We start from the raw sequence: 72,089 nt of genomic DNA, 5'->3' as shown, positions 1-72,089 counted from the left end.
TGGTCCAGTTCACAAGATACTCCTTGGAAAGTCTTAAACCTTGCATCTTGGATCTGTATCGCACCTATCTTTCTGCAGCAACCCACCAACAACAGGCTGTGCGTGAGAAATACAAGAATGCAAAGTGAGTAAATCTACACATTGTTGAACAAACTTAAATGGCCTTTTAATGCATTTTAAGGGCCAGGCTGTAAGATAAGATCAACTATTAGATTTTTGACCCTTGCCCAGTTGGATTTTTTTTTTTTTTTTTTGTTCCTACACCCCTGGGTCTGACTATACTCATGCATTTGTAGACAGTCTTCCAACTGGCATTTTTTTTTCTAGGAGGTCAACAATGGCATTAGACCTCATTCTGTCAGTGCATGTTTTCTTTAATTTGTGTGAGCTTCAACTTTAGCAAAGCTCTCCAGTATGTGGACATTTTATCCCACCCCAATCTGTCCCATTGGGAATATTTTTTTTTTCCCGGCCTATAGCCAAAACAGGAAGTGGGAGGAATTGCTCCAAAGAGGGAGTCCTGGGTTGTCCCCAGAACTGGTGTCCCACTGGAAGAATTCTGGTGTTAACCCAAAATTTGGGATTTTCTTTAATTTTTATAATGGTAAAACAGGACCAATAGGTCCATATTCCTAAATGGAGGGGGGGGGGGGGGTGGGTGGAGAAATGAATTCTTTCTATCCAAAACTAAAAATGTCCCCGGTTCACACTTGTTATGTGAATTTGTATTGCAAAACGCACAAGTGAAGTAAATGTATTCCTATTGAGGGTGTTCATAGACAAGCAGTTGTCCACTTTTGACCTATCTGTCCATTAAATTCTACATTCAGTGTGTTAAGAGGGCTTAATGTGGCTTTCACTTGTTTACTCCTTTGTACAACTGAATTCCGTATACTGAATTTGTTTTTTTTTTTTCCTTCCCCAGGTATCAAGGTGCATCAACAATTGATCCTCCAGAGTCCCTTTCTATATTTTTATAATCCTAAAAGTTGGACTTTTTTCTAATGTATATGGACACAAAGCACATGATGTACAGTTATTTTTCTATTATTGAGACTTTGTTTTTCACTCATTCAGGTATTGCGTATCTGAACAGAATTATGAAGCAAAGTGTTTTTTTTTTTTTTTATGGTTTTAAACTCTGTAAATTTTATGTATGGTTTTTAGATATTTGCTTAGCTATGCTCTTTTATAAAGCTGTTTGTGCAGATTGCACTAACCAAGCAGTTGACATATTTGTTTATATACTATATAAATCACTGTTAATACCAATAAATGTTAAACAGCGAAATAAGTGTTTTGAGCTTGTGACAGGGTCACAGAGCGTTCAATGAACAGAATGGCTTCTACACTTGTGGCATCCTAATGTGGAAGTTATTAGTACAAATTGCTGACCATGTCAACACATGAGGCCATCAGATTGGTGCAGATCTGACACCTTCCTTGTAGATGTCTCTGCAATCTACTTTGTGAGGAGTTTTAGGCTGACACTAGCCCAAGAGTCAGGCCTTCTTAGCTTGCATTAATGCTAAATTTCTGATAATGGTGGTTGCATTTGCTCAACTGAAGAATCAATCTAGACAAAACAAGTGGCACTCCAGTGATTTGACATGTAAGCAGCTTGTACAAGTAGCTGACCTATTGTGGAGTGCAGCTGTGCTGTTAGACTGTAACTTTAAATGTTGAGGCTTGTGCTTACTACTGTATCTCTTAGTCTATGGTCCTGCATATCCAAACAGTTTACTTGTCAGTGTTCTTGGTTCTCCTGTGTTGAGTTAACGGTGGCTATTACAACTTTGCCACCCTGACAAATGGAAGGTGCCTGTCTGCTGCCCCAATGGCTAGTAAAACAATGGGCTATCTGATTTCCAGGCCTTAATCCTATGTTTGCTAGGCTAACTCCTGCATATGTTTAACACATGTTAGGGTACTGTTCTTATTTCTAACCACACCTGTGCATGGTTGGCTCTGTTGTGCACTCTTGTATCACATTCTGACTTTAGGTTTCATTATGCTTTTCCCCACCTTTTTTAATGTCTGACTGACCAATCAGGAACACTGTTTGCTCTTTCTGGACAAACTAAGCCGAAATCCCTTCCCTCAAAGTCTTAATACAAGTTTCACAGCTGCTAGAGAATGTTCCTAACCCACCACAGTAGGAACAGTGAAGGGCTTAAAACGGCCCGTATGAACTGGTAGTGTTTTTAAATAGACTTGCAATAGGCTTGGCGTATTTGCCTAAACATGATTGCACCCTAGAACTGACTTGAGGTTAACCTGCTGTTATAAAAGCTGACACCACACTGCTTCTGCTCAAAATCACTAGTTGTGCAAAAAAGGTAAGTCAACCTAGTTCAACAAGCTCAACCTGCAAAACTTCTTGATTTTATTTAGACATGAGGTATTAACAAAAGGTGAATGTGCAAAATGATTCGTGTTAATGTGGTGTTACTGGCCTAATGTTCAGCTATAAAAGGCCACTTGGTATTGTATTTTATAGTGTAAATGGCAGGTATGCATTAAAGTGTTTGTATGGGAAATACTACTGATGCGGTCTCATGATTCTACATAAATGGTACCAAAGCTTATGGTGAAACGGTACAATAGTTTATATAGGCTGTTTTGATAGAAACTGGTTTTTATCACTTTGGTGTATTTAAATGTCCAAGTCATGTGTTGAATTGTAACAAAATGGATACCTGTTTAGGCTTGCCTATGAAAATGATCCATGTTCAGCTAGCTTTGAGGCATTTGATGGGGCAATGAGAAGGTAATGTGATGCCTGTTTTTTAACATAACTGCTGCCCCAACCTACTGCAACATGTGCATTGCATGCACCTGCAGGGCTTTCCCAATGGGTTGTGGGTGACATTGCATCTAGCAGCTATCAATGCAAGAATCGCTGGCTGAATAGCTGCAGCCACCTGTCAAAAGTGAACAGGGCTGGCTGCCGCACATTGCTTCTCAGCCGTTCTTCCATTTCCCTGCTGCTCCAATTTGTACCAGGCTAAATTGCTGGTATGAATGTAGTCTTTGAGTGCATAGACTCTGGATAAAAGAGCACCTTTTTTGGATGGCAGAATTCATTGTCTGCTTGGGGGCAGGGGAATAGTGGATGCACTAGTAGATTTAACCACTTAACGCAAGTAAGGTAAGCAGCTTACAGGACTTTGTATACTCCTAAGCCTGTGTATCTTTGCCTTACAAAAAAATATGCTGTGTCTATACCTGATTTCAGTGTGCTGCTGGGCGATCACATGACTGGCTCTCCTGACCCCATCTCTCAGCTACGGGAGGTGGGGCTGAGATTCCCCTGCTAACATCACTTGGGAGAATGGAGCTGCACACTGCAGTCAGGTAGATACAGCCTTTTATATAGATTTTATGAAGGAGGAGCCAAATTGCACAGTGCAGGATAAATGCTGTTTAACAATTTAAATACTGGGCACTTTCACCTAATTTCTGCTGAGGCCAGCTTTCAGTGCTATTGCATTTTGCCAATTTTAACTTTTTTGGTGTGGGGGGGGGGGGGGGATAAAAGGCAACTGAATTTGGGGGGGAGGGAATATTTCTCTGCAAAATTTTAACAAACTAGATTTCGGTTTTGTTCATTGATGGACACAGCTCTTGATATTAACTTTTGGGTTATACTGCCCCCTATAAGAGTAGGACACTAGGAAGAAAACAATTCTGGCTATACCAATGGGCAGTCCCGGGCTACTCCCTCTGCTATAGCCACTCAATTCCCCCCGCCTAATCAGGACTACTTCCTCACTGGAATCATTGTTTCTGGCAAAATGTAAGATCTTCTCCTGCCCTGCCTGGATCTGTCCTTGAGGCCTGGTCTCCCTCCTGGGTCCCTGTAAGACTTGTAGTGCAATTTTGTTGTAGCCTGTGTTTCTATACACGGCAGCCATGTTTGTGTAGTCCAGTGACCATTTTCTTGTGGTTTGCCATTGGAAATGGAGCCCTGTGGGTGGCAGTTTCGGTGGTGGGAGCCCCTGGTCTTGACTTCTGGATCTTTTCACTTCCTGAAAAATTGACAGAGGCTTTGGCCTATATGTAAACTCTGGCTAGTTCGACACTGAGGCTGCTATTCGTCATTGCCCCGGTGAAGCAAACTCTGACCGAGTGGGCTAAGCATTTACGCCGTGACCTGGAGGGAAAACGGCTCCCTCTGCCTTTTCTGAGCGGGTGGACCTATTGGTCCAGGGGCTGCAGTTTCTGTGATGTGTCTGTGGCTGCAGTGCCCCCGGTTTTGCCAAGTGCCTCAGCCTGAACACCCCCCCCAATACTAAGGCTGTTAGGGTGGTCTAGTCACTGGCCTGGGATAGGGGGGGTGCGCTGCTGGCAACTGCTAGGGCCCACTCTGTTGTGCCTAAATCTAGCCTCCCATCTCTGGGTCCCTGTATAAATGGTGCTGCCATTTTGTTGTAGCCTGTGTTCCTCTACACTGTGGCCATTTTCTTGTGGTTTCCCATTGCAAATAGTGGCCACCATGACAGTGGAGCCCTGTGAGTGGTGAATCCCTCTTTATCCCCTGGCGTTGGCTCCTGGATCATTTAGCTTCCTGATTGCTGCACATGTAGTGTTTTCCTGGTGGTTGCAGGTGAATGTGTCCGTGGCTGGGGATTGCCCTGTGCATTGTATGGGGTGACTGGGTGGTGCTGCCAGGGGAGGGGGGTTTGGAGCACATTACCCCACCTGAACTCTTTGAGGCTGATGGCACATGGCAGTCCTGGAGTCCCTTGTGTCCAGGGTGGAGGCGGCTTGTGGGTGATGGGCTAGCAAACGGGCGCCCCCGCCTCAGATCCTGAATCTGATTTGGCTGCCATGGACGCGTTTCTGGGTCTGCGAACCATGCGCCTGGAATCCTCCATCTGTGCATGAGACCCTGAAGTTACACACACAGCCCCCCTGCTCTACAAGGAGTCCCTTAAGAAATGAACTGTTCACTGGTGGACCATTTGTTTTTCAGATTAAAAAAGGCTACCATGAGTCCAGCTGTGGCCCGCACTATGTACACCTTAGCTGGTCTGGCAGTGAGGCCGGTATTTATTGCCATGGTGTCGCAAACTCCGACTGAGTGGGCTAAGCTCCTAGGCCATGACTGGGAGGGAGAACAGCTCTGTTTTGGCAGTGGTCCTTCAGCATGTCTTAACTCAAATGCTTCTAAAAAGGCCTTGACTGATCTTTACTTTCAAGAAGATCACCTGCTTGGAGCTACCTGTGATGTCATTTAAGGTCTCATGGGGGAAGAGTACCTTTTTTCTGCAGCCTACTAAGGGCAAGGAACCTCATCATGGACCAATCTTCTTGGCTGATAAGTGGGGTGGTTTTGTTTTACCACCCCCCAGCATCTACTAACAAGGGCTCGAAGCCTTTCAGGGCCTCTGGTGGATCCAAATGAACCTGGTCTGGCAGGCCAAGAGTGGGCTTCTGCAGCCAAGGCTCTTTGTGCATGATGGTGCATCCTTACCTGTATCAGGGGTGGGAAATCATTGCTGGTTTCAGGACCTGTGGACTTCCCTGGTACAAGATAAGTGGGTCCATAAAGTCATTTGGTCAAGCTACAGGAGTTTTGCTCTTGTCCCCTGGCAAGGTCCCCCTCCCCCTTTGAACATGTGCCTGCCCCCAGACAGTTTACAGGGTCTGTCTTGGGGCAGTACAAGACCTGTTCCTTGAAGGGGGTGGTTGTCCTGGCTCTGACTTTTTCAGGGTTTTTACTCAAGCCAGTTCAGTCCCCAGGAAGGCACGTCCAATCCTGGACCGCTAGGCCCTAAACTGCTTTGTGCGGGTTCAGAATTGAGTCCATTCAAGGGATTTCTGCACCTCTTTAGATATCAAGGATGCCTATCTTCACATTCAATATGGGCCAGGCACCAGCATTTTAACTGCTTTGGTAGAGGAGCATTATCAGTGTGTGGCGTTTAACATTTGGTCTCACCTATGCGCCTCAGGTTTTCACAAAAGTGTTGGCTGCAGTGCTAACCTTGCTACGCCAACGGGGATCATGGTACTAGGCTACTTGTACAATCTCACTCTGCTCTGGTGGAGAAACTAGAGATCAGTGTGAACTCTGCAGGATTCAATTTTCAGAAGTCTGCTCTGGTTCCGTCCATGAAGCTGGACTTGGCCTGATCCTTCCTCTGGACAAACTCCAGAAATTGTAGGCTCCTGTTTCATGCTGTCCAGCAGATGGTCATCCCTCTGGACTCGCATGTGGGTGCTGGGCCTTATGGTGCCTACCTTGGAGGCGGTTCCATACTAGGTCCCTGAAAAGGGGATTCTGACCCAATGAAGCAGTCTCTGGCCAATCAGATCCTGCTGAGGTGGGGAATGAAGGAGTATCTGATATGGTGGCTTTGTTTGCAATTTCTTCTGACCCTTGTTCTGGATAGTGGTTACCACAGATGCCAGCATTTCCTGCTGGGATGCCTCCTTGGCAAGCTTTCTGCCTAGGGGGTCTGGGCACTGGGAAGAGTCCAGACTACCAATCAATGTCTTGCAACTCTTCAGGGTTGTACAGTGTGCAATTATTTGGACAATGTTACTGCTGTGGCTTATTTCAATTATCAAGGGCACATGTTTACTGGCAGCAGCCAGCTTTCTAATGTGGGCAAAACTGGTTGTTCCAGCCCTCTCCACCGTACAATTTTCCCTGGTGGAAAATTACAGGTGGATTACCTCAGTTGGCAGGCATTGTACCAAGGGGAGTGGTCCCTTCATCCAGAGGTGTTTTGTCAACTGTGGCTCTGTTGTCTTGGCTCAACAGAAAGGCAGAGGTTTGTGGCTTGGTCAAGGGATCCTGACAGATGCCACAGATACATTGGTGGCCCTGTGGGAGTCAGTATCGTCTGATTTACGACTTCCCTTCTCTCAAGCTTCTGCCAAGAATTGAGGCAGAAGGGATTTCGGTCATCTTTGTGGGTCTAGACTGGCCTTGCCGGGCTTGGAATGCCAATTGGGTGTGGCTGACATTCCTTGGAAGCTTCTTCTCGGGAGAATCTGCTGTCCCAAGGACCAATCTTCCAACCTCCTTTACAGTCACTGGCTTTGATGACTTGGCTGTTGAATGCCAGGTGCTGAAGGATAGGGGTTTATCTGACTAGTTGATTCCTACCCTGTTAAGCTAGGGAATCTACTTCTAGGGAGAGCTATCATTATATGTGGAAAATGTTTGGATTTATCCTCAATAGGGGGGGGTTGAATAGAAATTTGCCTTAGTACCATCAAGGGCCAGGTGGCGGCATTGGTGGTCTTCTACCAAAGACCTTTTGCCCTGGTGTATACCTTCCTTCAGGGTGTCTGACTTTGGTTCCTCCAGTGCGGGCCTGGTTTTCTGCCTTGGGATTGCAATTTGGGGTGTTCTCAAGAAGCCTCCCTTTGAGAACTTTTGGGAGATTCCCCTGCTTAAGTTGTCCCAGAAGGTGGCCTTTTTTTGGTGGCTATCACCTCTGCACGCAGGGTGTGGGAACTGGTGGTATTATCATGTCATGTATCTTACCTGGTGGTTCTTTGCCCCCCCCTGTCCATCCAAAGGTTGTCTCTGTTTTGCATTTTGATGAAGACATTGTGTGACTTTCCTTGTGTCCCAGGCCTAAATGTCTGAAGAAAATTGCCTTGCATACCTTGGATGTGGTGGGTACTTAGAATCTGACTTCTGGAAAGGATGTATCTGGCAGCTAGAGAAGTCTATTTGTGCCCAGGGATGGACCTTTATAAGGGTTTTTTTTTTTTGCAGCTTACCAAATCTTAGATGTGATGCCTGTATTAGTATACATTTTTAGGCTTGCTGTCCTCAGTTTTCTGGTGTTCTAGCTAGCAAGTTTTTTACACGCTATAGCAGAATGTGTCAGTTTAGAGGGATGAACAAACCATTTAAACACTGGCAGTAATTAGAAATGATAAGCAGTTTACTGTAACTGTACTGTTCAGTCAGAAAAGAGGAAAAGGAACTCTTAGTCCATAACCAACTATACGTAGGTGTGCAAACTAAAATCAAGACCTTCTCGATCCATGAAACACAAGAAATAGTCTCCAGGTCTTTCCATTTTTGGAGAATAATCCTCAACCAAATCTGTCACAATGGGGTACCCCAGAGATTGACCTCTTTGTGACCAGATAGAACACAGAAGTAGTAAAATCCTATTACAAGGAAAAAATAATCAGTGCAAACCAAAATTAAAACAGAGACAATCCCGTGCACAAGGTTGCAAACAATCAATGCCAAACACAAAAACACCTGTGAAAACTGAAAATAATGGTCCAGTGTCGGTCCCGTCGGAGGGGGGTAGTGAATGAATACACCAGGAATTTGTGCCCAAGCCTATGATATGGCATGCAGCCCCAGACTGAGAGGGTGTCTCTGCAGGGAATAGGATTTTACTGAAAATAATAATATTGCTGCGCCAAGTGAAGTGAACATCAATGAAGATAAATCGGTGTTTAAATATCAAGTGAAAATTATCAAGTAATATAAAATCAATACAAGTAATCCCAATCTGGTGACAGAAGAATCACTAAAAATAAATAGTCCCCAATTTAATAGGAGCGTGTACATCATCATGCCAATTCCCGGAAGGTTACAGCCCACACTGCTTGAAGTGCATGGAAATGTAAGTGTGTTTTCATTGCTTATGCTGAATAAATAGCCCATCCTAGCAAAGAGCACTAGATTCTGTTTTTATTTTCACACCGATGCTGCATACACTTGGAGAAAGAAGCAGGAGGCGGTGATTGGAAGACCAGGCTATTGGAATTTTCCAGAGTGTGCTTTGACTCTTAGGAGTCTCTCCTTGAGGTGAGCTGCTAGTTTGTCACCTGTCACTTGGAGTGGAGCATGCAGCACCTTTAATCACGTTTATGGATGAAGATTTTTGACACGATCTTTCATGTGTGATTGGGGACTATTTATTTTTAGTGATTCTTATGTCACCAGATTGGGATTACTTGTATTGATTTTATATGACTTGATAACTTTCACTTGATATTTAAACACCGATTTATCTTCATTGATGTTCACTTCACTTGGCGCAGCAATATTATTATTTTCAGTAAAATCCTATTCCCTGCAGAGACACCCTCTCAGTCTGGGGATGCATGCCATATCATAGGCTTGGGCACAAATTCCTGGTGTATTCATTCACCACCCCCCTCCGACGGGGCCGACACTGGACCAGCGGCTCCGATTGCACAACAGTCAGCTGTTTTAAACACAGCACACCATTCTCTCCGAAATGATCACAGAGCACCTGTGATCCTCCTATTTAGGATCACAGCTCTCTTGTGTTCATTTCACAAATCCCTCCCCCATAGTGTTAGAAAATACTCCCCCTAGGCTCACCCATTCCCTGCCAGTGTCATTATTACTACAGTAATCAGTGCTAAAAAAAAAATATGAACTGTTACTCTGTCATTGGTCCCCCCCCCCCAAAAAATGTCAGTTAGGGGTTTGATCTGTCCTCCGCAATATCGCAGTCCCGCTACAAACGGCAGATCGTCATTACTAGGTAAATTAAAAAAAAAAAATCTTTTCACTAGTTTGGTTTTCACAAAAGGTATTGTGTCTATAATCAAAATACACGTATTTGGATTTTATTTTTACCAAAAATATGTAGCAGAATACAAATTGGCCTAAAATGATGAAAAATTTAGCCAAATTGGCCTAAAATGATGACATTTTTTTGGGGGGGGGGATGTTGTATAGCAGAAAGTGAAAAATATATATATATATATTTTTTTTTTCAGAATTGGCACACTTTTTTTTTTTTTTTTATAGCGCAATAAACCAATCAAAAGAAAGCTATTAGTGGGGAAAAAGGGACATCATTTTATGTTTTTTTTTTTTTTTTTGGGGGTAAAGCATTGCACGCTTACGCAATTGTACAACGCAATGCCAAATCGCAAAAAATGGCCTGGTCATTAGGGGGGCAAATCCTTCCAGTTCAGAAGTGGTTAATTATGGCCTGAGAACCAGAAGTGATGGGAGGCGTTGCCCTGATCCCCCATGGGCATAGAGACAAGTGGTGGCCATCTTGGCCTGACCCCATACCCAGCAACCGGCCAGATCTGATCATTCCTGGGCTTCATTGATGGTAATAAACCCAGGAACGTCAGAGGGGCTAGATGCATCCCTCCGGCCGCTTCTAAAAGTAAATCCGCCCACAGAACCACTTATCAGAAAGAAAATCAGCCATGGTAACAAAAAAAAAAAAAAAAAAAAAAACTACCAGTGTTATGGCAGTATTTACTGTCAAAGTAAATTACATTTTTACTATGGGTCGGTCATCAAGTGGATATTAAAATAAACACAGACTGTTCTTCGCATCTGATGTTGCAATTCTGACCTTTAGGAAATGCCATGTCCAGACAGGAATGTAAGAGTTTTACACAGTTCTTCAAAGTTCTATAATTCCTATTTAATTTTTTTATTTTTTTTTTTTAACATTCCTTTTATATAAAGAAAACTGCAAAAATTATTTACAGAACAATTATTACAAAATAGACAATAGCAACTGTAATCTTATCCACAAGAACATAACACTTCAGCGTCCTACAGTCAATGGTGAAAACATAGTGCTCAAGCCAAATCTGCCCTCCTCAAGCTGGGAAACTCCAGACAAAACTGAAACGACACAGGAGGGAACACTCGCCTAATGTATTATCACTACCACCAAATTAGCCACTTCCAGACCAGGCCAATTCTGGCACTTTAGTTACATGTAACAATCAGCATTTTTTTGCTAGAAAATTACATTTATATATTTTAGAATAGAATAATAAAAATATATATATAATTGGTGGGTTTTGCAAATTTTTTTTATGCCGCATGGTATTTGTGCAGCAGTTTTCCCAAACGCAGATTTTAGGAACTTTTTTTTTTTTTTTTAAATGAAAAAAAGAAAAAATACATAAACACAATTTTTGGGTAAACTATAAAAAGATGTTACACCAAATAATAGACCCCAAACATATCACACTTTAAAATTACACACGCCGGTGCAACAGCAACGCACAGTGTAAATTTTACAATTCATCGGTGACCACTTTAGATTTACAGCGGAGGTCTGGTGCTACATTTACTGCCCATGATCTGATGTTCATGGCATTACCTCACGTGTGAGATGATCGCCGTTTACATGCGTACTGGATAGATGCACGCCTTCACCTTCGCGCACGGGGGGCACTTAAAATGTATTTTCTTATTATTTTATTTTTTACACTTGCCTTTACATTGTTTTTTTAAATCTCTTTTATTGCTGTCACAAGAATGTAAACATCCATGTGACAGCAGTATGCACGTGACAGGTACTCTTTATGGAGAGATCTGGGGTTTATTAAGACCCTAAAAAGCATTCAAAACAAGACTTTAATTTTTAAATGCAGTTGACGCACTGGCTGGTTGCTTGGGTCCCCCAATGAGATGGGAGAGCCCAAGAAAGTCATGGAAGGTTGCCACGACTGCCGCTTGTTAAAGCAATCCAGCAGCTAGTTAGTTGCTAGGATTGCTTTTACAGGAGGGCCGAATGCTGGCTCTAAAAAACGGTACCGGGATGATGCCCACAGCTGCAGACATCATCCCGGTATAACCACCCAACGCCGCTAGTTCGAAAGTGGCTAAAAACAAAAGTCAAAAAGATACTAACAAACGCAAAGGTACAAGCGTTTCCAAACTCAACACTTAAATTGTGGAACTGCAACAGGTTGGGTCATCTCTAAGGGGGCATGTCCCTCAAAATGCATCTGCTTTCAACCACAGCAATGATGGCATTGCCTAAAGCTGAAGTATTGAAACGCTTGTACCTTCTCATGTTTGAGAGTGTTTTTTGGCTCTTGTATTTGATAAAATTTGGTGGTGGTAATGGACCAAGTGTCTGCACCCTCTTGTGTCTTTTCGCAAAATAAAACAGCATATTTCTTGGAAACAAACATCCAACAAACGGTTTTCTATGAGTTTGCACAGTTCTCGGAAAAGCTCTCTCATAGCCCAGTATTTAGCTGCATGGGTAAGGTTTTTGCCTTGCGGACGTCAGTGAGTATTTTGGACATCTTGCTTGAAGAATCACTGCCCCCTTTGGAGGCTCCAGCAGGTAAGCCATTCCTAGAAGAAAAACATCCCAGCATGACTGAATGTAGTCAATGTTTATAAACAGGCTTATCTGTGATCAATGACATTACATTTGAACTATCCCATAAAAGGCCAATGATGTATATCTAGAATAAAGATACTGTACAACACAAAATTAACCACTTGCCAACCGGCCACAGTACATATACTGCTGTCAGGTCGGCTCTATTGTGAAAATTCACGTACCTGCAAGTCATTTCGTGCAATAGACAGCAGGGGTCGAACGTGCCAATTGGCCACGGGGGGGGGGGGGGGGGGGTCCAGCAGACGTGATGTCCGCCAGCCACCCACGATCGCTCCCCAGAGACACAGAACGGTGGTCTGCCAATGTAAACAAGGCAGACCGCCGTTATGTCAGAGATGGACACAGGGATCTTGTGTTCCTCCTATTTAGGAACAAAGATCTGTGTGTTCATCTAGTGAGTCCATCCCCCACAAAGTTAGAAAGCATCCCTTAGGGACACACTTAACCCTTTGATCACCCCTGGTGTTAAGCCCTTCCCTGCCAGTGTCATTATAACAGTAACCGGGCATATTTTTAGCACTGATGTAGTAATGTCACTGGTTCCCTCAAAAGTGTCAGTTAGGTGTCCGATCTGTCTGCCGCAATGTAGCAGTCCCGATAAAAATCGCTGGAGCACAGCCATTACTAGTAAAAAAATAAATAAAAATGCCATAAATCTATCCCCTAGTTTGTAGACGTGATAACATTTGGGATTTTTCGTTTTTCTTTAACGAAAAATATGTAGCAGAATATATATTGGCCTAAAATGATGAAAAAATGTATTTTTCTCTTACGTCCTCCGACAGTCGCCGCCTCTTCATATTCGTCACATATGGGGTATTAGACTTTGCTCCGAAGGAGTAGCTAGGCAACAGAATATGTTAACAATAAAGCTTTAACATATCCCACCCTCAAGGGGTGGTCCCCTCAGTCAATACCCTCCTACTTCCTGCAACCATATCTCAGTTTTAATGTCTAGCTTGTCAGGAGTGGCTGGCTCTCTCTGTGCTGGGACTTTTTGTCCCAGACTCTTTCTTCTTTTTAATATTTTGTTTGAGTTTTCTCTCTACCTTTACTTAGCTGTTATTTTTGTCAGCATTAGTTAGTTCTTCGGATGAAGAGGATCATGCGGACTGGGTCTCGGGCTGATCCCCCTGATCGCAGGTCGTGGGTCAGTGGCTTCCCAGTCTGCCATCGAGCGTTCAGCCAGGTAACGCTCCTGGCACAGTGAACGACCCATCCCTGTTCGGTGCAGGGATGATTGGTGAGGTGGCTACCTCACCGGACGCTGTGCGGTTTCTTAACCGCCATTGTGTGCGTCTTGAATTGCGACTCTCCCTGCCTCATGTGCAGCGGCTTGTTCGCCTGTGCGGGTTCCCCACGCCATGTGAGGTAAGTGTATCTATGTGGGGACCTGTCTGTCTGGGGGGGGTCTCAGTCTGGGACTGTGTAACCTGCCTTTAATCACACTGCTTGTCTCCCTATCTCTCGGCTGCATGCTGTGGGCTGCAAGGGGGGGGGGGAGCTGTATGACACTGAGTATGTCAGGCTGGGCAGTGTGAAGAGCTGTGTGCTGTGGGGCATGTTTTAATGGCATGTTGGGGCATATACAGCGATCGCTGAGGCGATCTAACATGTATCCATATAATGGGATAAAATTGTGTGTGTTTTTATGCACTGTGGAGCGGCGATTTCGGCGCCAAACGACGCCATTTTACCGGCGCCCGCTCCGGCCGCATGGTTTACATGCACGGCGGCCATTTTCTTGTGGCCTCCATAGGCTTACATAGAGCGCCCTGGCAGCATCACTTCCTCTCTCCTGGAAGCACCGATCGAGGCAGCAGCAGCAGCGGAGTCTCCTCAGGTTTTATCCTTCTATTCCTGTGTTCCATTGCCTGTGTTCAGTCTGTATATTCCCTGTGGGGGTCTCATTGTGCCTGAGTGTGTTGCGGTGGGCTGCGCTTGCCGCGCTTGCTGAAAGGGGGCAGTTAACCCTTGGTTGTCTGGCATACAGGGGCAATGGATTCTCAGGAGGGCAAGTTTCCCACAGTATTGGTGGAAAGCCAGGGGACCGCTGTTTCCCCCCCAGGGGGGGATTTAGCCACTATTGTGGCTGGCCTTGCTGCACAGGTGCAAATGCTGGTGGCTGCTCAATCTACTAAGCGGCCCAGAGTTACTCTGTCCTCTGATTCTGAGGGTGAAGGTGATGGGGCTGTTCTGGCAGGGACCCCCCTATCGGGGTCCCGCTCCTCTCTTGATCTAGTGGGGTCTGAGGTAGAGGCTGAAGTTGAGGGGGTTGATAATTCTCCCCCTGGCTCGCCTGAAGAGCTTGCAATCATGGATGAGTTGATTGCTTCCATTAAGCAGACGCTACGTTTGCAGGACGAGGTGTGTCCCCCAGCTGCCTTGGCGGCTTATGGGACGCAGAGAAAACGCAGGACGCCGCAGGTCTTTCCCTGCAATGCTGATTTTCAGCGCGCTGTTAAGGACCAATGGCGCGATTTGCGCAAGCCTTTTGCGGTACCAAGTAAATTTAAGCTGCGTTATCCTTTCTCGCCTGCCACTGATGAACGGTGGTGTGTGCCTCCGCCAGTGGATCATGCTATTGCGGTTTTGAACAAAGCCACTGCGATCCCTGCAGAGGGATCCCCTGTTTTCCGTGATGCCACGGATAGGAGACTGGAGTCTCTTGCCCGTCATACTTATTCTGTTACGGGTTCTATGCTTAAGGCTCTGTTTGCTTCTCTCATGGCGGCCCAGGCGATCGCAAGTTGGACGCAGATGCTTAGGCGCGTCCTAGTGGCCGATTCGGCCTCGGCGGCGACCCTGGATATGGTGGATCAGATCCACCAGGGTGTCATGTATCTGTGTGATGCGGACCTGGACCTGATTCCGTTGGCTGCACGTGTGCACAGCGTGGCGGTGTTGTCTCGCCGCCTGGTTTGGTTGAAATGTTGGTCGGTGGACCAATCTTCACGTAAAACCTTAGCCAATCTGCCTTATGATGGGTCTCGCCTTTTTGGGGAGTCCCTGGATGTGTTGATTAAGGGGATTACCGGGGGTAAGAGCACTCTCTTGCCCCATTTCCCCAAGGCTAAGGGGGCTTCTGGGAAGAAGCATGCTCATTTTCGGCCCCCTCAGGGGTCCTTTCGTGCCTTTCGGCCGCACTACAAGGGCAAACCGTTCAAGGGCCAAGGCTCTCAGAAGAAGCCCTGGTCTGGGAAACAGAAGTCCGGCCAATCCGGACCTGCGGCCCATAACAGTTCGGCCTGAAGGGGCGCCCTCACCCAGTTTTGGGGTGGGGGGACGCTTGCTCGGTTTTCTTCAGCCCTGGTTGGCCCGTGTGCGGGACAGATGGGTTCTGGAAATCGTTCGATCTGGTTACAAGATCGAGTTTCTCTCTCGGCCGGAGAGCAGATTTTTTCCCTCAAATCTACAACTGTCTCCAGAGCGCCTGCGGGATCTGCACCTGGCGGTGCGGGACCTGAGGGCTCAGGGAGTGGTGGTTCCGGTGCCTCATCGGGACAGATTTCGGGGGTTTTATTCAAATCTGTTCACCGTGCCCAGGAAGGAGGGCAAGGTTCGTCCGATTCTGGACTTGAAAGCTCTGAACCGCTCTGTGCGGGTTCGCAAGTTCCGCATGGAATCCCTGCGCTCGGTGGTGGCTGCCCTGGTTCCGGGGGAATTCATGGCCTCCATCGATTTGAAGGATGCGTACCTTCACATCCCCATATTCGAGGGTCATCAGAGATACCTTCGATTTGCCATTGCGGAGGATCACTACCAGTTCGTGGCGTTGCCCTTTGGGCTCGCCTCGGCTCCGCGGGTCTTCACCAAGGTGCTTGCACCGGTTCTGGCATTATTGAGGGCCCAGGGCATTTCTGTCCTGGGGTATCTGGACGACATTCTGATTCGGTCTGCGACCAGTCAGGGTCTGGAGAAGGACCTGTCTGTCACAATGCAAACTCTGCAGGAGTTCGGTTGGACGATAAATGTTCCAAAGTCGACACTGAGTCCGTCGGTTCGTCTTCCCTATCTGGGAATGATACTGGACTCGGTGCAGGCGAAGGTCTTCCTGCCGGAAGACAAACTCAGGACTCTTCAGGAGGAAGTCAGGTCCCTCAGGGACGTTCCGCACTCGTCTCTGCGGACGTGTATGAGATGTCTGGGGTTGATGGTCTCGGCCTTCGAGGCGATTCCTTTCGCGCAGTTTCACACGCGGGGTCTCCAGGCGGAGATCCTGTCCAAGTGGGACGGGCGACCTCAATCTCTGGATCTTCAGATCTCGTTGAGTCATCGCACCAGGGAAAACCTTCTGTGGTGGCTCCAATCCCCGTTGGTGTCCGGGGGCAAGTCGTTTCGTCCGATCTCGTGGACGATAATCACCACGGATGCCAGCCTGTCGGGCTGGGGTGGTGTTCTGGGCGTCCTGTCCGCCCAGGGGACCTGGTCGGAGGGGGAGTCTTCCCTCCCGATCAACATTCTGGAATTGCGTGCGATAAGGCTCTGTCTTCATCGCTGGACGGACCGGCTGCAGGGCTGCCCGGTTCGGGTACAGACGGACAATGCCACGGCGGTGGCCTACGTCAACCACCAAGGGGGCACCAGGAGTGCCCGAGCGGCTCGAGAAGTAGCCGACATTCTGTCTTGGGCCGAGACCCATGTCCCGGCGATAACGGCGGTTCACATTCCGGGAGTGGAGAACTGGCAGGCGGACTATCTGAGTCGCCAGACCCTGGATCAGGGGGAATGGTCTCTCCACCCGGCTGTCTTCCAGATGTTGTGCGCGAAGTGGGGTCTTCCAGATGTGGACCTGTTCGCGTCTCGCCTCAACTACAAGGTGAAGAGGTTCGTGGCAAGGACGCGTCGGACGCGTTAGTGGCCCCGTGGCATCAGTACAGGCTGATGTGCGCGTTTCCACCGATTCAGTTGCTGTCCAGGTTCCTTCGCAGGTTACACTCGGAACGCAGCACGGTGATTCTTGTGGCACCGGACTGGCCTCGCCGGTCCTGGTACGCAGACCTCGTGAATCTGGCGGTCGACGCCCCTTGGCGTCTACCTCTTCGAGACGATCTACTGTCTCAAGGACCGATTTACCATCCTGCTTTACAGTCGCTGGCTTTGACGGCCTGGCTGTTGAGACCGAGGTCCTGAAGGAGAAGGGTCTCTCTCCAGAGGTCGTTCATACCTTGATCAACGCGAGGAAGTCTTCCTCGGGAAAGGTTTATTACCGTACTTGGAAGGCCTATTTTGCCTGGTGTGAGTCCAGGGGGTTTTCACCCCGCACGTACTCGGTTTCCCGTGTGCTGTCTTTCCTTCAGACGGGTGTCGATCAGCGTTTGGCGCTGGCTACGATGAAGGGTCAGGTGTCTGCGCTGGCCGTTCTGTTTCAACGTCCCGTGGCTTCCAACTCCTTGGTTGGCACCTTTATTCAGGGTGTGCGGCATCTGGTTCCTCCTAGGAGGGATCCTTTGCCCCCTTGGGACTTGAATCTAGTCCTATCTGTGTTACAACGTGCTCCTTTTGAACGGATCAGGGAGATCTCGTTGTCTATGTTGTCCAAAAAGGTTGCCTTTTTGGTGGCGATCACTTCGGCTCGCAGAGTGTCGGAACTGGCGGCTTTGTCCTGCAAGTCTCCGTACCTGGTTGTTCATTTGGATAAGGTGGTCTTGCGACCTAATCCTTCTTTTCTGCCGAAACGAGTTTCGGAATTCCGTCTTAACGAGGATATTGTTTTGCCTTCGTTGTGCACGAAGCCTAAACATCCAAAGGAGGTGAGATTGCACTCTCTGGATGTTGTTCGGGCGATAAGGGTTTACCTTAAATCGACTGAGTCTTTTCGTAAGACGGACTCCTTGTTTGTTCTTCCAGAGGGTCCTCGGAAGGGCATGGCGGCTTCGGCCTCTACCATCGCCAAATGGATCAGGCAGACCATTGAACAGGCCTACGCCTTGCAGGGGAAGGTTCCCCCTATGCCTGTGAAGGCGCACTCTACTAGATCTCTGAGTACGTCTTGGGCCTGCCGTCATGGGGCTTCTGTAGCCCAGGTGTGTAAGGCGGCGACCTGGTCGACCGTGCACACTTTCACAAAATTCTACAAAGTAGATGTTCAGGCATCGGCAGATGCTTCCTTTGGCCGCTAGGTTCTTAGTGCGGCTGTTCCGTAGGGTCCCTTGTTGGGGACTCCTGGCTGTTGGGATAGTTTTTTGTATCCCCTGGTTTTTTGTCTTTTCCTGGGTTGTTGCTCCTGTTGAGCACTTATTTTTGCTGTTGCCCAGCTGGTTTCCTTCCTTTGGTAAGGTTCCTTTCTTTGATGTGGAGACTGCGTTGCCTTTCGGCGCGGATGCGTTTCCCACCCCTCATGTTTGCACTGCTTTGGGACGTCCCCATATGTGACGAATATGAAGAGGCGGCGACTGTCGGAGGACGTAAGAGAAAACGGAATTTTTGTAAAATCTTACCTGTAAAATTCCTTTCTCTGAGTCCTCCGACAGTCGCCGCCCCCGCCCCTCTTTTGGGGTTTGAATGTGTACTCTACTGCTATTCCACTAAAACTGAGATATGGTTGCAGGAAGTAGGAGGGTATTGACTGAGGGGACCACCCCTTGAGGGTGGGATATGTTAAAGCTTTATTGTTAACATATTCTGTTGCCTAGCTACTCCTTCGGAGCAAAGTCTAATACCCCATATGTGACGAATATGAAGAGGCGGCGACTGTCGGAGGACTCAGAGAAAGGAATTTTACAGGTAAGATTTTACAAAAATTCCGTTTTTTTAATTTTTAGCGCAAAAAAACAAAAACAAAAAACAGCAGAGGTGATCAAATGCCACCAAAAGAAAGCTCTATTTGTGGGAAAAAAGGGACAATTTTATTTGGGTACAGCGTCGCACGACCACGCAATTGTAAGTTAAAGGAACGCTGTGTTGTATCGCAAAAAAATGGCCTGTAATTAAGGGGGGGGTAAAACCTTCCTGGAACTGAAGTGGTTAAAGGAAGCCAGTCAGGATGGAATTATGCAAACTGCCATTGTTGAGAGATTTATTTTTTTTCCCCTCTGGTCCCAAATAAGTATGCAGCCTGCAGTGAGCTTTAACGTGTGCACACACTAGGTCAGCGATAGGTCATTTAAGCAAGGAGGATGAACCATGCTGTCCATACTCTCATGCTGGAATATCTAACAGTATTTATGAAACTGCAGAGAGGATTGGTGTGAGGATCATCTGAACACGCTGGTCAGCATTGCATTTTTATGGCTCACATGTTTTAGGATCTTTGGAGAGAAGACATTGACAACTACAAGCTTTAGATACATATGCCACAAGGAATGTAATGAGCCAATCACAGCAGATAGGACAAGACGTCAATTGAATTCAAAATGTCACGTGTACATAGAGATAAAATACTGACAGCCACATTAATACTTGGTGGGATAAGTGTAGGCAAAATAAAGTCGGGTCAATTATATAATCATTATTGTACAGGATTTTTATAGTGCCAACTGTTTGCAGAGAGCGTTCCAAACAAATGACCAATGATACCTTTTTTCATTGTGCCCCAGGTTGTAGTATAATCACTTCCTCCTCTTCACTGTCGTCAGATACCATGACAACATCAGCTGCAACACACAGCATAAAATCAATACATAGTGAACATTTAGCAACAGTAAGGCAAGGTTAAAGTGGTTTTAAAAACAAAACCAACAATGTCATATTGCAGCTTACCAATCAGATGTGACAGCTGCATATGCTTTTTTTTTTTTTTTTTTTTTTTTTTTTTAGGCACCCCCCCCCCTTGTTTTAACTTGAGCTGGCCAGTAACACACCTCCTGTATTAGAGTGCCTCCACTTCACAGATGAAGGAGCACAGGGGACACCTTTGGACAGCAGCATTGTTAATTTGGGAGGAGGGGGAGAAATGGATACACTAACAGATTTAGATACACCAACAAATTGAAGCTGAAGTCCAGCGAACACTTTCTAAGCAGTTACAGCAAACAGTTTTTTCCATTATGGGATAAAGGTTTTACAAAAATGAAAGCTGATCATTGTAAGCACCCCCTGTCAGTAGTAAAGGGTTTGTCTCTACCCTCTGATACAAAAAGCTTGTTGATTTGAAAAAAAAAAAAAAAAAAAAACGGACTTACTCACTGAATCACCAGGTTAAAATAAAAGAAAGCTTAAAAAAGAAAACTAATGCAACCATCACATCTAAGAATTGGTATTCTGCAATAAAATAAAGGGTTTGCTTTTAGGATTAATACTGCTTTAAAGCAAACAGACAGCCACTTTTCACCAAAATGTCTATTCTCCCCTCCTCTTTTCACAAATGCAGCTTTAAAAAAAAAAAAATGATCTATATATCTATCGATCTCTCTCTCAACAATAACACCACCACCCACTATAATAATAATATACATATATACACACACACACACACACACACACACACACACCAATCAGCCACAACATTATGACCACTGACAGGTAAAGTGAATTAACATTGATTATCTCCTTGCAATGGCATCTGAAAGTGGGAGGATATTAGACAGCAAGTGAAGCTGAAATCTGAAATAATGTGAGCCACCACTTGCACAAGGCTCTGAACAGGGACTTGGAGGCTAGCGGTCTCTGAATGAACACTCACTGCCAAGGCAGAAACCTAGTCTTTTATAGTCCAGACTGGAGTGCCACTGAGTATATCTGGAACAAAGCTTTCCCTTTCAGTAGCAAGCAAAGCATGCCTATGAGAGAAGGGCTTTCTGGCCTTCAGTTGTTATGGATTCAGCGCATGTCCTGTCCCTCGGGATATGCGTATAAAATAGTAAAGCCACGAAAAGTCAGTGACTGAAGCAGGATGCAACATGGGAGAGAGATGGTCCAGTAGGGCCCACAGTGAGTTTGCTAGGAGTCCAACTATGACCAAGAACTACATAAGTTAGTTACAACAGATTCCCAAGCATGAATCATCAAATTTACAGAAACACTCTTCTGTTCTGCTTAGGGGAAGAAAAGCTCTTGCCTGGATGTACACATCCTATTTAAGTATGAGGATGCATCAGAAAGAGCTTGGTTGCTTTGAGTGCTTTCCAAGACTTTAAGGGGGTTGATTTACCAAAACTGGAGAATGCAATATCTGGCATAGCTCTGCATAAAAACTAGGGATGCACCGATCCGATATTCGGATCGAATATCGGCGCCGATATGGCCATTTTAGATGGATCGGGGGATCGGTAACATTGACCGATCCACTGGCCGGTCCAGTTTTTGCTTGGTAACGGCTCAGCCATCCCTTACTAGGTGCAGTAGTAGTATGGGATGGGATCCGCTACTTCCTGTATAGGGCCGGCTCACAGGCGGAGTGATATCAGATGCACTCCGCCTGTGAATGGAGGAGCCACACACATGAAGCAGCTGATTTGCTCTGTACTGCAGCCGCTTGCTTTGTGTGTAGCTCCGGTTTGGTTCCAGTATCGGTATCGGCGATTTCACAACGCCAGATATCGGGTCCAAAAAAGTTGGATCGGTGCATCCCTAATAAAACCAAATCAACTTCCTGGGTTTTTTTTCCCACAATTTGAACAAGCTGAAGTAAGAAGCCCAGTGGCTACCATACACAGCTGCACCAGATTTTGCACTCTCCAGTTTTAGTAAATCAACTATGATACCATTAGGGCCCTTTCACACACGGAGTCCGTCAGATAGACTCTGTTTTTCTAAGCAAGGGGATTGATCTGCCGATCCCCCGCTGAGCAGGAGGATGACAGCTGTGTCTCTGCACTGTGTGCGGAGACACAGCTGTCAGGTCCCCATGCATCTCTATAGGGGAATCGAATGGGAACGGACTGTCTGTTCTCATCCGATCTGCTGGACGGATGGAAAATAGGGTTTCCATCCGTCCAGATTTGACGGATTGGATGTCAGCAGACATGTCTCGGCTGACATCCGATTCCCCATAGAGATGCATGGGGGTGACTGTTTAGATCCGCCAAAAAAACTGACAGGCGGATCTGAACGGTCCGCCTGTGTAAAAGGGCGCTCAAGCTCTGAAAATTGCGGCATCCAGCTGAGCAGGACATGCTTTGCTGAGCTCCTACAAGGCACAGGCTGCAACACAACTGGGGACCATGAAGCCTCGCAGCCCCCCCCAACAGGAGCACTTACACAAGCATAGAGCAAGGATGGAGAAACGGCTCAATATTCACCTTTTGGCATACCCAGACTTTAGGGACTGGGCTCTGCCGCATAGGGATGAATCCTGGAAAATTGCCACTGCCATTGAGCACCAAGGCTCAACAGAGAAAAGCAGTTAAAGTAGAAACTCACACATCAAAGCAAAAAAAAAAAAAAAGTTCCATCAGCAGAGAGAGAGTTCCTTTTCCTACAGGCAGCAGTAAAAAAAAAACAACAGGCAATACATGAAGGGGGAAGGGTTATATGCTAGGTGGTGTAAAATCATTGCTATTAGTCAGTGTCCAGTCATCCAGAGGTGGAGCATAACACAACAATCTAAGAATTAACTCTCCTGTAAACTGGGATGTAAGATTAAAAAAAATATACCTTTTGTCTGCAATTCCTCCTCAAAAAAAAAAAAAAAAAAAAAAGTGCACTGATTGGCAAGTAAATGTGCCTGTGGCTTCATAGCTGTATATCTGCAATGTCAATCTAAGGCACTGCTGCTGGCTGCTAGTCTCAGATTTGTAAGACTTGGTAATACCACTGTTATGGTACACATGGTTCTTTTATAGAGGCTCTGACATTGGAAAGGAAAGTCCTGCATTTACTAGGATGGTCCCCCTCCACACAAAAAGATGCAGTGCAAACTAAGGCATGGCGATTCATTAAGTTTAAAATATCAGCTGCAAAAATACAATTGACTTAATCCTTTGCACTCGGCTTGCCTTTTTTTGGCCATAGCTTTAAAACTTCAGTTCCTCTTCAAATGAACATCTCTAAGGGCTCATGCACACTTGTGGTCAACGCAAGGTAGTAGTTAATCCATCTGAACAGAGCACATAAATCTGTAGTGTTTACTTCTGTCTCTCAAACGCTCCAAGTGTCATTTTTCTCTGGTGCTTCGTTCCTTTGTTATCAAGCATGAGTCAATCCTAAGAAGTTTTCCAGACACGCGATAAGTGAGAACTTTCGACACATGAGATAAAATGTTTTGGGGAGGAGAGCTCAGCACAGATTGTCTATTCAGAACACAGTGTGTGCGTGCGTGCGCTCCTTTCTTCCAATCAGATTTCACGCAGTCTTAGACCTCTGACTTCAGCCCTCCACCCCCTCTCTCCGATACTGAAAAATGCAGAGGAATTTAATCAAAAATCAGCACTTTACTGCAGATTAGAGCTGCACGATTCTGGCCAAAATGAGAATCACGATTTTTTTGCTTGGAATAAAGATCACGATTCTCTGTGTAACATCTTTTACATTATAAAAAAAAATTGGGATAACTTTATGGTTTTGTTTTATTTATTTTTTTATTCATTAAAGTGTATTAATTGCGTTTGAAAGACTTTGCAAATACAGTGTGACATAAAAATTTACAACAATCACCATTTTATTCTGCAGGGTCTCTGCTAAAAAAAATATATAAATGTTTGGGGGTTCTAACTACTTTTCTAGGAAAAATAAACTGATTTAACTTGCAAGCAACAAGTGTAGGAAAAAAGGTTTAGTCTTTAAGAGGTTAAACTGATGGAAAGAAAAGATACAATGTAATCATTTGTGTTTACAGTTCAGTGGGAGACTAATGCTGATAGGCTTTTGCGGGAGGCTCTTTTTTTGACAGCTGCTCCCTCACAGCTATGTAAAGAATCGAGCAATCGTCAGGGGGAGTGAATCGCGATCTCGATTCTGTTACGATTAATCGTGCAGCTCTACTGCAGATACAGAGATGACACATCCTCCTACAATACTGCAAGTTTTAACTTGTTTATCATCTGAGGCTATTCATTTAACTGGGTATAGGAGAGGGTTTACAACCACTTTAAGCTGCAAAGGCAGCTGGACAGGAATGCACACGTGCTGAGAGAGATGCGCCTTGCTTCATATCAATGGGGCCGCACCGCAACCGTGTACAGTGCATGTGGCTGCGACGTTGTGGTCCAAGCTCTACAGTGTTCAAACAGGCAATGAGAAGGCCACAGAATACCTCCTTAGCATTCAACCACCTCAAAGCAATCCATTGCAGATAGCTTTTCAGAGGGATGACATGGTCTGTTGCAAGTGTAAACCTTACAATCACATTCAGACTGTTAACAAGCAAATAGGCAGATATACACTTTGCATAGGATGCTGGGCTTCTAATAAAAGAGTTACGGAATGCCTATATTACATCCATTAAAAAAAAAAAAAAAAAAAAAAAAAAAAACAATTTAAAATACTATAAATTACAATATCACACGCATTGTTCTTGAGCATATTATACACACACATTATATATATATATATATATATATATATATACACATACACACACACACACACACACACACAGTGATCCGTAAAGTAAAAAATATTTAAATAGAATTTTACTCCTGACTGCATAACAGATATTGGTGGACTAGCCCTTTAATACTGCGAGTCTGTAGGACAGTGTGCAACGATTTTCACACTAATAACCTTGTGTTCACTATGTTCACTATGATAAAAGGTCTATAGGATTTTTTAAGCCACTAGATAAACATACTAGCCGTTTCACTTATTTTACACACATACAGTAGCCCATGCAGCAAAACAGTGATTATTGAACAACAATGCATAGCATCCAGTCTTCACCTTCAGATTAGAGGATATCAGAACAGATCCTATACATTACTCTACTTGCAAATGACACTAGGATCTAGACCAATAATTCTGATAAACTCACCTTTTGAATTTTTCTTTGTAGCCCCTGCAGTAACAGTGTTGTTCTCTATCAACAGGACTGTTTCCACTTCATCTTCATCCTCCTCTTCTTCGGATTCCTCCAACTCTCCCCATGCATTTCCTGCGCCCTCTCCAATCTGAGCAGTGCCAGCAGCCCAAACAACCGGCTTTCCGTTGCTAATGAAAAAAGGCTAAGAATAACAACGCCCTCTCAAATAAATGCTATGATTATCCATTTCAAGTAGAGATGGGTTGAGTTTGATCTCAAGGCAAGTCTTTTGCTACTTTCTTGGATACCAGTCAGAAGATCTCTCAACCTGCATGGTTTTGAAAGGCAGAGGTCAAGTCCCCTTTTGAAACATAAAAAAATCTGGAGCCATTATTCCACTTTTAAGTGGATGATTATTGCTTACATTACACAGACCTGTGGGAATGTTAAATTTAATCTGCACCACCACCCACAAACCATACCCTACCTAATCCAACCCAGGATTCAAGAAAAAGAAAAATCTAAAAGCCTCAAATCTTTATCCAAATCCATTCAGATGTGAAACCTAGTCTATCTTCTGGACTGCAGACTGGAAGGGCCCTTTTCGTGTGTGCACATCCCTGCCTGGCTGAGGTGGACACTGGGCTGTCCAATGGCAGGTTTCTCTATGGCTCCCACAGACTCACTTGCAGTGTGAGGATATCACAAAAAGGGGTGGCACAAAACTGGTCAGCAGGGGGTCAGGTCTCCAGAACTGGGTAAACAGCCCACATCTCTATAGGAGGGACAGCAAGTTTAAAGAGGTTGTAAACCGAGAAAAAATTTTTTTCTCTTCTTTACATCCTGAAAGAGAAACCCATAATGAGCTAGTATGCATCGCATAGTAGCTCATTATGAAATACTTACCTTAGAACGAGCCCCCGCCGTGCCGTCCGCTTACCTGTATGACGGGCGACATGTATAGTCGCCCGTCTTCCGGGATCGCGGCATCCGGCCATCTGATTGGCCGGAGCCGCGGTGACGTCACTCCCGCGCACGCGCGCGGGAGCCGACGGTCACGGCACGGGGCTCTGAAGGAACGGCACGATCTGCCGTTCCTTCAGAGCGCATGCGCCAGTGACGTCACTGGCTGCATTAAAGGTAAATATCTCCTAAACGGTGCATGTTTAGGAGATATTTACAGTACCTATAGGTAAGCCTTAATATAGGCTTACCTATAGGTACAACTTCCTGAGGAGGGTTTACTTCCTCTTTAATGGGCCTGCATTTTACAGCTCATTACAACTGTAGTGAACAGCCTTCGGTATTTCTGCTTATTTTTACAGCACAGAGATAAGTCAGTGACTGAAGGAGAATCTGGGCACATTGATTATTTTTTTCAATGCATTTGTTTTTAGTAGTACTCTAGACCAGTGGTCCTCAACCCTGGCCTACAGGGCCCACTAACAGGTCAGATTTTCAAGATAACTGAAATACATCCCAGGCGATATCATCTGCTGCTCAGTGATTGCAGTACTCTAGTCTGCATCTCCCCAAGGTAATACCTAAAATCTGGCCTGTTAGTGGGCCCTGTAGGCCAGGGTTGAGGACCACTGCTCTAGACCACTAAGCACATTTGTAAATCACATCATTATGCTTTAAAATGTAAAATGTGTCTCTTTTGGAAGCAGCAGTAAAGAAAGACCACACCACTCCTTTATAAAAAGGAGCGTTTAGTGGCAAGTCCATTTTTCCTGCATATCTGCCCAAATGATATATTTGTTACAAAGGATACACATCTAATGGAGGCTCCGATTTACAAATGATTTCTTCAGCTTTGGTCTCTACATCTTTAGTATCTACAGAGATTTTTTCCATCTTTAGAGCAGTTATTTTCTGATCTGGAAGAGACTCTGCAAAGCCAAATTTACCTCCTTCCTTTCTGTAAAAAGACAAAAACCATAAATAATGACATGCACACCATTTAGGTTCCATAATATTCATTGCAAATCTTGGCTCACCTGGCCTTTCGATCATTCTCCAGGGCTTTATGAATCAGTTCCGTAATCTCAGCAACCTTAACGCCAGCTATTTTGCTGCACCTCAGAATCTGTTTGAGAAACAGTAGAACACTAAAAGCACTCACAAACATCAGACGACATGTGACTGGTCTGGCCATTTGGTAACCTGATGTGCAGAGGTACCTGCACGCCAAGCCATAGAATTTTTATTAACAGTATATGACATGATGCACAAAAACCCAAACGTCTGGATTACAAATAACTACATCCTGTGCCCTGTTATATAGATTGTAATGCATTACTGCCAATACTATTCTTCCTATTAGTCTTGAGGTATTATTGTAGTTGGGTACCCATAATTCAAGGATATATTTTTCTGCTTTAAAAATATATGCAACAAAGCATGAAAGCCTCCACCTTTAATGCCATCCCCCGCCCCCCCCCCCTCTCTTCAGCTTTTTGCTGGTCAGACCCAAGCTTCTTTTAGGCCCTCACTCTGTAAGGGCACATATATGCTTTTCTTCTGTGTAACTGCACTTATGGCATTCTATGCCCCCTCCTCCCATGCAACCTCACACCTCAGTTCATCTGCTCCATAATGAAAAAAAAAAAAAAAAAAACAGATAATATACAGGATCGCCCTGTATAAGCACCCATATATGGCTTCTTCCTCCCTCCTCTCTCTATCGTTCATTGATGGACACAGCTCCTTATCTTCTTGACTGTTGAATTATGCTTCCCCCTACAGCAGTGGTTCTTAACCTTGTTGGAGGTACTGAACCCCACCAGTTTCATATGTGCATTCACCGAACCCTTCTTAATTGTAAAAATAAAATATTTTTTAAATTCAAAAAACATAGGCATATATTTAGGTATATATTTATACATAGGTGCACAAAATGAACAAAACCATTAAAGAACAAAACCATTAAGAACAAAGAATAAAACCATTAAAACATGATTTTCACACAAAAACAAAAATATAATAATGAATATTTACTGCAAATTAGTGTGACTTTTGCTGTTGTCTTTCAGAGACCAGTTCAGAAATGACCTCCGCCGAACCCGCAAGACTGACTCACCGAACCCCTGGGGTTCGATCGAACCCAGGTTAAGAACCACTGCCCTACAGGAATAGGACACTAGGCAGGAAAAAGCCTGACTACGCCTATGGGGCAGTCCCAGGGAGTATACTCCCACTCTCAGCTATAGGCATTCAGTTTTTTTTTTTTTACACCTAGTCAGGAGTAAGGAACTAGTTCCTTGCTTGGATCTCTGGTCCTGGCAATTTTTTTCCCTTTTAAAATGCTTTTTCTTCTCTTTGTTATTTTGTTCCTCTGAGAATCTATCAACTGCCAGACCGGGTGACGGACTGGATAATCTAGATCCAGAGGGTCCCCCCAGTCTAACCAGTGAGCGCGTGCAGGCCTCAGCTCTGCTAGGTCAGCCAGGACATAGCCCCACTGGACGGGGGCTGGCCTGCGAGATAAAAGTCTCACAAGGGCGCATACGACCTGGCCTCAGCCTGAGTCGCAGCATTCCACCTGACTGACAGCCCCCCCCCCCCTATTCTGATGGAGCAGTGGTCTGTCAGGAGCGGTGCCCAGCCTGTTCCTGGTATGGTAAGTCGCTGTCCCCCCTCTAACTCTGGAGGTTTTTGGGGTGGACGTGGGCCCCTCCCCGGGACGGTTGGACCCCCGGGTTCCCCTTCTTCCCAGGCAGCTTCCCCCCTTCTTGGTGTCCTCTGCAGACTTAAAACCCCCCCTCCCATGGGGTGGCCATACCTTTTAGGTCGGCATGGGGGGAAATTGCGCCCCGGGCGACCAGACAATCGACCTTTGGGGGGGGGGCTGTAGCCGGGGGGCTCCTGCTAGGGCCACCCTTCCTGCTGGAATCATGTTCAGTGCTCATCCCCTAGTGCTGACTCCTGGATCTCTCTCTTCCTGATAGCTGCATTGCGTGCAGTTTGCCTGGTACTGCGAGTGCCTGATCAGTGGTGGTGAGTCTTTGTGGGGTTTTCTCGCCCTCGCTCTGCTATAGCAGTAATAGTGCTCTGTGCTGGACCCTGCGGTACTGCCAGCGTGGTGGGGGTGTCTATCAGTGTTATACACTTTGTGTGGGGCCGCCTCTTCTCTAATGGAGTCCCTGGAGCACATTTCCCTACCTGATCCCCTCTCAGAGGCTGCCGGGCCCTCTGGGTCCCACTAATCCCCCGACAGTGGTCCTGGAGTCCTTAGTGTCCAAGGTGGATTTGGTCCTGGGAAAGACGGGCGAGCAAAAAGCGTCCACCGCCTTCACCTGCTTCATCTGTCCCATCAGATCCTGAATCTGATTCGGCTGCTGCGGATCTGAGTTACACTTCTGGGTCTGCGTGCATGCACCCCAAGTGTTTAGATAGTGAGGAGGATTCCTTTGCTCCTCTAGCCACGCATGAAAAGGCGCTGGTGGATGCACTGACTGTGTCAGTGCGTGAAACTTTAAAGCTGGAGGATGCGGCTGATGCTGCGTCGGAGGTGCTGGTCCCTTTTGGCACCCACAGGCCCTCCAAGGTGGTGAGGGTGTTCCCCTTTCCCCACCTACTTTGATAATACCGTCATTGGTGCTGTCTGTTCTTCAGAAACCTCCCTTTGAAAGTCTTCGGGAGGTTCCCCTGCTTACAGTGTCCCAGAAGGTGGCCTTTTTGGTGGCCATTACTTCTGCGCACAGGGTGTGGGAGCTGGTGTTGTTCTCTTGTCATTCACCTTTTCTCTGTGAAAACACCAGGTAAAGTGGTTCTTCGTTCCTGTCCATCATTCCTTTCAAAGGTCGTCTCTGATTTAAATTTGAATGAAGACATTGTGTTGCCTTCCCTATGTCCCAGGCCTGAACAACCTAAAGAAGTTGCCTTGCATTCCGTGGATGTGATTAGGGCAATCAGGGTACCTGGCAGCTACAGAGTCTTTTCGGAAGTCAGACTCACTATTTGGACCTCGAAAAGGGTTGGCTGCTCCTGCTGCGACCATTTCCAGATGGATCAGACAGACAGTGATTCAGGCCTATTCAATTAAGGCCTCTTTCACACTATCCGTCCGTTGGATGGATTCCGTTTTTCTCAGCGGGGGATCGAGCCGCCGATCCCCCGCTGAGCAGGAGGATGACAGCTGTGTCTCCGCGGATCGGATCGGGTCGGATGTCAGCAGACATGTCTCCGCTGCCATCCGATGCCCCATAGAAATGCATGAGGGGACCGTTCAGATCCGCCAAAAAAACGAACAGGCGGATCTGAACGGTCCGCCTGTGTGAAAGGGGCCTAAGGGTCAGGGTCCTCCTTTCCCAGTTAAGACGAACTCTACTCAGGCGATTAGTGCCTCCTGGGCCTTCCGTCATCAGGCGTCAGTGCTGCAGGTTTGCAAGGCGGCCAGCTGGTCGTCTGTGCACACTTTCAAAGTTTTATAAGGTGGAAGTATTGGCATCTGCGGATGCTTGTTTTGGCCACAAGGTTTTGCAGGCTCCTATTTAGAGGACCTGGTCATCTTTGAGGGTGTTTTGTTTTTTTCAGGTGAGCTCCAGTTGTTTATGGTTGAGCTCCATGTTATCTGGTTGGCTACGGTTTAGCTTTGGGAATTTTCTCTTGCGGTTCCCACCCCTCATATTTGACACTGCTTTGGGACATCCCAACGGTCAAGAAGATAAGGAGCTGTGTCTGTCAATGAACAAATGAGAAAATGGGATTTTTGACTTAACGTAAAATACATTTCTCTAATGCTCATTGACAGACAGTCCCCACCCCTCTGTGGAGTTGGTTTTCTTCTGATACTGCTTGTACCAAAACTGAATGCCTATAGCTGAGAGTGTGAGTATACCCCCTGGGACTGCCCCATAGGCGTAGTCAAGCTTTTTCCTGCCTAGTGTCCTACTCCTGTAGGGGGCAGCATAACTTAACAGTCAAGAAGATAAGGAGCTATGTCAGTCAATGAACAGAGAAATGGATTTTACAGTATGTCAAAAATCCTATTTTAAATATCTATCTATATCATAAGGATACTAAAATACAATTCATGATTTTGGAAGGAAAGGAGATTTTAAATTGAATTTTAACGCTGAGACGGGGAATTTTGGTGGTCCTGTATTTGGCTCCATCCATCTTCCCATCAATTTTAACCATCTTCCCTGTCCCTGCTGAAGAAAAGCAGGCCCAAACCATGATGCTGCCACCACTACGTTTGACAGTGGGGATGGTGTGTTCAGGGTGATGAGCTGTGTTGCTTTTACGCCAAACATAACATTTTCAATTGTTGCCAAAAAGATAGATTTTGGTTTCATCTGACCAGAGCACCTTCTTCCACATGTTTGTTGTGTCTCCCAGGTGGCTTGTGGCAAACTTTAAACAACTTTTTTTTTATGGATACCTTTAAGAAATGGCTTTTTGCCACTCTTCCACAAAGGCCAGATTTGTGCAGTATACGACTGATTGTTGTCCTATGGACAGAGTGTCCCACCTCAGCTGTAGATCTCTGCAGTGATCATGGGCCTCTTGGCTGCATCTCTGATCAGTCTTCTCCTTGTATGAGCTGAAGGTTTAGAGGGACGGCCAGGTCTTCGTAGATTTGCAGTGGTCTGATACTCCTTCCATTTCAATATTACCGCTTGCACAGTGCTCCTTGGGATGTTTAAAGCTTGGGAAATCTTTTTGTATCCAATCTGGCTTTAAACTTCTCCACAACAGTATCTCGGACCTGCCTGGTGTGTTCCTTGTTCTTCATGATGCTCTCTGCGCTTTAAAACGGACCTCTGAGACTATCACAGTGCAGGTGCATTTATACGGAGACTTGATTACACAAGTCAACAGGTGGATTCTATTTATCATGATTAGTCATTTAGGTCAACATTGGATCATTCAGAGATCCTCACTGAACTTCTGGAGAGAGTTTGCTGCACTGAAAGTAAAAGTGGCTGAATAATTTTGCACGCCCAATTTTTCAGTTTTTTATTTAACAAAGTTTGAAATATCCAATAAATTTCGTTCCACTTCATGATTGTGTCCCACTTGTTGTTGATTCTTCACAAAAAAATGACAGTTTTATATCTTTATGTTTGAATCCTGAAATGTGGCAAAAGGTCGCAAAGTTCAAAGGGGCAAGGCACTGTATATGGGTCCTTTCCTCTCCATGACACTATGTATAACCACACATAGGCCCCTTCCTCCCCATGCCTATGTTTAAGACCGCTCATGAGCCGCCTCCTTCTCATGTTCCCCACAAAATAGTACATATACAGGCCCCTTCCACCACATGCCCCTATAGGGAGGGCACATATATAGCCCCCCCTTTCTGCCACGCTCCCGCATAAAAACACACATGTTAAACTTCCTCCCTATGTAAACATATAAATCACTTCTCCCCCATACCCCAAATATCAAAGCACATATATTGATCCTTTCTTATGGCCTTATTAAAAAGCACACATGGTCACCTTCCTTCCCATATAAAAGCACATATATGATATATAACCCCCCTGCCCCCATGTGAAATAAAACATATGGGGCTTTGAAAAAAAAAAAAGAAGATGGGGGGGGGGGGAAGAGCTAGCATATGTTTTATATTTATCTTACATGGATTTAAAATATATCAAATATTTAGCCAAGCCAACTACAACATTTACCAAGCACTATTTATTTTCCCTCAGCCAGCATTTCTATAATAGCTCTAGGAAATCAAAAGGATTAAGATGATTTAGATTACACAGCCTAACGAGAACATGGTGTTCAGCAGCTTTATACCCGAATTTGGAAAGCTGCTCATCAGTAAAACTAGTAACAAATATTAGAACTACTTCATATAACACAGGACATTGTGATAATTTGTTATCTTTGCAGTTGCCAGTAAAATTAAATCAACCAGCCTACTGAAGGATGTGAGATCACTGAACAAATCAATATCACCTGTTCTTTGAGCAGCATGATTCCCCCACTTGATTGGATAGTACAAAGCTCTCTGTGCTTGTTCATTGCGATCACCAGAAGGCCATCCATGACCCGTTCCTCACGTTCACTGGGATCCACCAATAAATATGTGCTATATGCAAAATAAACGAAAGTGAACACGTAAATCTTACTACATATAGCAAGCTATGAATTTTAAATAGAAAATTATAACAAAGTTACTAGTTTAAATAAAAGCAAGGCTTTTACCCAATTTGTACATATTTAGCCAACATAGCTACAAACATTTGCAATGTATTTAAACAAACACAATAGCTTATGGAACCTACAGTATGACCAAGTTTTACATGAACAATAGGAATAATAATAATAAAAAAAAAAAAAAACAATGGGGGCATGACCACTCAAATCGATTACATACTTGGGCATTAATTATTATATATAGGCATCGATCGTTGATAGATAAAATCTTCACAAAAATGTGTGGTTATACTTGCACACTCTTCTGTTATAAACAAGCAAGAGCCTGAAGAGTGATTAAAAAGCAGCAGTAAAAGGCTTACCTCGGCTATACCTTGACCAAGCACATTTATAAACCAATTAAAAGAACTTCAGAGGACATTGCAGGCTCCACATCGTGGCCTACATTTTATGAATAGGCCATAAAACACAGGTGTGGTATGGAGTAGCTTAGTGGAGTATAGCAGAGAGTGGATAGGGTTATCTGCTCTCCTTTAAAAATTGGCCCCTAAAGTGTAATAAAAACCACCAAAGCTTAAAGAGGTTGCAAACCTCATCAAAAAAATAAATAGAAACCTAAAAGACAAAGGCATAATGAGCTAGTATGCTATACCCGGTCTTCCTTCCGGGTTCCCGTCCTCCGGCCATCTGATTGGCCAGAGCCACGATGACGTCACTCCCGCGTATGTGCGCAGGAGCCGCCATCCACTGCACAGGGCTCTAAAGGAGCAGCTGTATAAACATGCACACGCCCTTATCCCTGTGTAAAAATACAAACATATGGAGCACCTTCCTCCCAATGCCCCCAAGAAAATCCATACATATATAAAATTGAACCTTTTTTTTTTTTTTACATAAAGTATACACGTGCCCCTTCCTCTCCATGCTCCCATGTAAAAGCACACAATGGCCCTCTCTCCTCGTGTCCCAGTGTACAAGCACACAAAAGAAAAAAGGGGGCCTGTGGCTCATTTACATATAATGTAAAAGTATACATTTCCACCCAATGCTCTCAAAATAAAAACCTAAAAGACAAAGGCATAATGAGCTAGTATGCTATACCCAGTCTTCCTTCTGGTTTCGCATCCTGCGGGCCATCTGATTGGCGGGAGCCACAATGAGGTCACTCCCACGGATGCGAGTGGGAGCCGCCGTTATGCAAAGTAAATATCCCCTAAACGGTGCATGTTTAGGAGATATTTACAGTACCTATAGGTAAGCCTCATCATAGGCTTACCTATAGGTACAAGTTGTAGAGGAAGCTTTACTTACTCTTTAAAAAGGAAGATTATACAGAGCCATGTCGAAAGATTACTTTGTCAGAACAAATTGCAGAGAACCACAAAAGCACACTTTATGGTCAGAAACAAAGGTTTAAGCTGGCCTAAAAAAAGGGAACATAATTGTATTTTCTATTCTTCCATTTCTTACCCTTGCTGGAAAAAGGCAAAGCTGACACAAATAGGCATGTGATGGATGCTCAGTGGAACAGGTTCCCGTTCTTCTAGGGAATACTAAGCAAAATAAGAAAAAAAAAATGATTTTAAATTACACATTAAAATCGCTTAAATGGAACCCAATAGTGTGTAAGCCCATACAAAAGTTATGTCTAGACCAAACCTGCACTTTACCCACAAACTCCAAATCACTCTAGTCCAGATCACACAGAGCTACAATGGTCTCCCCACCTCGATGTGAACAGCACTACAGCCTTACCAATCACAGGGGAGGAAGGGAATAGGTTGCATATTTCCTCATTAACACAAGTATTGGTTACTTTAAAGTGATTGAAAATTCTAGTTTTTTTTTTTCTATAAAAATAACAGAACAGCCAGGATCCTTCTCTTCTTGGGTTCCTCTTTTTTTAATTTTTTATTTATGTGAATCAAATGCATAGGAAAGAGTCAAAACATTTGTGCAGACATGAAGGAGAACATTTAACAGAAATATAGTAAACTGCATGTAAACTGTCATATTCTGTGTGTTCCAGGTGAGATTAGTTTTTCAGAAAAAGAGCAGAAAGGTGGGAGGGGGATGGGTAAGAAGAAGGAAAGAAGGAAGGGCAAAGTAAAGGTTGAAAATATGAAAGGGGGGGGGGGGGGGAGGAATTGGAACATGATGGGGATAGGTACAGGGGGTAGATGGGTAAGGAGGGAGAAGAAAAAAATAAAAAAGGAGGGGGGGGGGGTGGGAGTGTGGGGAAGGTACACAAGTTAGCTGCCTGTCCTAGAGTGTAAAGGAGTAAAGGGTTAATCGCCACAGAAATCTCCTTGTGTTTTCCCTTCTTCCGAGTGGATGAAGATGTTCCAACTAGAGTAGACCAAGTTTTGATACAAGTCTCTCTTCTATTTTGGGAGGATAACACCAGGTCTTCTAGGGCGTTAATATTTCTAACTGTATGTAGCCACATGGCGATAGAGGGGGTCAGTGCTTTTCTGGGAGAGGCCAATGCAGGCCTTGGCAGCATTAAGCAAATGGTGTAAGACCGAGGTTTTGTATAGTTTAAGAGGAATTAGAGTGCAATATAACAAGAAGGCAGGGTCCTCTGGGATTAAAAAAATCTGTAAACTTCTGTGAGATTCGTCGCACCGCTTTCCAATATCGTTGTAGCTTAGGGCAGCTCCAGAAGATATGGAGCTTAGTCCCCGACTTTCTTGGCATCTCAAGCAGCAGGCCGAGGCCTCCAGAAAGTATTTGCCTAGGGTTGTCAGGGTATAGTACCAATGATTCAACAATTTGGAATTGGTTTCTTGCATATGGGTGCAGATGGATGACTTCAAAGGTGGATAATATTTTTTGCCATTGGGCGGGCATGAATGATCTATTGAGGATCTTTTCCCATTTAGAAATACCGGGTATCGTATCATAACCTGATGGGACAATGATTAAGGAATACATCTTGGAGAAGGTACGTGGGAGAGGGGTAGCGTCCGAACAATATTCTTCAAAAATAGTTTTCCGATGGCAAAAAGGAGATGTGGGGCCCAGAGTGTTAAAGAAATGTCGGAGCTGGAGTGCTTGCCAAGAGGTCATCTTGTATCTCCCCTGGGGGATGGGGTCAGTCAAAATGTGCTACGAGGGTCAGGTCTTTGTTTCCAAAAAATTAGAGGCCTGAAAGCAGCCCACTCCATTAAAGTGCGGAATGTCACTGACTCGCAAACCGGGGGGGGGGGGGGGGGGGGGGTGGACAGGGTTCCACAAGATGGGGAAAAGCGGAGAACAAGGGGAGGAGAGTTCAGGGTTGCTGCACATCATGTGGCAAATGCAGAGAGTAGGACCTATGAAAGGGTGAGACTTGAGGGGGGGTGGGAGAGCCTCTTAGTACCAGGGCGCCCTGTTTAGAGGAATGGGGCTACTGTTCTGTTCTAAGGACATCCACAGTTTAGATTGACCATGTCTGCACCAGTCTATTAGTCTGCTCGGTGGGCTGCGTGGTAATATTTTGCAGAATCCGGGATAGCCACTCCGTCCTGGAATTTAGGCAAGGTCAAAAGCCGTCTACTGAGCCTAGGGCACTTACCGGCCCATATTAATTTAGTAAAGAGAGCATTGGCTTGCCTAAAGGAGGAGGGGATGGAGATCGGTAATGTTTGAAAGAGATAGAGGAACTTTGGCAAGACACTTATCTTAAGGATATTGCAGCGTCCGAACCAGGAGTGTAAGCCTGAAATTCATCCATCCAAGAGGGTGTGTACCGTGCTTAACAGAGGTGGGAAGTTTAACCTGAAGACCTCCGAAGGGTCAGGTGGGATTAAAAAGGTACCAAGGTATTTTAATGCAGACGTTGTCCATTTAAAGGCGAAGTTAAGCTGGAGTGTTTGGCGTAATGTGCAGGGGAATAGCTACTCCCATGGCCTCCGACTTGGAAGAGATTATTTTTAGGTTAGAGATCTCTCCGTATCGGTCAAACTCTTAAGAGATTTGGTAAGGAAATGTGTGGATTCATTAGGGAGAAGAGAAGGTCATTGGCATATGCAGAAATTATGGGTTTGTGCTCATACCTGGATACCAGAAATGTCTGGGTGAGCATGGATGTTGGTCAGGAAGGGTTCTAAGGACAGGGCAGATAGAGGGTACAGCCCTGATGAGTCCCATTTAAAATGTCGAACGGGTCAGAGAAAACTCCATTGGCCTTCACAGAGGCCCGCGGAGATGAGTATATACTTAATATCCAACTGAGTTTTTTTTCGCCCCAAAGCCCATGGCACGAGAGACCACGAACATAAAGTCCCAATTGACCCTGTCAAAGGCCTTCTTCACGTCAGTGCTTAGGAAAACACAAGGAGAGCGTCTTTGTTTGGCTAGGTGAACTAAGTTGAGGACTTTAACAGTGTTATCTCTTGCTTCTCTAGAGGGAATGAAACCCACCTGATCCAGATGAACCAGTCTGGGGAGTAAGGGTTGCAGCCTTGTGGCTGTCAGTTTGGTGAAGAGTTTTAAGTCTGAATTGAGTAAAGAGATCAGCCTATAGCTGCAACATGCTGATGGGTCTTTACCTTCCTTCAGGATGAGTGAGATGTGAGCTTAGTAGGGTTTTGGTATGGAAGGAGGACGACAGGCTGTTGAACAGCTTTAGGATAAAGGGGCATAATAGGGAATGGAGGGTTTTGTAGTACTGAATGGTGAAACCATCCGGACCAGGTGATTTCCCCAATTTGGCGAATTTAATCGCCGTCTGCAATTCTTCCACGGTAAAGGGGGGTCTCAAGATTTCATCCGTCAGGTGAATTAAGGCGCGATGAGTGGTTATAGAAGGAACGGAGTTTGGTGTCGAGGGGATATTGTAAAAGAGATGAGTAGAAGTCGTCCTTAAAAGTATGTGCGATATCCTTTGGTAGAAAACTTTTGTGGCCGTTAAGACTCTAGTATGTGGAATTTAAGAAATGTCTGTTCCCTTAGGGCTCTAGGCAGTACCTTGCCACACTTCTCACCCGATTTATATCTTCGTTTCCGTCACGATTGTAAAGCGGCTTTCGCCTTGAACCGTAAAAGCTCAGAGCTGTCTCCTAAGCTGTGCCAGATCGCGACCCAGAGAGGTGTCAGTAGAGCGATTGTGTCGACGTTCTAAGTTGCAGATATTGGAAAAGAGCTCAGAAATCTTTGCCTCCCTCTCTCTCGATTCGGGAACCATGTTCGCACTCCGCGAATAACTGCTTAGTGTGCGTCACAAATGGTCCCCGGGACACCGTCGGGTGTGTCGTTTGTACGAAAATAGTCCCCGAGTGCCCTAGAGACATTCTTCAGCACAGTGGGGACCTGGAGCAGGCTTTCATAGAGAGAAGCCATCTCCATTCAGAAGTGTGGGACGAACCCCCCCCAGAGATACTCGCAAGGTAACTGGAGCATGGGCAGACCAGGTAACCAGCCCAATAGAAATGTCTAGAATAGAAGAGAAGAGCCGGTGTGGGACTAGAAAGAGGTGAACAGTTGGTGTGGGTATGAAAAAAATAAAAAAATAAATAAAAAAGGTATAGTCTCGCTTTTTGGAATGAAAGACGCGTCAAGCATCGCTCAGTTGTAGGTCCTGTAGTAGCCATGCTATGTGTTTTCTAGAGCCAAGAGGAACTGAGGACCACCCCGAAGGAGGTGCCCAGACCAGGTTCAAGGGGAACATTGAAATCTCCGCCCAGAATCAGACTGCCCTCTGCAAATTCCATTAACTTAAAAAGAGTTTTAAAAAGGAGAAAAGGGATAAGAAAGGTGAAAGGAGGAGGGGGTAAGATGTAGGGAGAGGTTGAGGTGCAGTAAGATATCAGCAGGGGGAAGATTTAGAAAGAAGGGATCTAATGAACCAAAGGGGAACACCCACTACTGGGCCTGTCAGGCTCCCTCAGGTGCAGGCCTATGGAAGGGGGGGGGGGGGGTTGAAGATAGCTCAGAGACGGGCTCTAGGCCAATTCTCCTCTGGAGTCAATCTAGGAAATTATGCAGTAAATAAACTTGGCATAACAAACATGTATGAGATATGAAAAAGTTCCCATAGAACGGGCAGCATTTTACACAACAAAACTTGGTATTGAGATGTTTTTAAGAATATAATTTGTTTAGAAGGGTCTCGATCATGTGTCCCACAGATGGGCCTGACGCACCCCCCTCAGGTGAACGAAGTGTTAGAATACATCATGTTGGGCATGCCAGACAACCCTGCGGACCACACGGGTATCGGGTTCAATAGAGCGAAGCCATCTCGACACCACATCAAAGGCCTCCTCCCCGCGTCCAGAGGCCAAGTGTCCAGAGTGAAGGGGACAATCCCGTTAAAGAAAAAAGAAGCAACATAGGATAAAAAAAGTGAGAAATAAAGATTATGACCATGTGAAACAAGGCAACATAGTACTTAACTGCAGCCGATAACTACGTCCCCCATTGAGAGGGAATGGATGCAGATTCAGGAGAGGCCCAGAGCAGTAGAAACCCAGGCCAGGAGAAAAAAAAAAAGACATATGCCTGCATCAAAGGCTTGGATGGAAGAGGGAGGCCCCTTTGAGGAACTCCCTCTGGTCTGGGATCTCCTCCATACATGCAAAGTCCGGGGCTCCCTGTATCCCGTTTTGACAAATTGAGGAAAAAAAGCCCTCTAGTGGTGAAAGATAGGTTGTTCAGGTTGAGCTATTGTGCAGTGTTCTTGCTGCAGAATGGTCAGGATGCAGGTATAACCAACATCCTTAAGGGGATAAAAAAAATTGAGGAACGTAGCCCTTCAGTACTTACAGAACTGTTCCGTGTAGGTGAGAGTAGTGACAGTATATTAGGAGAAGAATCAGAAACTGCCTGGTAAATGTGACGGGCAGAAAAGTATCAGGAGTGCCAGTGATACATACCGGAGCTCACAGGATGAATGTTGGGGAACTAAAGGATCCACATAGAGAGTCAAGACTCACGGTCTTCAGGTCCTGACAGTCTTCCTGGTGGACAGCGACTTCTCAGGGTGCTGGGCGGTAGCCCAGTACCTTGCATGTTGGCAGCCGAAAGCCTGGATGGGAATGGGATCAGCATCCAGAAAGGTGAACAAGGCCGGCAGGTCCTCTGGGTGGGTGATCGGAAAGGACGAGGAACCCCTCCTCACCGTCAGGGATATAGGAAAGCCCCAGCAGTAAGTGCACCCAAGCTGTCGAGAAGGGGGCACATCAGGGCCCTCCTTTGCAAGGTGGCTCTTGAGAGGTCTGGAAGGACCCTGATGGGCACCCCCGTCAAAATCCAAGGTCCCTGTTTCCCACACCTTACGAAGGATCATTTCTTTGTGTGCATAAAGGTGCAGGCGACAACCAACATCACAAGGTCTTTCCACATCCGTTGAGCGGGGGCCGAGGGCTCTATGAACTCTGTCAAACTCCAGGTCTTGAGGAGGGATGTCGGTGGCCAGACGTTAAGGATAACACCGTGGGTTGCATAGAGTCCAGGCCTGTGGCTTCGGGTAATCCCCGCAGCCGCAAGTTATTTCAGCAGCTGCAATCTTCCAGTTCAATATGCAGCTGGATGCTTGAGACGTTGGCAGATTGAGAGGCCTGGGTCTGTTCAAGTAGTAGGACCCTGAATTTCAGAGCAGATAGGGATTATTTCCCCATAGGTAAGCCTGTCTGATAGGTTTTGTACCTCCTCCAGAGCCTACCGCTTGCAGGTCTCTATGATGTGCCTCCATGGCCTTCTTCGTGGGCAAGGCCAGAAGCAGGGTTTTGATGTCTAGGTCTCCCATCTCCAACATCATGGCTGTTGGTGTGTCGGGTGTCTCGGTGAGCGTAAAGGGAGGGAATCTGGAAACCCTGACATTGATTCTGAGTTGTTAAGAGTCAACTGTAGAGGCCGGTGGTTCCTCTATTGGGGAGGCGGCGTGTCGAGCTCCACATGGGCCTGCCTTCTGTGCCTGGGATATTGAAGGATGGGAACCGGGGAAGTACTGTTGTATTTCAGAGCGGGGAGATGCTCTGTGCAGGCTTCTCACTTTCTTCCTTCTAGTTGTGCTCATGCCAGGGAAATGACTGGTGCCGCTGGGCTGGACCCCCCCTAATCTTGCTCTCTCCTCACAGGCTGTGACTGACACAGGAGCCAATGGCTCCCACTGCAGCCATCTAGGTCCTATGAAGAATGCAGTGAGAAAAAGCAGGATTCACAGCTCTCGGGCACAGCACTAGAATAAGAATCTGACTCAGCCAAGCATAGGGGACCTGGTCAAAGGAGGTTTTTTTTTTTTTTTACCCTAATGCTTAAAATGCATTGATGAATGCAAAACTGCACACCTTTCTGTCTTTAGAACCACTAGATTGGTATCACAAAATGTTAACTCTCTGAGACTTAAACGCCTCAAAATTAAGAGAGGTGATCCCTTCAGCTGGGCATCACAATAAATACTCTTTTGATTAGTGACATAAGGAAAACTGAATACACGTCAACGTTTAGTTAAAAGTCCACATATAACCCTTTTAATTAATTTTATATAGATTATATAGAACACCTAATTAAACCCCAGGAGGTTATGCACTTCAAATTTACAGTTCTTCAGGCTCCAACATTGTCTGTAGATTCATTTAACTGCCTTTATATACAGTAGAACTAAACTAGCAAAGATTTTGCACATTTGTACAGCACCAAGTCTTCTCAAGACAACACTTCAGACGACTTTCTTTATATAACAAATATAGTAGTTACAAATATACAATCCACTGATTGAGCTATTCAAAAGTGATGAGACAGGGACAGTAAGACTGGGTAGGAAAGCTAAATGACGCTGGATGTCCTTAAGCCAGAAAATATGCCATGCTCTGACTGACTTGTTGCAGATTTGAATGCACACTGCGAGAAGCCCACAATGTCCAGTGAAATCAGAGTAAGCTATGTCAGTCCACTAAAGAAGCCTGTACCACCACTATGCAAGACTGAAGGTAAGGCTGAAATCCAGTTTTAGTGAAGGCATGCTAAATTTCCAGATGCAGTCATGTGACTTCAGTGCAGAACAGTATGCATCGCATACTAGCTCATTATGTCTTTCTCTTTCAGGTTGGATTTTTTTTTTTTTTAATGAGTTTACAACCCCTTTAAGTGCCAATATTTTATACTGTGATTTTATAAGAAATCACTAAACAATATGCATTATTGTTGCATTAATTGTATCTGACTCGGCCTGTAGATATATCTTGAAAACAGAATTATTTTTACATATACGATAAACATTGTAAAATTGTTCCATTACAAAAGTAAAACCCACCACAGTGACCTCTTCTCCCTGGACAGATACATCTGGCCTCCGGAAGTGACAAAGTGCTGCAATAGCTGCTATGCTGGCTGCATCAATTATGTTACCCTCATGATTTAGTAGGTGCAAATCAACCCGAACCTGCCACACCTGCAGGAGAGAGGAGTGTGCAAAACATGAAACATTACAAGAAACTTAAAACAAAAAAGGTTTTCAGATTTCCCTTTTTTTTTTTTAAATAAATAAAAAATAAGCCACTTTTCCCTCACTAGTCACAAGTGAGAACACTTTTCTCCAATACCAGCTATAAAACTCATCATCAATCTGACAGCATGTGATATATGTCCGTGCAGAGCTTAAAAAAAAAAAAAAAAAAAAAAAAAAGTACCTTTTGAGCAGAAAATAAAAAAAAAAAAAATAAAAAAAACATGCATATGCATTCCAAAGGTCAGAATAAATTAAAGTGATACTAAACACACAATGTTTAATTTACATTGTCCCTTCTATTGCTGTAAGGCTGCATTCACACTTGAGCGTAGCGTTTTACCGCGATTTTCAGGCGTTTTTTGGAGGCAGGCATTGATATCTATCAAAAACGCTGGTAATCAGCCCAAAAAGAAGCTCATGTACTTTTTTCAGCTACAGGAGTTTTGCAAAACACTCAGATGTGAACAGGGGCCATTTAAATGAATGGGGTTTTACTTGTTGGGCATTTTGGAACATTTTTTTTAGCGTTTTTGGAGCTGAAAAACACTCAAAAACGCCCAGGTGTGAATGGAGCCTTAATGAATGATGGCACTGTACTGTATTAAAAAAAAAAAAAAACACATTTAGGTACCTTTTAGTTAATCTATATACAGCTGCTACATGACCCAGATCTTCCCCAGCCTGTCTGCAGGGAAACATGAGCAAGAGGAGCTTCTAGTCCTCTGCTGCTGCTCACATGTTCAAAATGAAAAAAAAAAAAAAGCCTTCGGGATACAGAGTAAAAATAAATAATAAATATCAATAAATGGTTTTAAATCTAAATCTAAACATTTTAAATAACATTTTTGGGCAATAACATGGTGTGGCCGGATTTCTACCAGTCACAGGCTGTGTCACGCCGCTCCAGCCTGTGTCTTAGAATAACGGGGGGGGGGGGGTGAAGTCTCCATTAATCTACATGTAATATCCCCCTCCCATTGCATTTAGCTTGTTAGTGGGCATGGAGGAGGGAGGAAGTGGGCTGTCAATTACCACTGTGTATACACCCATGCGACTATATTCACACAGGCTGCTCAGATGTGATTGGGAGGAAATGTTTAGCATAGAAACTCACTAAAAACTGAGCATGTTCAGAGTCGCCACCACAGCTGCAACATCCCTAGCTGAATTGGGGACATATGAATAGAAGGTGGCGATAGAAAACCTGGTTGATCCTGCTGTTCACTTTTTGCAGAATACAGAAACCAAATCTCATAGAGAGTATAAAAAGCATATAATACACCACTAACTGATAGTTTATCATGTGGGTCTAGTGGCACTTTAATATTCTGGCCAGTAGAATGCATTAACACTCAGGCGCCATACATGCATAAACACGCATACGTTACAGGCATTTTTTTCTGGCAGAAAAGATGCTGCCTATTTTCATAAGCCTGTGTGCACGAGGCCTATATCACAGTACCAAACAACCCGTCATCTTCTTCCTGAACTTGGACAATTTTTTTATTTCGGCATGAATTGCAAACGTATCTTTTCTACCAGTAGGAAAAACCAATCCCTAATTTGTTGGGAAAATATCAGGCACAATTAACAACTTATCGATCGCCCACAGTACATTTACTGGGGGCAGCCAGCACAGACAGACTGGATCACGTACATTTACGTAACCCAGCCTGTTCCAGGTTAGGGGCAAGTAGCACAACACTCCTTCGACTGTGTTTCCACCGGACAGAGTAGATTGCAGATCCCAGTAACCGGCTGCGGAAGTATTTCATGTATAACAGCGGTGTTCCCTATGAGTGATGCAGTGATTGACCCACAGCTATTACATAGTACCTGGGCCAATAATAGCACCCTGTACTATGGGATTACTTGTAGCCAATCACAGACATTATAAAGTAACCCATTTGTGACAGTTCAAAAGATTACTGTTACAACGATCATCATCGTAACAGCAAAGTGTAATATATATATATATATATATATATAAAAATTAATTATCCTTGATAAACCCCCCCCCCCCCTCCCCAAGTGGTACAGTGTTACTGTCATGGAACTGAACTAATTTGATGAGAGTATGTAAAAAGTATGTTTTTTTTTCAAAATTGTTGGTCTGTTTTTGTTTATAGTGCAGTAAAAAAGAAAAAAAACGCAGAGGTGATCAAATACCACCAAAAGAAAGCCATTTGTGGGGAGAAAAAAAAAAGAACATTCATTTTATTAGGGTACATCGCCGCACGTCTGTGCAATTGTCAGTTAAAGTAACGCAGTGCCGTGGGGGCAAACCTGCCGGAGGTGAAGTGGTTAAAGAATTTAGCACAAGGTGCCAGATTAATACCAATAACTGGGAGGTAATTTAAAATGTTCTCTAATTTTGATCAATGTTTTTTTTAAAAATCTCAGTGAAGTTTTTTATTCTGTGCTTTAAAATATATGCAACTTATGAAATATGCTAATAAACATCTCAGCTAGTATTTAAGCCACAGAACCAAGTATCAATTTTCTGGCTTTGGTTTTCCCATACACATTACCACTACTACAAAACAAACACATACCACAAAACGTAACAATCCACCCACCTTCTCTCCGGCCTGAACACAAAGTGACTCAGTGTCAATACACTTGGAATTCCTGAGACATCGTTCCAGCAATCTATTAAGTCTTACCACAAGTTCCGACGGTCTATATTATAAAAAAAAAAAAAAAGTTAGTTTAAGCTGACCATACATTACCAAAGGCTCACTTCAAGTAAAACATGTGCTTTGCTCATGCAAACCAAAGAAAGAGTCATTTAATTACCACCTTACCCAGTAGGATGTAGTCACCCACTGGCTATGTGCACCCATTGGAGCAAAGAAAAGAACAGTATTTCCAGGCACAGAGAATGGTGCTTTAAGTTTGCCTCAGACATCCTGCACTGACATATGGGATAGGTAGAGAGTCCTCAGTCCTGTGTAAGCTCCATATCCTGGAGCTTATGAATGGCTTTCCCTCTTCATTTCTGGTAGCTGAATGGAGCAGTCGGGAAGCAAATTAAAGGGAAGTATGCGCAGCTGAATAGGGGGTGGGTGCTGTGCCAGTCAATTTACTCAGAGAAATGGATTTTACGGCAAGTCAAAAATCCAGTTTTCTCTTTCGTTCATTGACGGACACAGCTCTCCAGGAATCTGAACCATTTGGACATCCCCAAGCAGTGCCAAACATGAGGGGTGGGACAAAAAAAAAAGAAAAAATAATCCCACGGCTAAACCAATAGCCAACCAGGTAAACAGGAGCGCAACAAAAAACTGGAGCCCAACCTGAACAAAACACCCCCAAAAGAAGGAGCAGACCTTCTAAACAGCAGCCTGCAAAACTTTGTGGCCAAAGGAAGCATCTGCAAATGCCAATACATCCACTTTATAGAATTTTGTGAAAGTGTGCACCAATGACCAAGTGGCCATCTTGCAAACCTGTGCCACTAACGCCGAAACACCCAAGAAGCATTAAGCGCAAGTAGAGTGTGCCGTTACAGGGAGAGGAGGAACCCGACACCTGATCGAATAGGCCTGAGTCACTGTCTGTCCGACCTATCTGGAAATGGTCGCAGAAGAAGGACAGCCTTTTTTTGGCCCGTCCGTGAGAACAAACAGCGAGTCTGACCTCCGAAAAGATTCCGTAGCTACCCGAACCACATCCAGGGTACACAACGCAAATTCCTTAGGACGGTTGGGCCTGGGGACACATGAAAGGCAACACAATGTCTTCATTCAAATGGAAGTCAGACACTACCTTGGGAAGGAATGACGAACATGGGCGAAGAACCACCTTATCTTTGTGGACTATCAAGTAGGAAGTACGACAAGATAGCATTGTTAGTTCCAACACCATGTGAGCAGAGGTGATAGCCACCAAAAAGGCCACCTTCTGGGACAGCGTAAGCAGAGGAATCTCCCGAATATTCTCAAAGGGAGGCTTCTGGAGAACTGAAAGCACCAAGTTCAGATCCCATGGCAGAAAAAGGAGACCGCACCGGTGGAGTCTGATGATGGAACCCTTGAACGAAAAGGTACGCACCAGAGAGTGTGTGGCCAGGGGGGGTCGCTGAAAGAAGACAGCCAAGGCTGACACCTAGCCCTTGATACTCAAGGCCAACTTCTGCTCAACACCTTGTTGAAGGAAGGTTTAAAAACCGAGCCAACGAAAAGGAACGGGGGTGAACACCAATCAACTCACACTACGAAATTTACGCTTTCCACATAAGATGTTAAGGCCCGTACACACGTACCGATCGTCGTCATACAAACGTTGGCGGACGAAAGATCTGCCGATTGTACGCTTGTTAGTATGGTGCCTCCGACAGCTGTCTGCGCACATTCTGCGGACAAGAGTCTTTCTTGCAAACATAAAAATTTTTGTATGCCGACACCAGAACGGACGATTGTTCGCCTGTCAGTACAGAAATCAGCCGACAGACCGCAGATTTGCAAGACTGGGCATGCTCAGAAAAGAAAAAACACAGGGAAAGTTAACCATTACATGACATCACTTCTGCAGTCAGCTGAAGTCGGCGGACAAACTTCTTGTGCTGTCTTTGCACTTTTCAACAGACATTGACATCCCGGGGAGAAAAGACGAACGTTTGTATGACGACGATCGGTACGTGTGTACGGGGCTTTAGATCTTCCTATCCTTCAGCAGAGTCAGAATCACCAACCCAGGCAAACCTCTATCCTTCAGCACCCGCCTTTCAACAGGCAAGCCGTCAAAGCCAGCAACTGTAAAGCAGGATGGAAGATTGGCCCTTGGGACAGAGATCCTCCCCGAGAGGCAGTCTCCAAGGGACGTCACAGACCAGGTGCACCAGGTCGGCGTGCTAAGACCGATTCTGCGCAAGAGTCGCAGCAGAGGTCTGGGGGGGGGGGGGGTAAATCAGCTGATAACTGAATATTTGCTCCTGCGCTTGAGAGGAGCTGTGCAGCTTGATCGTTTACAGCACTGGTGTCAAACACAAGGCCAGCGGGCCGAATCTGGCCTTCCAGGCCATTTCATGTGGCCCTTGCATCTCTCCTGCAGCTGCTGCATCTCCCTCTTCTCTGCCTCTACCTTGTCTTAGCAGACAGCAGCAGAGAGGACTGGACTCTCTACCAGATCCCGTGCTTCCCACTGCAGCTGCAGAGAGGAACACCCCCCCCCCCCCCCAAACTCAGCAGTTGGCAGCAGAGAGGACACAACTCCTCCTCCCCTCCTGCACCTCTCTGTGCAGCTGCAGCATCCCCTCCTCTCCACTAGTCTCAGCATTCAGCAGACTCTGGCAGCTGACTCCAGCCCTCTTCCAGACCCTGCAGTTGCTGCTTCCCAGCTCTGCCTCCATCTTCTTCTCAGAAGCAGCACATGGTAAAGGGGATGCACTATGATGTAAGGGAGGGTGGTGGGCTACAGATAGAGCTGGCCCTCTGAGGGCAACCATAATGCTAATGCAGCCCACGATGAAATTGAGTTTAACACCCCTGGTTTACAAGATGACTTAATGGACTATGCTGCCACTGATAACAGGTCAGAGAAAACTCAGGTAAAGCTCCAAATAATATATATGTGTGTGTGTGTGTGTGTCACACCAGCCTAGCCTAACTACTACTGCGGCATTGTCTGTCCCTGGAGCCGATCCGTCCAGTGATCCGGGCACAGCCTGATCGCCCGGAGTTCCAAGACATTTATCAGCAATCTGGACTCTTCCATTGTCCAAACACCCTGAGTAGAGCTTAGACCCAGGATACTTTCCCACCCAGACAGACTGGCATCTGTGGTGACCACTGTCCAATACAAGGGGAGAAAAGTTTTGCCATGCTGAAGAGCCAGAGAGCGAAGCCACCAGACCAGAGACCCCTTGGTTTCCCAGCTCAGCCGGATAGGATTGTCCAGAGACTTTGGACACTTGTCCCATTTGACTAGGCTCTCCCTTTAAAAAAAAGGGACCTTGTATGGAACTGTGCAAACGGAAACGCCTTGAAGGTAGATACCATCAGGCCCAGCACCCGCATGCAAAGTCTGGAGGGATGACCATCTGTTGGACAGCAGGAGATGAACTGCAGCCTGCAACTTCTGAAGTTTGTCCAGAGGAAGGAACACTCTAGCCAGAGCTGAATCCTGAGTCAGACCTAGATAATCCAATTTCCTGGATGGAATCAGAGCAGACTTTTGGTAACTTAGAAGCCACCAGAACTCCCTCAGGGTCTGTATAGTGATCTCCACGTCGTCCATAAGGGCAGCAGGGGACTCCGCTCGCAAGAGAAGTCCGTCCAGATAGCCCAGTACTGCCAACCCCCTCTGACGTAGGAACGCCAGGACCGGGGCCAACACTTTCGTGAAGACCTAAGGAGCGAAGGCAAGACCAAAGGGTAAAGCCATAAACTGATAATGCTCCTCTCCTACAGCAAACCGGAGGAAACGGTGGTGCCAGGCACATATTGGAATGTGCAAGCAAGCATCCTTTATGTCGATAGAGGCAAGAAAATCCCCCTGATGTAGGGATGCCACCACCATGCAAATGGACTCCATTCTGAACTTCCATAACCGCACAAAGCAATTCAGGCTCACAAAGCAATTCAGGGCCTTGAGGTCCAGAAATCGGATGTACCTTACCCACTTTATTTGGGACCGTGAACAGGTTTTAATAAAAAAAAATTAAATTGTTCCAGGGCCAGAACTAGGACGATCACACCCTGAAGCAGCAGGTCTTGTACCGCCCCAAAGAGATCTTGCAATCGGTCTGAGGACAGATGCACATTGGAAGGAGAGAAAACTAGATCTTGAAGCCAGACAGTATCACTTCGTAGACCCATTTGTCGTTTACCAAAGAGGTTGACGGGCCTGGAAACCAGCAAAGACATCCCCCGAGGAGGTTTCTTAACCTTTTCAGCCTGTGGAAGAAAAGTACTTTTACCCCCTCTGGGACTCTTAAATGAGGTCATCCAGGGTAGCCCCAAACAGGCGATCGCTTTGAAAAAGTAAATCAGTCAGAACGTTTTTAGAGGTCTGGTCCGCAGACCAACACTTAAGCCACAATAGGCACTTAACCACTTGCCGACCGCCGCACGACTATCTACGGCGGCGGTCAGCCCCTCACAGGCAAAGTGACGTAGGGCTACGTCACTAGCTTGTGAGGGTCTAGGGAGCAAGCGCGCGCCGCCGGAGGCGCGCTCCTGCTCCCGCGTGGTCACAGACCCCCCCGCGCGTGTGACCGGCGGACCCGATGTCCGCCGGCCACTCTGCGATCGGCGGGGGAGAGGGAGAAAGTCAGGCAGCTTGTGTAAACAAGCTGCCTGTCATTCTCCCCTCTGTATGAGAGATGATCATACGGGTCTACTATGTAGATCCGTTGATCACTCTGCATACAGCTGAAGCCACAGCCAATCACAGTAAGAATCACGCCCCTAGGGACACACACAGCCCCTCCCTCTCAAATAAAGTTAACCCCTTCACTACCAGTGTATTTTTATAGTAACAGTGCAAATATATAGCACTGATTACTGTAGAAATGTCACTGGTAACCCCAAAAGTGTCAAAAATGTCAGTCAAGGGTCCGATCTGTCCGCCGCAATGTCGCAGTACCGCAAAAAAAAAAAAAAAAAATCGCAGATCGCCGCCATTACGCGTTAAAAAAAAAACAACAAAAATGACAAAAATCTTTCCCATAGTTAGTAAACGCAATAACTTTTGCGCAAACCAATCAAAATACGCTTTTTGCGATTTTTTTTACCAAACATAGGTAGCATAAAACAAATTGGCCGAAAATGTTAAAAAATTTTGATTTTTACATTTTTTTGGGGGGGAATTTCATATAAAAAAAGTGAAAAATATTGCTATTTTTGCAAAAATTTACGCTCTTTTTTTGTTTATAGCGCGTGATCAAAAAATCGCACAGGTGATCAAATACCGCCAAAAGAAAGCTCTGTTTGTGGGAAAAAAAGGACGCCAAATTCGTTTAGGTACAGCGTCGCACGACCGCGCAATTGTCCGTTAAAGTCACGCAGTGCCGAATCGCAAAATACCCCCTGGTCGTTTAGCAGCCAAATCCTCCGGGGCTTAAGTGGTTAAGTACCACTGCCGAAACAGACAGCCTAGAGATCAAGGGAGCCACATCCAAAGAAGCATCACACAAACTGCAGCCCCTGGGCCAACTGATCCACCAGTTCAGCAAAAGTAGGGGGAAGCTGCTCACCCTCCAGGTCACAGTGCAAAAGTTTAGCCTCCTCGAGTTTACGACACCAGGGCAATAGTGAAGATCGGCCTAAGCGCCGAACCAGCAACAGTGAATGTTCGCTGCACGCGGCTCCAGAAGGGGAAAGGGGGAAAACAGGCACAGGGCCCCCATACCCGCTGTCCCCTCAGCCAATAGCCCAGTCACCATCAGCGCACCCCCCCACACTAGTATATTACTATACACCGGACACATCCCAAACCACCACACTACCCCAGGTGTGTGTGTGGTCTGCACGTGCTCGCTAGCCAGATGAGGGTGACCAGGAAAAATACAGCAAAAATTGCCAGGACCAAAGATCCGGGGCGGGGGGGGGGGGGGGGGGGGAGATGTGGAATATAACCACCTAGGACTGCCCATAGGCGTAGCCAAGTTCTTTTTTCTGCCTACTGTCCTACTCCTGTAGGGGGCAATATAACCTAATGGTTCAGATTCCTGGAGAGCTGTGTCTGTCAATGAACGAAAGACAAGTAAGAGATTTTTATTACTTTAGTTTGTTTGGACCAAGCTGGCTAAAATAAACTATTTCCTTTACCAAGAGATGATGCTACTGTCAGTGCTGTATAAACTGTATGTAGCCTCACCTATATACAAGTTTACAGCGTTGTGTTCTTGCAGCGGTACGGGAGCTTCCTGTCCCTAAAACAAAATTTAGTCGGACTGAGAACTGCTCAGCCATTTAAAGTCTTGTATTTTTTTTTTTTCTTTTATGAATGAATACAAGACTTCCCCTGATTGGCTGAAGGGAAGATTATGACATCATTAACCCACCTCAGCCAATCAAAAGCAGCTTTGTATTAAGTCATAAAAATAGAAAAAAAAACTTCCGGTGAATGGCTGAGCAGAATGGGACAGGAAGTCCCTGTACCTCTGCTGAAAAACAGTGCTGCATATTGTATATAGTCAATGCTACATACAGGTCGCACAGCACTAACAGCAGCGGCATCCCTTAGTAAAGGAAATAGTTTGTTTGGGCAAGCTTGGCCCAAACCAACCATTTATTTTAAACACAAAACCTGGAATTGGTTGTAAAGTAAGAAGGTTTTTTTTCTGCATTCTCTGCATCAGGGAAAAAAACAAAAAAACACATTGTGTTCTGCTCTTCCCTAGTCTCCCCCTTGTCTGATCTCGATCTAACACTGTGCATGAGAGCAGTGGCTCCGTCTCTTGTCATAGGTTCGGACCCATTGGCTCGTGCAGCTGTCAACCATAGCCAGTGACGAGAGAGAGTGGAGGCAGGGGCCAAGCCTTGCTGTGTGTGTCAAACATACAGCGCAGCTCAGGTGCAAGCCTGTATGAGTGCCTCCACAGCTAGCAGCTTTCTATGGTGGACTCTCAGCAGGGGGGGGGGGCCAGGAGCGATAGCGGGGGACACAAGAAGTGGAGTCTGTACAAACCAATGCACAAAACAGATAGAGTATGACATGTTTGTAATTAAAAAAATAAATTAAAAAAAAACTGTAGTTTTAAAATCACTGTAATAAAGATCAGTAATGTGTGTAATTCTTCAAAAAGTATGTTTTCAAAACAAGATTGTTCGGATTAACAGGAGTAGTCTACAAATAACAGAAATACAATGCGGAAATGAATATACAGTATGATTTTACACTTTACCATAAACTGGTTCTCAATATACTGGATGAATTCACTGTTCTTACCTTCCTGGTTCAAATGCTGGAGACGCCATAGCTGTAAGTTCAAGGTTGAAGAAAATAATTCCTTCAGTGGGGCGGTTTATCTTGGGAGCCACAAGCTCACAGGATACCTGTCCAAGAACTCTGAAGAAAATAACATCATTTTATTGTACGGACATATGCAGAATGTCTTTTGTTGTCTTTCATAATATAATATTTTAAAGTCACACCACTGAAAGATGCAGAAAAACTAAACCCAGCCTAATATTGTAGCCTGATAGTTTATGGATGTGGTGGCTGCAAAAATTTTCTTTTTTCAAGCTCAAAACATTTTCAGCCCGGGTGCGGGGCCTGGATGAATCAAGCTGAGGTACCTGCTAACCACTTGGGCCGGACTATCGCTTTCTATTTCTACAGCATGCTTTGGGTGTGGATGAACCTTTCCCCAGTCTGCGCCCTCATTAGTCATCCAACTCATCAGACCTGGCCAGCCTGAATAGGGGGCACCCCTTAACATTTATCGTGGGTCACAGTAGGCCTGAATACTGCATTATAAAACTTACAATTATCTTCATAGATCTTTGTTTCAAGTGGGTAGAACAATTCCCTACGAACATGGGGCCCTGGATTAATTCCCACCTGGGCCAGCACACAATTATAGGTTCTCCCTGCATTTGGTTTTCATCAGGAGCTTCAATTTCCACACACAATCGATAACAGTTGGTGAGCTTGCTTCAAATTAAATTGGCCCTAAGGTGCATAAAAGGTGTGTAAAATAATGCATTAAAAGCTCAGACTTATGTGCGTTTTATTTACTCTGCAAATGGCTCAATAACATTTCCATTTCAATAACATCTCTCTCAAAATGTTTTTGGGTGGTACCTGGTTCCACTTCCTCATTTCTTGCCTAGGTGAAGTTGACATCGTCTCATCCCAGTAACCTTCCCCCCCGCAGCCTCCTGCTATATTGCCACACATACCAGGAGGCTGCAAAACTAGTCATACAGCAGACCGAGTCTAGCATATGTGCAGCAGAGTCGCCTGTGTGTCATCAGGAAGTGACAGCCAGCTCCTGAACCCAAAATGCCAGTAAGAAGGAACAGGTACTGTGAAAAGCATCAGCTTGTTTACCAATCTTGGAAAAAAAAAAAAGCCATGCAAGGCTCCGCCAATCATTCATTCACTGTGTTCTGTGACTGTGAAAACTACAAGTACCAGCATCTTTTTGCAGCTGTTGGGTTGTAGTTCTCAATAGACTACCAGGGCACTGTTGAGCCCTCTAGCAGTTAATTGAGTATTCCTGTCAGAGTGTAAGCAACTACCTGCTTGTATCGGAGGTACGGGCAGACAGATACACAGACAGTCTGCAGGATTGGGACATTACACCCACAATCTGCTGATCATGGGTGCAATGCTTTACAGGCTCCTAACAAAAAAATAAAAAAAAAGATAAATGCTTTTTTTTTTTTTTTTTACACGCAAAAAAAAAAAAAAAAAAAGTGCTTTAATCTTTTTTGTAAAGGTGAACTTTTTCTTTAACAAAAAAGGTAAAAACCAGCCGAAAAATAAAAATTACTATGAGAAATGCATCTACTTTTCACTTTACTAGTTAGTTGTATCCTGAAGGCCACTGTAATCATTTGCCCAAAACAAGTTATACCAACTATTACTTTTATACTGACAAAAAGGCTAACTTTTCCAGTTCCCAATGGTTTTGTGTAAAACATGTGCATCTAGGAATTTTATAAAACCAAACATATATAAAGTAACAATGCTAAAATATTCTGCACAATATGAAATAAAGGAATGACAAACCTGGTTTTCCCAAGTTCGACAATACAGCAGCCATACTCCGTTCCAAAAGTTATTTTAATATTTCTGTAATCATAGGTCTGTCTGCCGTCAAGACGCTGGTCATATGAACAAAGAGAAATGTTAGAAAGAAAATGTAATGCATTCTTCAACTTAGGTTATAAAATGCTGTGGATTATATTGACTTGTTTATTGAAAGCTGTGTCATCAGATTTTGGGCACATGCCAATGGCATCAGTTTAACATGTTGCTGAGATCATTCAGAAATAAATGACAGGTGCACTTTATCTACAGCTGATCTGTTTCTGGCTTGCATGGTTCAAGCAGGTTTGGCGTCTCCATAGACGGAAATACAAAACTTGTCTGATGCCATTACAAGTGCACTGACACAGTGCGTAAACAGCTTAAGGGTCCCATCACGCGGGGACTCTATTTTTTTTTCAGAGGGGATTGATCTGCCGATCAGGCGGATGACAGGTCCATCTCCGCTTACTTTGCAGAGACAGACCTATCAGATCTCTGCTCTCCTCTATGGAAGATCAGATGAAAACCGACCACTTGACCATTTTCATCCAATCCAATTCTCCAGACGGATGGAAAATAGAGTTCCCTTCTGTCTGGATTTCCCGGACAGTATCGGATAGCAGCGGGTGTCAGTCGAGAAGCCACCGCTGATATCCGCTGCTCTCTAGGGGTGCATGGAGCGTCCGATCAGGTCCGTCTGAAAAACTGACAAGCGGACCTGATTGGAAAGCCTGTGTGAAAGGGGATTAAAACTATTGAAGTAACTCGAGATTCTCCCAAAACAACTCAGAAGTCAAAACAACCTGAAATATTGCAGATTTGATTTGCTTATGAGCATGACAGCAGCTTGCAGGGAATGCCTCCACTGACTATGATTGGCTGTTTGCTTTGACAGATTCCTGGAAAAATAGCTGAGGCATATTCAGACTTGCGTCTGAACACGACTAAGCTCCTCCCCATTTACACACATTACACAGGCATGGTCCAATGTGATCCCCATCAGGGGACCCTAAGACATGCTATGCAGCCATGGCTGGTATGCATGCATCATACACATACACAGAAGTGGTCAAACAGAGGCTGCAGAAGATCAGCAACACTGAGATGCCACAAAGTATAGAAAAATGTATTTTATTGAAAAAAAAAATGCTTATATATGAAACTTTGTGCAGTAACAAAGTAAATGTCATTCAGTTAGCCGCTTCAGGACCGCCCACATTGTACTGCGGACAGGTGGTTCCTACAGGCACAGCAATGTACCTGTACGTTGCTTCATGCTTCCAGGCACCCCCCACTGTGATTGGGCACAGCATGATTTTGTCAGCAGGTCCCGCCCAATGATTCATGGCTGAGACCTGCTGTGTCCAATCACAGCCCAGAGCCCTGTGTTGACAAACAACCAAGGGCTCTGTAGAGAGGGAACAATCTCTGTTTCTTTTCCCTGCTAAGCAGAGAGAAGGAACAAATACATTTTTTTAGTAAAAAGCAGTACCAAGCCGAACCGTTCGGTTCCATGCAGTGGAAAAGCACCATAATACACACATTAACACTTTTTGGGCACACACTTAACCCCTTTATTACCCCAAGATGGTAACCCCTTCCCAGCCAGTTTCATTAGTATAGTATCATCACTAATCCCTGTATTAGTGTCACTGGTTCCCAAAAAGTGTCAGATTGTCCGCCACAATATCGCAGTTCCGCTATAAGTTGCTGATCGCCACCATTACTAGTAAAAAAAAAATATATATATAAAAATTCCAGTATTTATACCTCAGTTTGTAGATGCTACAAATGTTGCGCAAATCAACATACGCTTACTGGGATTTTACTTAAAACAAAAATTATGTAGCAGAATACATATTGATTTACATTATTTTTAATGGACAAGTAAAAAAAAAAAAAATGGGATTTTTGATTTACCGTAAAATTCATTTCTCAGATTTTCAGTGACGGACACCACTCCTGTCATTCTTGACCATTGGGTTATACTGCCCCCTGCGGGAGTAGGACACTAGGCAGAAAAAACTTCAGGCTACACCCTTGGGCTGTCCCAGGGGGTATACTCCCTCTCCCTGCTATAGTCACGCAGTTTTGCTACAAGCAGTGTCAGGAGAATTATAATTCGACAGAGTGGTGGGTGCTGTGTCCGTCAATAAACATCAGAGAGATGGATATTACTGTAAGTCAAAAATCCAATTTTCTCTTTTGTTCAGTAATGGACACAGCTCCTTATTTTCTTAACCATTGGGATGTCCTAAAGCAGTGTTATACATGAGGGGCGGGAACAACTAAAAAATTTCCAAGGCTAAAATTAGCCAACAGGAGCTCAACCAAAACAACTGGAGCCCACCTGAAAAAGACAATACACCCGTTAAGAGGATCAGGGCCTCCTAAACAGCAGCCTCCAAAACCTTGTGGGCCAAAAGAAGCATCTGCAGATGCCAACACATCAACTTCATAAAACTTTGTAAAAGTGTGCACCGACAACCAGGTGGCCGCCTTGCAAACCTGCGTCAATGACGCCTGATGACAGAAGGCCCAGGAGGTACTAAGCGCCCAAGTAGAGTGGTCCTTGACAGAGAAAGGAGGAGCCTGACCCCTGATGGAATAGGCCTGAACCACCGTCTAGGAAGTGGACAAACCTTTACAAGGCTCATCCATGAGCACAAATAGAAAGTCTGAATTCCTAAAAGACTCCGCAGCTGCCAGGTACACTCTAATTGCCCAGTAGCCAGTAGTTTTTTCTGCCTAGTGTCCTACTCATGTAGGGAGCAGTATAACCCAATGGTCAAGAATGACCGAAGCTGTGTCCATCAATGAACGAAAGAGAATTGTTTTTTTTTTTTTTTTCAAAATTGTCGGTCTTTTACCACTTAAGCCCTGGAAGATTTTACCCCCTTCCTGACCAGGGCTTTTTTTTGCGATTCGGCACTGTGTGACTTTAACGGACAATTGCGCGGTCGTGCGACGGTGTACCTAAACTAATTTGACGTCCTTTTTTTCCCACAAACAAGAGCTTTCTTTTGGTGGTATTTGATCACCTGTGCGATTTTTACTTTTTGCGCTATAAACAAAAAAAAGAGCGTCAATTTTGCAAAAATAATATTTTTCACATTTTTTTATAGGAAATTCCCCAAAAAAATGTAAAAATCTAATTTTAACATTTTTGGCCAATTTGTTTTCTGCTACATATGTTTGGTAAAAAAAAAAAAAAAAAAAAAAAAAAAAAAAAAGCGCAAAAAGCATATTTTGATTGGTTTGCGCAAAAGTTATTGCGTTTACTTACTAAGGGAAAGATTTCTGTCATTTTTGTTGTTTTTTTTTTAAATGCGTAATGGCGGCGATCTGCGATTTTTTTGCGGTATTGCGACATTGCAGCAGACAGATCAGACCCTTGACTGACATTTTTGACACTTTTGGGGTTACCAGTGACATTACTGCAGTAATCAGTGCTATGCATATGCACGGTTACTGCAAAATGACACTGGCAGGGAAGGGGGTTAACTTTATTGGGGAAGGAGGGGTTAAGTGTGTCCCTAGGGGCGTGCTTCTTACTGTGATTGGACATGGCTACTGGTGTAGGAACAGTAATCAACTAGGACCGTATGATCACCATTCCTACACAGGGGAGAATGACAGGCGGCTTGTTTACATTAGCCGCCTGCCTTTCTCCCTTCACGGTGGACGATCGGGAGTGACCGGTGGACATCGGGTCCGCCGGTCACACGCACGGACTTCCCAGGGAACGAGCTGGTTGGGGCGCACGCCTCCACGGGCGCTCGCTCGCCCGCTATGGTCTCACAAGGAAGTGACAGGCTAGTGACGTACCGGTACGTCACTTTGCCTGGCCAGGGCTGACCGCCGCAGTATATGTACTTGCGGCGGTCGGCAACCGGTTAAAATACTCAGGGGGTGATCAAATACCACCAAAAGAAAGCTCTATTTGTGTACTTCTATTTTGGGGGGGGGGGGGGGGGAAGAACATACATTTGATTTGGGTACAGCGTGGCATGACCTCGAAATTGTCAGTTAAACGGAGTGCCGTTATCACAAAAAATGGCCTAGTCATGGGGGGGGGGGGGTAAATCTTCCTGTGGTTAAAGTAGCGCAGACCCGAATAGCAAAACATGTCCTGGTCATGAAGGGGGTAAAACCTTCTGGAGCTGAGGTGGTTAAGTGTTAGAGATGTAAAAGCATCCCCATCAGCCCCAAGTCTCTGGTGCTTATGAATCCAGTATACACTGCTCGTACCTTACTCTCACTGATTGCCTGGAGCAGGAAAGCTCTCTCGCAGTTGGATAGCGGTGTGTCCCTCATACTGACACCTCACACAATTTCACAAGTCTTGATTCGTTGTGTTCAATCACTGTACATCAATACAGAACACTGCACACTCCGCACATGTGGGAACCAAACATGACAAGTTATGGACGCATTTCCCTACGTCATCACCGAGCGCGGATTGAGCAACGCTCTCCTCCCACATCTACACCTCAGCTGTCACGCGGGATATATTAGTGCGCATGCGCTGCCATCAACGCTATAACAGACAGATGGGCATGGCTCTGTTATGTTTGCCTGTTACATCTTCCGTGGAAAGTTTTAGCGAAGCCGATGGAGGCCATTTTATTGGAGCTCAAAAAAAAAAGTGCAGAAAGTGCTCATTTGACGTACCTGCAGATTTTTTTTTCAATTTTCTGAGATACTGACAATGATTCATTCCTTGTTCTACATGTAGTCCATTGTTTGTTCTACATGTAGTCCATTGTTTGTTCTACATGTAGTCCAGCTCCAAAGAGAAAATAAACCATTTAACCACTTAAGCCCTGGAAGATTTTACCCCATTCCTGACCAGGGGGTATTTTGCAATTCGGCACTGCGTGACTTTAACGGACAATTGCGCGGTTGTGCGACGCTGTAAGTAAACAAATTTGATGTCCTTTTTTTCCCACAAACAGAGCTTTCTTTTGGTGGTATTTGATCACCTGTGCGATTTTTTGATCATGCGCTATAAACAAAAAAAGAGCGACAATTTTGCAAAAATAACAATATTTTTCACATTTTTTTATATGAAATTCCCCCAATGTAAAAATCAAAATTTTTTAACATTTTAGGCCAATTTGTTTTATGTTAAATATGTTTGGTAAAAAAAATCGCAAAAAGCGTATTTTGATTGGTTTGCGCAAAAGTTATTGTGTTTACTCACTAAGGGAAAGATTTTTGTAATTTTTGTTGTTTTTTTTAACGAGTAATGGCGGAGATCTGCGATTTTTTTTCTTGCGGGACTGCGACATTGCGGTGGACAGATCGGACCCTTGACTGACATTTTTGACACTTTGGGGGGTACCAGTGACATTACTACAGTAATCAGTGCTATACATATGCACTGTTACTGTAAAAATTAGACTGGGAGGGAAGGGGTTAACTTTATTGGAGAAGGAGGGGTTATAGTGTGTCCCTAGGGGCGTGCTTCTAACTGTGATTGGATGTGGCTTTTCATGTAACAGCAGAGATCTACGGTCCTACATAGCAGGACCGTATGATCTGTGCTGCTACACAGGGGAGAATGACAGGCGGCTTTGTTTACATTAGCCGCCTGCCTTTCTCCCTCTGTAACCGAGGATCGCAAGTAACCGGCGGACATCGAGTGATGATTTACTGCTGTTTGAAGCCCAGTGCCTCCAGCAAAATGGCAGCCTCCAGCAAGTTGTTATGGGTAAAGTTCCGCTTTAACTATCCAGCTTTTGAGGCGACAGCGGGACACATTTTAACAATATGTACCATTAAAGGGGAACTCTACCCTAAAGAGGAAGTTCTGCTTTATGTCCTCCTCCTCTTTTTGTTTAAGAACTCTTTTTTTTTTGGTGGTGGGTACCTACATTTGATAGCTTCCAGTCGGATCGTCTATGCAATTCCACCAGAAGTTTGGAACCCTATGCCTGCAATGTTTTGGGGGCATGCCACATGTCCTGGCAGGCTGCGGGACCTGTTACGCAGCACGGCTTGAGCATGCACAGTGGCAAACAGGATGTGAAGTCACAAGGAGTTACTACTGGCTTCCCACATTAAACAGGCAAACACCCCGAAGCCTGGCAAAGAACTGGCCCGGGTGAGGACAGCGATGGATTCCTGGACAGGTAAGAATAGCGTCCAACTAACCCTGATCTTGAGGGACTGTCCCTGATTTGGATCAAAGTCCTTCTGTCCATCTTTTCTCCTCATTTGTCCCTCATTTTGGTCTAAAATATATAGTTGTATATCTAATGCACTTTTTATCTTTCAAAAAAGTGTTTGCCAGTGCTAAACCTTTCATCCAATTTCTAAATTGCTGCATTTGTAAATTTTAAAAGCCAATATAAAGGAATAGGAGTTGTAAAAAAAAAACAAAACAAAAAAAGTGGGTTTAACCACTTAAGCCCCGGAGGATTTGGCTGCTAAACGACCAGAGGGTATTTTGCGATTCGGCACTGCGTGACTTTAACGGACAATTGCGCGGTCGTGCGACGCTGTACCGAAACAAATTTGGCGTCCTTTTTTTCCCACAAACAGAGCTTTCTTTTGGCGGTATTTGATCACCTGTGCGATTTTTTGATCACGCGCTATAAACAAAAAAAGAGCGTAAATTTTGCAAAAATAGCAATATTTTTCCCTTTTTTTTATATGAAATTCCCCCCCAAAAAAATGTAAAAATCAAAATTTTTTAATATTTTCGGCCAATTTGTTTTATGCTACCTATGTTTGGTAAAAAAAATCGCAAAAAGCGTATTTTGATTGGTTTGCGCAAAAGTTATTGCGTTTACTAACAAAGGGAAAGATTTTTGTCATTTTTGTTGTTTTTTTTTTAACGCGTAATGGCGGCGATCTGCGATTTTTTTTGCGGTACTGCGACATTGCGGCGGACAGATCGGACCCTTGACTGACATTTTTGACACTTTTGGGGTTACCAGTGACATTTCTACAGTAATCAGTGCTATATATATGCACTGTTACTGTAAAAATACACTGGTAGTGAAGGGGTTAACTTTATTTGAGAGGGAGGGGCTGTGTGTGTCCCTAGGGGCGTGCTTCTAACTGTGATTGGCTGTGGCTTCAACTGTATGCAGAGTGATCAACGGATCTACATAGTAGATCCATGTGATCATCTCTCATACAGAGAGGAGAATGACAGGCAGCTTGTTTACACAAGCTGCCTGACTTTCCCCCTCTCCCCCGCCGATCGCAGAGTGGCCGGCGGCGATCGGGTCCGCCGGTCACACGCGCGGGGGGGTCCGTGACCACGCGGGAGCGGGAGCGCGCCTCCGGCGGCGCGCGCTCGCTCCCTAGACCCTCACAAGCTAGTGACGTAGCCCTACGTCACTTTGCCTGTGAGGGGCTGACCGCCCACGTAGATAGTCGTGCGGCGGTCGGCAAGTGGTTAACAATGCCTTTTTTTTGTATAATTCTCCCTGAAGGGGGCGTGGCCGGGTGTGTGTCCTATGCCTACATACTTTTGTCCCTTGTTCCTATCTCAAAAAGTTGGGAGGTATGGGAAAGTGTCTTTTTTTTAAAAGTCAGCAGCTACAGTACCTTGGAATAGCTAGTCCTTGAAATAGAACTATTTTTCATTTTGGATAGGATAAGGGAGGGTTATAACCCATATGTAGCCAAACAGGAAGTGAGAGGAAATCTCTGCAAATTAGGGAATCCCTTGGGGACCTCCTGGTCACCAGAATTAGTGTCCTCATTGGACAATTCCCCCTCTATCTTTAATCCAAATTAGTGTAATTTATTTAGTCTGTTTGAAAGTCATGGAGTCCACAAACTATGGTATAAATATATGAAAATTGATTAATCCTGATATACTGATGGCCTTTCTCATTTCTTGAGACCCTAAAATGCCAGGACAGTACAAATAACTTCCAAATTACCCCTTTTTAGAAAGTAAACAGTCCAATGTATTTAGTAAGAGAAATGGCACAAAGTTGGAACTTTTTGTCACAATTTATTGGGAAATAAAAATAATGAATACAATTTTTTTTACATTTTTTTTTTTTTTTACATACTGTCACTAGTGCAGTTACAGCATTATACAGCACTGGTGTGGCAGTGATCAGGGATACTGACTGGTGACAGTATGTAAAAAAAAACATCATCCTGGAGCATCTCAACATGCAAAAATTTGTCATTTGGTCTGATCATTCGTTTTTCGTCCTGTTAATGGGTACAAATAGAAAATTGTTTTTAACTTTTCAGAACCAAAAAATCGAAAGAACAATTTTGAAAATCCGCCGAACGAACGATAAGCGAATGATAAATTGAAAGGTTAATGTGTTTCTTAGCCGACCTGTTTGCACTAGGCATATGTGACAAACTGAACGAAAAACGGATTAATTTATGTCCGTTAAACGATTTATCGTTTGAAATTTGGTCATTACATGATGGCACCATCGTCTGCTCTCACAGCCGATTTTTCATTTTTCGAAAATGAGTTTGCTCGATATTTTGGCTAGTGTATGGCCAATTTAACTATGTAACACTAGGACAGATAACCATACTGTCACATATCCCCCAGCCCCCCTTGTTTCGACCCGAACGGAGAAACACATAAGTTCCTTATTTTGGCACCTCTGTGCCAGCTACCATTTACAGGAGTTCAACAGCCCTTATTCACCAGCAAGGCCCTGCACCTGAAAACCTTTGTTCCAATGGAGTCAGCAGGCTGCATGAGAGACAATTCCATGATTGTATCCTTCCTACTGAAACAGGCTGAAAAGCCAACAAAAATTGTCATGTATGCACCAAAGATGGAATAAGGTGTAACACGTTACCATTGTCCCCAATGTTCCTCATCACATGACCTCTGCATAGCAGATTGCTTCCACAACTACCATACTTCACTAGGATATTATCAGTAGCATGTTTCTGCTATGACTGATTAACTGCGATTTGCCTTGGCTTTATCTGATGTCCTATGTACAGAACATTTGCCTTTTCCCTTAACCAATTTTCTAGCTGCCAGGACTAACCCTTTGCCAACATAATGAACATGCCTCTGCTTGAACTGACCCTGGCCATTTTATCAACCACGTTTCTGCCTGCTGCCTGGACTGACTGTTTGCCTGCATATTGACTACGCCTCTGCCTGAACTTACCCTGGCCTGTTAATTGACCAAGTTGTTGTCTGCTGCCTGGGCTAATCCTTTGGCTATTTGCTGATCATGTCTCTGCCTGCTGCCTGTACTGACCCTGGCCTGTTAATTGACCATGTTTTTGCCTGCTGCCTGGGCTGATCCTTTGGCTATTTGCTGATCATGTCTCTGCCTGCTGCCTGTACTGACCCTGGCCTGTTAACCATGTTTCTGCTTGCTGCCTGGACTAATCCTTTGCCTGTTTGCTGACCCTGTCTTTGCCCGCCACCAGTTCTGATCCATCTGCATGTTCCACTGACTATAATCCTGTGAGACTCCAGTACCACCCATCCTCTGCAGACAACTGCACTAATGGAACCACTGATAGTCTTTTGCTGATCCATTGGTTAGCCTCCTGTACTTCCTGACCAGTGAATATAACATCATGCTATGAGGACAGCCACATACCAGTAGGTTAGGCCTGTTTGGTTTTTGGAATGGAGATTGCTGTAGGTGAAGCTACACTACAGTGCACTCACAGTGTGTATACTACAGTGTATTCCCTGATCACTTGTACAAAGGCAACCATTACAATATATTATTTTCTCTACAGTGTTGGCTTATTTTTTTGATACATAAGATGCAATGTCGGGCACATAATCATTAAAAACACTGAAAACGTCTCACACACGTGGTATCAGCATACACGGGAGGGGTATCAGAATGTGTTTTGGGATTTCATTCTAAGTATGATTGCCTATGCTGTGTGTGTTAGAAATTTCCCATTATTTAATAACTTTGTGTAAAAAAATACATTTTTGTTTTCTCTCCATATTTTCCAGCATAGTGGGGTCTTCTCAAATCTAACTGCAGAAGTGGAACCCACAACAGTTTTGATAAGGCTAGATGAAATATTTAATGTAGTACAACACTTCCGGTAGTTAAGTAGCACATTTCTTCTCATAAATCAGATTTTATTAAAGGAGACACAGGATATATAACAGTGCACACAATGCATTAGTGTATATTTATACATCAAATCAGATCACCATTATCAGATGTTATGCAGACTACATAAGAGACATGTATCATAGGGGTAATTTTTAAATTGGGAAGTACATATTTGGGGGGATTTACTAACGGCAAAAAGACTGTGCACTTTGGAAGTGCAGTTGCACTCATTTTTTCCAGAGCCTAATTTGTGTGGTGAAGCTTCACTTTGTAAAGAATACCCAAACAGATGCAAGGAAAATAAACAAAAAAACACCATTGTTGCCTGCACATGATTGGATGATGGAAATCAGCAGAGCTTTACCATATTCAATCAGATATGGGTAAAATGAGGGCAACTGCACCTGCAAGGTGTGCAGTCTATTTGCCTTTCTTAAATCAACCCCAATATGTCAATCAAGCTTACAGGCTAAGTTACCTACAATAAAAAAATACAAAATCAGCACAGAGGACATTACTTACCTCCAGTGTGATGCACCCCCACCTCAGTAATCAGAGGATGGAAGATTTCTACTTAACTAGACTACAGAAGCACAAGGGACACATTACAATGGAGATAAGTGATGTCCCCTGTGACAATTTTTTTTTTTTTACGTGGATGTTAAATAGCACATTTTTTATTACAGATGTTTATACATCATGTAGGCAGATTGCCGACATTATGTCAGTTAGATAGTTGGCTGGCCTAGGCTGGGGAAGAGGTTAATGGTTTGTGCTCTGTTCTGTTTTTTTTGGACCCAACCTACCCGCCTTGCGATACAAGTGCATCTTATAAAATTAGAATATCATCAAAAAGTTACATTTTTTTCAGTAATTGAATCCACAAAGTAAATCTCATATATGGTACAGGGTCATTACATACAGAGTGATATATTTCAAGCATTTCTTTTAATTTTAAAGATTAAGGTTTACAGCTAGTGAAAACCCAAAATTCAGTGTAGTGCCCTCCTAGGTAGGTGCTAGAAGAGAGAGTATAGTTTTGGGTCTTTCTTCTTACCAGAGAGATTGCCAGGTACATTTATATTGCTCTCTGCCTACCAGAGAGCAGGATCTGTTACTAAGGTCCGCTCATGGTGCTCAGGTGCAGCTCAGATTGTCTGAAGTGTTTCACACTGGTCCAAAAGGGAGGCATATTGGATGGTGGGAGGAAACCTGACAAATGAGCTCACAGGCATTAACTTCAGTCCTGATGTCTGGCAGAGGAAAGTGCCTCAGTACATGCTGGGATACTGTATAAATGCCAAGGGCACATGTGCTCGTGATCTTTCAGCTGAAGAGCGGGGTCCCGGAGGGAGGGGGCGGCTGCCCCTCCTCTGTAGAAGCTTCCATGTGGCCTCAGGTGGTTGACCTGAGGACCTGAGAGTCAGAGAGAAGCTGAATTAAGAGGTCCTACAGAACTGGCTGGAAGGGAGACACTGGAAAGCATCTGATTCTGCCTACAGTGAGTACATATCTGTGTCCCGGTCTTGTGAGGGCCACTCCTTCTGCTAGAAGAGTTAGTGGACGGGTGTCAGTCAAGGGGATACTAGAGAGTGTGCTGAAGATAATGTCATTGCATCAAGTCTACTGCTATAGAGAGCAATAGGACTTAACTCTTCCATAAAAGTGGCCGTATTGTCAAAGCAGTGTGTCTGCTTCCACAAATAACCTGGTGAGGCCAAGTGTGAGTTGTCCTTATCTACTGTGAATAGTTCAAGTTGGAGTATCCCACTATTACCTTCTCCCATCCAAGTTCCACAATAAATATAAAACCAAATCCCCTGGACTGTTCATTGAGTAACAAGCAAGTATGGATGTGTGAAAATTCCCATAGTGACTGTCTGCAAGTAATCAGAGGGAGACCCAAAAACTACGGGGACAGTGCTACATTTGGGGGCGTCATCTGGGATTTTCCTCTGAGTTACAGCAGTGGTTGCTAAAGGCAACAACCGGATATTTACCCAAGAAACGCCATGTCTTCTCAAGTAAAGTGCTGGAGTGTCAGTGGGGAAAGGATGTGCTGTACTGTGGAAGAAAGTAATTTCTGCTTTACAGTGATCAGTGCAAGTGTGTTTTCAAGTTATGGTCAAGAAAGCAGTGACCCGGGATGCGGGGATTGGCGCGTCAGGGGTTGTGTTGGTACATGTGCTGTAAAAGAAAATGTCTGCTGTGCAGTCGGTAACAGCAGGCCAATTTCCTGCAGCAATGAGGGAGTTTGTTTGGCTTGTGAAAAAAAAAGTGTCCCGGAGCTCAAGTCAAGACAGAAGAAGCAGATGTATGTGTATCTGTGGCAGGGAGCACAATCTGCATTGCAGTACCATTCGTGCAGGCTGAGCAGTGTTATGGCAGTAGCTAGGGGTTATCGCAGAGAGTGGGGCTACTAAGAGAGCTCACCAAAGAGATCTGCCTAGCAGGAGGAGCCACTGCAGGAGAGTCAGCTAGTCTGGGGACATGGGTGGAGTCGCCGTCCTCGGGCCGCCAATCAGAACAGAGGAAGAAAGCTGAGACGTTACTTCCACCGTCGGGTGTAGCTGAGGAGCAGGCACGTGTGTGGAGGAGCAAGATGGCGGATACCGGAAGTGAGCAGGAGCTCAGGGGCTATCCCAGGTGTTGGCGGAGAACCTGCAGAGTGGACTGAATCACAGAATCCGACCCTGTTGGACACAAGGGTACGATTGATGCCCAAGGGAAGTCTGTCACTGTGCAGCGGAGGGGACACAGAGCATTTTGGACTGGTATGTGGCAGATGCCTGAATGTGTTCGTGCGGCTGTGAGCGTGGGGCAGTGTTGCCAACCGCCCGTAGATTTACGGACAGCCCGTTAAAACAGGGCACTTTTCTCCTGCCCGTAAATGCCCGTAGCAGGAGAAAAGTGCCCGTAAATCTACAGCGGCGGCAAGGTCGGAACTGCGCATGTGCGGCGCGCAGTTCCGAAGATTCCCGACTGACTCCGAGACGAGTTCTCGCACAGAGATCAATGCAGCAGGTCCGCCTGCGCCCGCCCCTGCCTCCGCCCCCCGCCGTCATTCAAGTTTTCCTGCCGGCCGCTGGCGCTGACAGTGAGTGCGTGCAGCGTGTGGACTCACTGTGTGTGGAGTGGACTCGGAGACCCGCCCATTCTGTGACAATAGCGAATGAGAATTCGCTATTGTCACACGGATCATCCTCCTGGCCAATCAGGGAGCGGGTCCTCCCGCTTCCTGATTGGCCGAAAGGCAAACACCGTGCCATTGGACGAGGAGGAGGCGCCGCGGGGAGCCGGGGACTGAAGAGAAGCTGCGAGAGAGGTAAGTGCTAGGGGATCGCTGGCACTCTGCAATCATTGGGGGCAATGTGTGGCTGGCACTCTGCTATCATTGGGGGCAATGTGTGGCTGGCACTCTGCTATCATTGGGGGCAATGTGTGGCTGGCACTCTGCTATCATTGGGGGTAATGTGTGGCTGGCACTCTGCTATCATTGGGGGTAATGTGTGGCTGGCACTCTGCGATCATTGGGGGCAATGTGTGGCTGGCACTCTGCGATCATTGGGGGCAATGTGTGGCTGGCACTCTGCTATCATTGGGGGCAATGTGTGGCTGGCACTCTGCTATCATTGGGGGCAATGTGTGGCTGGCACTCTGCTATCATTGGGGGCAATGTGTGGGTGGCACTCTGCAATCATTGGGGGCAATGTGTGGCTGGCACTCTGCTATCATTGGGGGTAATGTGTGGCTGGCACTCTGCGATCATTGGGGGTAATGTGTGGCTGGCACTCTGCGATCATTGGGGGTAATGTGTGGCTGGCACTCTGCAATCACTGGGGGCAATGTGTGGCTGGCACTCTGCAATCATTGGGGGCAATGTGTGGCTGGCACTCTGCTATCATTGGGGGCAATGTGTGGCTGGCACTCTGCTATCATTGGGGGCAATGTGTGGCTGGCACTCTGCTATCATTGGGGGTAATGTGTGGCTGGCACTCTGCGATCATTGGGGGTAATGTGTGGCTGGCACTCTGCAATCACTGGGGGCAATGTGTGGCTGGCACTCTGCAATCATTGGGGGGCAATGTGTGGCTGGCACTCAGTCTGCAAAAAAGGGGAAGCTCCGTTGGTTTTCTTTCTCACCCCCTCCCCCCCCCCGAGTCCGACAGCTAGCAGCGCACTGCAGACTGGAGTAGTAGAGAGAGGAGTCGGGGCCCGGGGGCAGAGGACATCAGTGTCCTGCTCCTGTGCCCCCTTCACCTCTCCATGTTAATGGAGAAATATGGTTTTTGACTTTTGTTTAACCTAAACACATTGCTAATAGCACTATCTACATGTTTATAGTTTAAGTATTGATATTTGCACGGTTTAGCACTGAAAACAGCCTGTTTATGTACATTTTTGCAATGCCAGTAAAAAATTGGTGCCGTCCGTAAATTTTGGACGTTTTGCCAGTAAATTTCCCTCCGGGAGGTTGGCAACACTGGCGTGGGGCCAGTGTGGGCACTGTGGTGACATGTTGCTAAAGTTGGAGCAGAGTGAATGCCAGCCCAGAAGACTGCATGTGAACTGGGAGGTAGGAACCACCTCTGAACTACTGGAAACTGTAGTGGCTATTCCCTCTGGTAAAGGACGGGGAGAAGACGGCTGGGGCCAGGACCAGTGGTGCAGACCCGTACAACCATCTGCCAAACCAGAGTGACTCACATTTCAGAGGTGCAATGCACAGTTGTGCATTGTTGTGAGGGCCGAGCAGCAGTCACAAGGTGCATTGGTTGTGGTTGCAGCAACAAAAAGTCCAGCTTTAAAGAGGCAGAGAGGCATCAATGGATCCAGAAGCTGAAGTCCTCCAGTTTGTGTAGTGAGGGGGAGGCAGGGGTCATTGATGTGGGGTCACCCAGCTTCAAGTATCGATATGGATCCCTGGAAGAGGGAATCGATGACTGGGGATCAGAAGTAGAGGCTGAGTGAGACTGAGGAACTTAAGGAAGAATAAGCCTTACAAGTTCCAGTTCACTTAGTGAAGAGACAGAGGCAGCGGTCATTTAGATGAGGTGTGCAAGGAATCTTGGGTTCTGTGAGGCCTATGCCTCAAGGGTCCCAGATCTATCCCCACCCCATACCTATGCTCGGGCTCAAGCTCAGAACGATGCCTACCCTCTGCTGACCAGCTTTATGGAGATGCTGTTTTAATTTTCCAGCAGGACTTGGCACCTGCCCACACTGCCAAAAGTACCAATACCTGGTTTAATGATCATGGTATCACTGTGCTTGATTGGCCAGCAAACTCGCCTGACCTAAACCCCATAGAGAATCTGTGGGGTATTGTCAAGAGGAAGATGAGAGACACCAGACCCAACAATGCAGATGAGCTGAAAGCCACTATCAAAGCAACCTGGGCGTCCATAAAACCTCAGCAGTGCCACAGGCTGATCATCTCCATGCCACGATGCATTGATGCAGTAATTCATGCAAAAGGATCCCAACCAAGTATTAAGTGCATTCTATACTGCACATGGATATACTTTTCAGTAAGTCAACATTTCTGTATTAAAACCATTTTTTTTTATTTGTCTTATGTAATATTCAAATTTTCTGAGATACTGAATTTTGGGTTTTCCCTTGCTGTAAGCCATAATCATCAAAATTAAAGAAAAAATTCCTTGAACTATATCACTCTGTGTGTAATGCATTATATAAAATATATGAGTTTCACTTTTTGAATTGAATTACTGAAATAAATTAACTTTTTGATGATATTCCTATTTTATGAGATGCACCTGTATAGAAATAGTAGGGAAGGCTATGTAAAAGAACGTGCCAGCTCAAGCAAGATGCCCTGAATCCATGGAGTTACGGAGGGGGACTGCTGCACCCTGCAGTCCGCCTGAAAATAAAGAATGATCTGAGAACTGCCAAGTGATGGGACATGCCAGAGATAAACTAAAACCTAGTTTAGTGGGTTGGAGAACGTTATGCGCTATTGTTATTGTTGGATTATGCTGCAAAGTTGTCAGTAAAAGTTGCATCAACTGTTCTAAGCCCGGTCTGAAGTTATTTTAAAGGGGTGCATGATGGTTCCTCGTGTGTAAAAGAACTTGGGTCAGTAAAGCACACTTGGGGTATGAAGCAAGTCAGTTATAAATGGTTTACTCGACCGGAAGAGTGGAAGAGTAGTAACCAAGGACTAGTGTTAAGTGTTTCAGCAGCTTTTCATTAAGCGTGGTACCTGGCTTGGGTGTGATGTCCTTCAGTAGAGTATCTAATCTGCCCCTGGACAGACAGATTTCTCATTTTTCACAACTAAATTAAAAGCATTGTCAATGATACTGTTTAAAGTGGAACCTCACTCTTCCAATCAACATTGATTATTTTTAATCCCCATGCTGCTAACATAAGTAAATAGACAGGAAAGTATTTCATATTTACTTGTCTTAAACTTTTTTTTTGCATTTCTTCAGTTACTTTCTGGTGTCCTGCCTAGGCACATAATGTCATACATCCCAGGAGTCTTCAGGAGGGGAGGGGAGGAGAGGAGGAGAAGTTTTCTCAGCTAAGCACAATCTCCTGCATGCATACTTGAACTAAGGGCAGGAAGTAAATGCTACATGAATCATTTTCCCTTACTCAAGATGGCCACAACCAGAAATGCTACGAGGTGTTTTTCAAAGTAATTTCTTACCAAAATAAAGCAGGGAGATATGGATGGGGGAGTTTTCTTTGAATATTAAAAATTTATTAAATAGTGTTTTTGGTTTATGGTGCTCAGATGCAGTGAAGATCCGCTTTTAAAACCATTTTATGCATTTCATTTGTGTGTATTTAGAATAGCCCTATAAATACATATAATCATATGCCCACGTGAATAAGGCATTCTATTTTTTTTCACCACAACAATAATAAACCATTGTTGGGTTTGTGAAGTTTGTCAAAAAGCAATAAATATTTGTAATTCCTATCAAAGTGTACAGCGGGCAAAAGACATAAGTGAAAAGATATCTTTGTCTTCAATTATACTGAAAATGCATAAATCCTTCTTTAGTGTGTTAATCTGAGTTTTTAGAAATCCTTGCTGGTATTACTTTAATATAGACATTATATGAGAATAATTTAACCACTTCTCGCCCGCAGTATGTCATATGATGTCCTGGGCTTTGAGTGGGGATATCTGAATGATACCTGCAGCTGCTGAGCTGAGTATAAAAGAGAAGAGAGGCACCTCTAAGTGTAGCAATATGGTTACATTTAATGAAGGTACAACATTTAGCAACTCACATGGTTGATGATTAAAAGAGGCACATCTAATAATGCAGGCATCAGGGGTAAAGCTGTCCACATAGACCATCTTCCGCACCGCTGGCTCTCACCGCTGTCAGTCTACAATTGTGACCGGGAAGAACACCTTGCAATAAAGCGATCTGAAAGCGAGGCTTGAAGCACTCGTGGAGCGCATCGTGGAAGTGATGACATTGATGGCGGTGTGGAGGATGGTCTTTGTCCCGCTTTACCCTGGATGCCTGCATACTTAGATGTGCCTGTTTTAATCAACCATGTGAGTTGCTAAATATTGTACCTTCATTAAATGTAGCCATATTGCTACACTTAGAGGCGCCTCTCTTCTCTTTTATACTCAGTTGTGACATGATGCTACTTGTATATCAAGAAATTGCTTGTACATTGCTTGTACATTTGCTCGTTAGTGTTACAAGGTCTCAGGTGTGAATGGGGAGCAAGTGGGTTAATTTGATGTTATCGCTCTCACTTTCTCATACTGG

At 45.0% G+C, this 72,089-nt stretch overlaps 2 protein-coding genes across 2 annotated transcripts in view; one reads left to right on the top strand and one right to left on the bottom strand.

Annotated features, from left to right (window-relative positions):
• The window catches only part of CCNA2 (cyclin A2), a 15,283-nt gene extending 13,969 nt beyond the window's left edge, over positions 1-1,314 (top strand). Inside the window, exons 7-8 of the mRNA XM_082243896.1 lie at positions 1-124; positions 926-1,314. The exon at positions 1-124 is cut by the window's left edge and continues 10 nt beyond it. Coding sequence (XP_082100022.1) covers positions 1-124; positions 926-980 — 179 coding nt within the window. The 3' untranslated portion in view covers positions 981-1,314. The remainder of the gene's footprint in view (positions 125-925) is intronic.
• Positions 1,315-19,672: 18,358 nt separating this feature from the next.
• Positions 19,673-58,722, bottom strand: EXOSC9 (exosome component 9). The gene is made up of 11 exons (XM_082247964.1): positions 58,508-58,722; positions 54,236-54,330; positions 52,445-52,564; positions 45,127-45,229; positions 42,353-42,490; positions 34,585-34,667; positions 32,914-33,046; positions 26,994-27,082; positions 26,768-26,914; positions 25,006-25,181; positions 19,673-19,750 (listed from the first exon to the last, which is right to left on the bottom strand). Exons 1-11 carry the CDS (start codon positions 58,571-58,573, stop codon positions 19,680-19,682), a joined length of 1,221 nt encoding a protein of 406 aa, XP_082104090.1. The 5' UTR covers positions 58,574-58,722; the 3' UTR covers positions 19,673-19,679.
• Positions 58,723-72,089: the final 13,367 nt, after the last annotated feature.

The sequence above is a fragment of the Pelophylax lessonae genome (genome assembly GCF_965119305.1).
Source record: "Pelophylax lessonae genome assembly, chromosome: 1".
Taxonomy (NCBI): domain Eukaryota; kingdom Metazoa; phylum Chordata; class Amphibia; order Anura; family Ranidae; genus Pelophylax; species Pelophylax lessonae.
The sequence above is the reverse complement of the archived record's forward strand: the minus strand, read 5'-3'. Positions and strand labels throughout refer to the sequence as shown.

Excerpts from the sequence above, each read along its gene's own strand:
- EXOSC9 (XM_082247964.1), bottom strand. The coding sequence starts at position 58,573 with ATGAGGGACACACCGCTATCCAACTGCGAGAGAGCTTTCCTGCTCCAG. Across the intron at positions 33,047-34,584 it reads TTTGCCTTTTTCCAGCAAGG|CACATATTTATTGGTGGATC; the intron begins GTAAGAAATGGA and ends TTTTGCATATAG. Across the intron at positions 19,751-25,005 it reads TACAAAGAAAAATTCAAAAG|CTGATGTTGTCATGGTATCT; the intron begins GTGAGTTTATCA and ends TGTGTGTTGCAG.